The sequence below is a fragment of the Schistocerca piceifrons genome, chromosome 2 (genome assembly GCF_021461385.2).
Source record: "Schistocerca piceifrons isolate TAMUIC-IGC-003096 chromosome 2, iqSchPice1.1, whole genome shotgun sequence".
NCBI lineage: Eukaryota > Metazoa > Arthropoda > Insecta > Orthoptera > Acrididae > Schistocerca > Schistocerca piceifrons.
Genome location: NC_060139.1, coordinates 722,545,292 through 722,617,380, shown reverse-complemented (window position 1 = coordinate 722,617,380; position 72,089 = coordinate 722,545,292).

Sequence of the window (72,089 nt, the reverse complement as noted above, 5' to 3'; positions counted from 1 at the left end):
GGGCGCAGCTCATGCGCGATTCCGCGCCACTACGGTCTGAATTATTGGCTTTTTGTAGGCTCTCTCAAGGTCCTACGTAAATATAGCATTTTTACTTGGCTTCTTTAGATGTGTCTATTTTCCAGTGCTACTAGAGTAAGCAGTAAAATTGCAGTGACCGGTCTGTGCGAGCGCGGTCCGAGTGAGCCGTCGCAGAATTCCGTGTGGTTCCAGTCGGGGCTGGTGGGGTTCGCGGCGCGGCCCAGCGACCACAGCGGCCCCGCCACGCAGCAGCAGCTCCTCGCCTCCAGAATGCAACTCTACATCACCGCCCACGCCGCCTCCGTGCTGGGCGACGAGTACATGGACGCCGACTTCGGCTCGGCCGACCGCCTACGCACCTGCGTCAAAATAGTCGCCTGCATGGAGAGCGTCGCCAACCAAAACGCCGCCATCTTCGCCGCCATCACCGGGATCGCCTTCTACCTCAGCAACAACCCACTAGGCAGATCAAGGGCTTCCGATTTCCGCACTATCAAGTAAGTTCGCAACTGCATTTCGAGGAAGTATGTAGCTTGCTCCATAAACTCTCGAAAAATCGAAACAGTGTCTCAGGCAAGTAACTCTACAGAGAAGCTCCATTGGTAACACTATGCAAGAATATAGCGGATACAAAAGCAAGCAGAGCTCCGCGTTCTGGACCATTGGGGACCGACGACGCCGTGTCACATTATGCCAATGGCGTAACTGGAGCAGTATGGAGGGACGTGAGGTTAGTATACAGCTCTCCCGGCTATTGTCGACTTTTTTGACTTTGCGGCCGCTGCTTCTCATTGAAGTAGCTAATCAGTTGGACGTGGTGGATAAAAACCTGTTTTAATTAGTTTTTTCTTTCTGGAAATAAATAGAATTATCATCATTATTTCAGGTACTTCATTATTTATATCGTTTTGACTATATACTAAGGTGACGAAAGTCATGGACCAGCGATATGCATATGTACAGAGGGCGATAGTTTATAAGATGGCAATGTACTGGCGGAGCTGTCATTTGTACTCAGATGAGTCTTGTGAAAACGTTACCGACGTAATTACGAACGTACGACATGAATTAACAGACTCTGGATGCGGAATGGTAGTTGGAGCTAGACGAACATTCCATTTCGGAATCGTTATGAAATAAATAATCCGAGATCCACAATGTCAAGACTGTGCCTAGAAAATCAAGTTTCAGGCATTACCTCTCACCACGGAGAACCCACTGGCCGATGGCCTTCCCTTAATGATAGAGAGCAGCAGCATTTGCTTAGAGTTTTCAGTGCTAACAGACAAGCAATACTGCCTGATATAAACGTATAAATCCATTCAAATGGTTCAAATGGCTCTGAGCACTATGGGACTTAACATCTGAGGTCATCAGTCCCCTAGACTTAGAACTACTTAAACATAACTAACCTGAGGACATCACACTCATCCATGCCCGAGGCAGAATTCGAACCTGCGACTGTAGGAGCAGCGCGATTCCGGACTGAAGCGCCTAGAACCGCTCGTCCACAGCGGCTGGTTGAGAAATCCATGTGGGACATACGACAAACGTATCCGTTAGGACAGAAAGGCGAAATTTGGCGTCAGTGGTCTGTGGCAGAAGACGACGGTCGCGAGTGCCTTCGCTGGTAGCACGACGTCGCTTCCAGTGCCTTTACTGGGTTCGGGATCATATCGATTGGACCCTAGACAACTGGAAAACCGTGGACAGGTCAGATGTGCTCCGATATCAGTTAGTGAGAGCTAAACGTAGGGTTAAGAGTGTGTCGCAGACCCCACGAAACCATGGACCCCTCTTGTCAACAAGGCGTCATGCAAGCTGGTCGTGCCTACATAAAGGTGTGAACAGTGATTTCATCGAGTGGATTGGGTCCTCTTGTCCACCTGAACCGATCATTAACTTGAAATGATTGTCTTCGGCTACTCAGAGACCATTCATGGGCTTCATGTTATGGACGACTATGCGCCATCTCAAAGGACCATAATTGCTCGCGATTAGTTTGAAGAACATTCTGCGCAGCTGGAGTGGATGATATGGCCACCCAGATTACCCGACATGAATCCCATCGAACATTTATGATACATCATCGAAAGGTCAGTTCGTGCACAAAATGCTGGAGAGGCAACACTTAATCAATTATGGACGGCTGTAGAGGCAACATGGTTCAATATTTCTGCAGGGGAGTTCTAGTGACTTGTTAGTCGATGGCAGGTCGAGCTGCATCATCATGCTGCGCAAAGGAGCCCCGACACGATACTGGGAGGTATCCCTTGGCTTTTGTCACCTCAGTGTAGATCTTATTATACACGCTGCTGGCTACTATAACTGCAGTATTGTGAAAACGGAATGGAACAAACTTCAGATTGGCGTGAAGTGTACAACATGCTTGGGTATGCAAGTGATTAGTATTTCGGCACAAAACGAAAATTACGTAGAAGTAACGCCATCCACATTCTATACGGCCCAGTCTCAATAATATGACCGCTGACTATTTTCGACATCAACATTAAATAGCCACTCGAAAACAATAGGTGGCAGTGGAACATATACACTACTGGCCATTAAAATTGCTACACCAAGATGAAATGCAGATGATAAACAGGTATTCATTCGACAAATATATTATACTAGAGTTGACATGTGATTACATTTACACGCAATTTGGGTACGTAGATCCTGAGAAATCAGTACCTAGAACAACCACCTCTGGCCGTAATAACTGCCTTGATATGCTTGGGCATTGAATCAATGCTTGGATGGCATGTACAGGTACAGCTGCCCATGCACCTTCAACACGATACCATAATTCATCAAGAGGAGTGACTGGCGTATTGTGACGAGCCAGTTGCTCGGCCACCTTTGACCAGCCATTTTCAATTGATGAGAGATCTGGAGAATGTGCTGGCCAGGGCAGCAGTCGAACATTTTCTGTATCCAGAAAGGCCCATACAGGACCTGCAAGATGTGGTCGTGCATTATCCTGCTGAAATGTAGGGTTTCGCAGGGATCGAATGAAAGATACAGCCACGGGTCGTAACATGTCTGAAATGTAACGTCCACTATTCAAAGTGCCGTCAATGCGAACAAGAGGTGACCGAGACGTGTAACCAGTGGCACCCCATACCATCACGCCGGGTGATACGCCAGTATGGCGATGACGAATACACGCTTCCAATGTGAGTTCACCGCGATGTCGCCAAACAAGGATGCGACCATCATGATGCTGTAAACAGAACCTGGATTCATCCGAAAAAATGACGTTTTGCCATTCGTGCACCCTGGTTCGTCGTTGAGTACACCATCGCAGGCGCTCCTATATGTGATCCAGCGTCAAGGGTAGCCGCAGACATGGTCTCCGAGCTGATAATCCATGCTGCTGCAAACGTCGTCGAACTATTCGTACAGATGGTTGTTGTCTTGCAAACGTCCCCATCTATTGACTCAGGGATCGAGACTGCATGATCCGTTAGAGCCATGCGGATAAGATGCCTGTCATCTCGACTGCTAGTGATACGAGGCCTTTGGGATCCAGCACGGCGTTCCCTATTACCCTCCCGAACCCACCGATTCCATATTCTGCTAACAGTCATTGGATCTCGACCGACGCGAGCAGCAATGTCGCGATACGATAAACCGCAATCGCGATAGGCTACAATCCGACCTTTATCAAAGTCGGAAACGTGATGGTACGCATTTCTCCTCCTTACACGAGGCATCACAACAACGTTTCACCAGGGAACGCCGGTCAACTGCTGTTTGTGTATGAGAAATCGGTTGGAAACTTTTCTCATGTCAGCACGTTGTAGGTGTCGCCACCGGCGCCAACCTTGTGTGAATGCTCTGAAAAGCTAATCATTTGCATATCACAGCATCTTCTTCCTGTCGGTTAAATTTCACGTCTGTAGCACGTCATCTTCGTGGTGTAGCAATTTTAATGGCCAGTAGTGTGTAAAACATGTTGGGGTGGCACGGAAAACAGTGTAGTGTTGTTATGTGGAAAAGGAACGATTTATCTGATGTTCAAAAGGGCATGATCATTGGCTTTCGCACCAATGGTGGAAGCATTTCCGGAACGGATAAGTTTGTAAAATGTTCGCATAGTGCTGCGGTTATCTTATATAAAAAAATAACATTATCCAAAATCGGCGCCGAGGCAAGTGTGATGCAAGAGATGCCATAGATGACAGGTGTGAACGACGGCTGATGAGATGTGTGTGTGAGAGAACGGACGTACAATTGCTGAGCAACTGACCTTCCTGAAGAAACAAGGTGCTGCCGAGAGTGTCTCTTCAATGACCGTTCAGTGAACATTGCTGTCTATGGGCCTTCGCAGTAGGCAAGTTGTTCACACACCAATGCTGATTGATGCTCATCAGCGATAAATGCTGAAATTTGCATGCCAGGACCGCAAGTGGACTTACACTTCGTGAAAGGTGGCCTTTTGAGATGGCTTGTATTTATGTTCCGTCGGACAGATGGATGTTGACGTGTACATCGTGAAACGTGTGAAATCAAATACCCTGCAGCAATCACCGGGAGAGTGCAGGCCCGAAAAGGTAGCATTAAGGTCTGGCGTATGTTTTTGTGTCATTTCCATCATTAACTTGTCATTCTGGAAGGCACATTTTATCAACGCAAGTTCACACCTAACCTTGGGGACCATGTGAAACACCGCGGTGCATTCCGGTTAGGCTACTGCAGTGGTAATACCCGTCAGGCACTTCCCCTTTCAGTTTGTTTCGATGATTATATCATACAATTTCATTCGCCTTTAGTGTATCTAAATTTTCCCTCATTGATATTAATCTGATGGACTACTAGGATTAGGGTAAACCACTGATTGATCTCACAGTATTTGCATGACTTAAGTAGCAATAGTAGAATTAGATACGGCTGTAGAGACAGATTTTTGGACGCTGGAGGTGACCATTGCGTTAGGGGCAGTTTTAGTACTTTCCTCGAGCAGCAAGCGGGTTCGCCTACCTTTTTATTCACCGAAACTGGCTGTGGGCACTGCAGGGCAGTGGTTTATGGGCCACCATTCTGGCGGTCGGGCTTGTTCCGCTATCGGCCGAAGGGAGAGGGTGGGAGTGCCGTGGCTGAATGCGAAATGACACTTCTTTAGAAATTGGCTGCATCGGGCATCCTGCCGCCGGCCTAACCACTTTATTAGCAAGTGGATGTGTTGTGGGAGCCTGGTATCCTTATCCCGTGTGCAGGTCCAGGTAAAGCGGCGTCGGCCTAGCGCCAAGCTGATGTGTTTATTTCAAGAACCTTGTGAGATGGGACGACAAATTTCTCTGGATGTAACGTTTCTTAGATGCTGCCGGACATCGCCAATACGTCGCCCACTACATCATTTTGTGTCATTTTGTGGACGAGACGGAGCTTGTTTTCACTAGGAAGCTTCACTCATCTTATCAAATGCACTGGGAGTTTGGCTGCAGGACCTCCATGCATTGTTTTTTTTTTCACTCACTACTGTGATTGGTTGAGGAAGATCGGGTCTCCTTGCTAGAAAACATGATTGGCACGGACGCACGACAGGGACTTGCTTCTCGACTGACGCGGAGTACAGTCGCTAGAGCTCGTCCGCTTCTACAGACAAAGCAGTTAGTTGTAAACACGTACGGACGCCAAGGCGAAACTTCATATTTTCGCGGACATGAGACAGTCGCCAGCAGACGTGGGGTAATCTCCCACAGTTCGACGTCCAACTGAAACTACACTACTGGCCATTAAAATTGCTACACCAAGACGATTACGTGCTACAGACGCGAAATTTGACCGACAGGAAGAATGCTATGATATGCAAATGATTAGCTTTTCAGAGCATTTACACAAGGTTGGCGCCTGTGGCGACACCTACAACGTGCTGGCATGAGGAAAGTTTACAACTGATTTCTCATACACAAACAGCAGTTGACCGGCGTTGCCTGGTGGAACGTTGTTGTGATGCCTCGTGTAAGGAGGAGAAATGCGTACCATCACGTTTCCGACTTTGATAAAGGTCGGATTGTAGCCTATCGCGATTACGGTTTATCGTATCGCGACATTGCTGCTCACCTTGGTCGAGATCCAATGACTGTTAGCAGAATATGGAATCGGTGGGTTCAGGAGGGTAATACGGAACGCCGTGCTGGATCCCAAAGGCCTCGCATCACTAGCAGTCGAGATGACAGGCATCTATTCCGCATGGCTCTAACGGATCGTGCAGCTACGTCTCGATCCGTGAGTCAACACATGGGGGCGTTTGCAAGACAACAACCATCTGCACGAACAGTTTGACGACGTTTGCAGCAGCATGGACTATCAGGTCGAAGACCATGGCTGCGGTTACCCTTGACAATGCATCACAGACAGGAGCGCCTGCGATGGTGTACTCAACGACGAACCTGGGTGCACGAATGGCAAAACCTCATTTTTTCGGATGAATCCAGATTCTGTTTACAGCATCATGATGGTCGAATCCGTGTTTGGCGACATTGCGCTGAACGCACATTGGAAGCGTGTATTCGTCATCGCCATACTGGCGGATCACCCGGCGTGATGATATGGGTAGCCATTGATTACACGTGTCGGTCACCTCTTGTTCACATTGACGGCGCTTTGAACAGTGGACGTTACATTTCAGATGTGTTACGACCCGTGGCTCTACCCTTCATTCGATCCCTGCGAAACGTTACATTTCAGCAGGATAATGCACGACCGCATGTTGCAGGTCCTGTACGGGCCTTTCTGGATGCAGGAACTGTTCGACTGCTGCCCTGGCCAGCACATTCTCCAGATCTCTCACCAATTGAAAACGTCTGGTCAATGGTGGCTGAGCAACTGGCTCGTCACAATACGCCAGTCACTCCTCTTGATGAACTTTGGTATCGTGTTGAAGGTACATGGGCAGCTGTACCTGTACACACCATCCAAGCTCTGTTTGACTCAATGCCCAGGCGTATCAAGGCCGTTATTACCGCCAGAGGTGATTGTTCTGGGTACTGATTTCTCGGGATCTATGCACCCAAATTGCGTGTAAATGTAATCACATGTCAGTTCTAGTATAACATATTTGTCCAATGAATACCCGTTTATCATCTGCATTTCGTCTTGGTGTAGCTATTTTAATGGCCAGTAGTGTAGCAGCTTTGGCAGCGCATGCACCCAGATTACAGCATCTAGTCTTTACCAGCTACAGCATATCGGTAACGTTGTGCAGCTTCAGCAAATTCAGAAGCTTATCAATTTTTTTCACTGCCATCTTTTTTTATAGCAACTTTGTACGCACAGTAGTGACTCTCAGTGTCCATTGTGTGCTTGATTATATTACATCAGTGCTTTCCTAGACTGGCATTCCCCCACTCACAGTAGCTAGTTTCATCTACACGTAAATTCCAGTTAGGTTCCCTAAGTCTATTGCCAACGAACATGAGTTTGCGTTAATAAAATGTTATACTGTTGACGTTTCTGTTTATATGTTTGTTCTCTCTTGACCTCGATATTAGTTAATAAATCTCTTTGCGGTATCGTAGGTCCTTCTTATTAATTTTTCAATGCACCCTTCTCATTCCCTACAACGTCATTTCTTTTGTTGTGGGTCTGAAGACAACAAATTAATTTCATGTCAAGTTACTCAGCTCATTAGGTGATCCACACATGGACCACTATTTACGAACATCAGATTTCCTTGCACTATTCATAAACGTGGTACCTCTTGAGTGTGGTGGTTACGACTTTTTAGTAGTTTTGCAGAACTGCCGCTAGCACATGCCAGCCTGCACATGTCCACCCCTGCACGTAGTTTGTTTTTCCCTCTGTACATGGCACCATTAGCAGTATAATACAACTGTTACACAGTTCACAGCGTACGTGCATGGTACGAAGAGCTGAAGGATGAGTTTACAGTGCTCCTGTCCACTAAACTCCTCGGATTTAAACCCAATTTAAAATCTTTTGGACCATATGGATCGGACTGTTCACGCCATGGATCTTCAACCGAGAAACATCGTGCAACTAGCATAGCTCAACAGCCTGGCGGTACCTTCCAGAACCTCACTGACTCTCTTCCTGCTCATCTCGTAGCGCTGCAAATGGTTCAAATGGCTCTGAGCACTATGGGACTAAACATCTGAGGTCATCAGTCCCCTAGACGTAGAACTACTTAAACCTAACTAACCTAAGGACATCACACACATCCATGCCCGAAGCAGGATTCGAATCTGCGACCGTAGCAGCCGCGTGGTTCCGGACTGAAGCGCCTAGAACCGCTCGATCACCGCGGCCGGCTCGTAGCGCCCCATGGTACGAACTGTGGTCATTCACTCTTTTGACAAGTGGTATCATTAATATAACTGCACATTATATATGTAAACCTACGTTTCTAGCATTTGTAGACTTAGAGAAAGCTTCTGACAATGTTGACTGGAATACTCTCTTTCAAATTCTGAAGGTGGCAGGGGTAAAATACAGGAAGCGAAAGGCTATTTACAACTTGTGCAGAAACCAGATGGCAGTTATAAGAGTCGAAGGACATGAAAGGGAAGCAGTGGTTGAGAAGGGAGTGAGACAGGGTTGTAGACTCTCCCCTATGTTATTCAATCTGTATATTGAGCAAGCAGTGAAGGAAACAAAAGAAAAATTCGGAGTAGGTATTAAAATCCATGTAGAAGAAATAAAAACATAGAGGTTCGCCGATGACATTGTAATTCTGTCAGAGACAGCAAAGGACTTGGAAGAGAAGTTGAACGGAATTGACAGTGTCTTGAAAGGAGGATATAAGATGAATATCAGCAAAAGTAAAACGGGGATAGTGGAATGTAGTCGAATTAAGTCGGGTGATGCTGAGGGAATTAGATCAGGAAATGAGACACTTAAAGTAGTAAAGGAGAATGAGATTTTCACTCTGCAGCGGAGTGTACGCTGATATGAAACTTCCTGGCAGATTAAAACTGTGTGCCCGGCCGAGACTCGAACTCGGGATCTTTGCCTTTCGCGGGCAAGTGCTCTACCATCTGAGCTACCGAAGCACGACTCACGCCCGGTCTCACAGCTTTACTTCTGCCATTATCTCGTCTCCTACCTTCCAAACTTTACAGAAGCTCTCCTGCGAACCTTACAGAACTAGTACTCCTGAAAGAAAGGATATTGCGGAGACATGGCTTAGCCACAGCCTGGGGGATGTTTCCAGAATGAGATTTTCACTCTGCAGCGGGCACACAGTTTTAATCTGCCAGGAAGTTTCTATCAGCCCACATTCCGCTGCAGATCTCGCACCTTTCGACTTGCATCTGTTTGGCCCAGTGAGGGATGCACTCCGCGGGGAGAGGTACGTGGATGATAGGAAGGTTATTGATGCAGTTAGATGTTGGCCCCGACGTCGAGCAGTTGTGTGGTGCCATGCGGGCGTAAGCCCCTCCTACGAAGATGATGTAAGGCCGTCGCATTGAACTGAGGTTACATTGAAAAATAGGGATTTGTAGGCAAAAGAATGGGAAATAATACTGTGATTGGAATTCTGAAAGAAACCAACCTACTTTCCGGAAAAACTATTGTATTTCCTACTGAACGCCACTCGTAGTCAATCTGACGACCAGGGGCGACTGAATCACCTTGGATAGAGATTCCAGACATAAAAGTGGTAGATTACTTCACAGATACCAGGAATGCCAGGGCCAGTTTGACTACTTTGGCACAGGTGACCCGTAGTCTCCACAAGTGCCTTACATAGTAATAACGGCATTATGAATTACATTATTACCTCAATTAACAGTTAGTGCTCGTTCTTTGGATGATATGGGTGCAACTGACGTTTACATGAGATTCTTACAACAGTTCGTTGACTCGTGTTCAGAGCTCAATGCTCTGACTATTGGTGGCACGAGTGCCACAAATGGCGTATAACTCATTCTGTATCATAGCGTGTGTTTGGCCATACTTCCCAAGGGCTGTACATTCCATTAAAATACGGTAGGTTCCGATTCCCCGTAGGCGCCTATGAAGAGATGCAAAAATACTGAAGGCGCTTTGGGAGTAACATAGCATGGCGTAGTTGTGCCACTTTTCCGTTCCATTCAATGAACGCGTACTGGAAGTGTATACCAAGTAATTCTTCATCAGCAAACCTACCTAACCATACTGCAGTGAGCACCTATTTTTATTGCTCTCTTGGGTCAACCTCTTCAACTCAGAGTAGCACTTGCACTCAGTTATTTGCTGGATGTATTCCAATCTTTGTTTCCCTCTATAATTTTTTACCTTCTACAGCTCTACAGCTCCCTCTGACGTCTTAACAGATCTCCTATCATTCTGTCCCTTCTTCTTCAGTGTTTTCCATATATACCTTTCTTCGATGATTCCACAGAAAACCTCATACCTCATGTTATCACTGCACCTAATTTTCAGCATCTTACTATAGCATTAGGTTTTAAACGCTCCGATTTTTTTTTTCAATTACCAGACTGTCCATATTTCAATACCATACAACGCCGTGCTCCATACGTACATTTTCAGAAATTTCTACCTCAAATTAAGGCCTATGTTTGATAGTAGAAGACTACTCTTGGTCAAGAATGGCCTCTTTTATGTACTAGTCTATTTTTTACGTCGTCTTTGTTTATTCCGTCCAGTATTTTTTTGCTGTCAAGGTACCACAATTCGTTTATTTGGTCTATTTCGTGGTCCATAATTTGAATGCTAAGTTGATCGCTAATCCCATTTCTGGAACTTCTAGTTAATTTCATCTTCCTTCGGTTTACTCTCAGTTCATATTTCGTGCTCATCAGACTGTTAAAGTGCTTCAACAGATCCTGTAGTTCTTGAACACTTACACTAAGGATATCAGTGTCATCAGAAAATATTATCCCTGATATTCTTTCGCCCTGAATTTTAATCGCGCTCTTGGACCTTTCTTTTAATTTCCGTCATTGCTTCTTCGATGTACAGTTTGAACAGTAGGGAAGAAATGTTACAGTCCTGTCTTAGGCCCTTTGAAATCCGAGCATTTCGTTTTTGGACTTCCACTCTTATTTCTCCCTATTGGTTCTTGTACATATTGTAAGTAATAACTTGCCTTCCTCTATAGCTAACTCGTATTTTCTGAAAATGTTGAACATCTTACATAATTTTACATTCTATTTTTCCATAAATACTACACATGTTTTGATTTTTCTTAAGTCTTGCTTCCAGTATCGAGCGCAACGTTACAACTCCGGCTACAGTGCCGTTTGCTTTGTAAAAGTCAAAGTGATCGGCTTCTGAAAAACACGGCTTTTCCTTTACGGATACGAGAATTTGCATCGTCAGGATTGCCTCTTTGTTTCTTTTATTACAAAGACATTGCTACATCTACATCTGCATGTCTACCTTACAAATTAGAATTAAGTGCCTTGCAGAGTGTCAGAGTGTTCGTCGAACCACCTCCAAGCTGTTTATCTACCGTTACAGTCTCGAACAGCGCGTGAGATCTCTGATTTGTCTTATTTTATTACAGTGACTATTCTTCATACATAAGTGGGCGCCAACAAAATATTCTTTATTTTAATTATAGTTTTGCTGATTTAACGACTTGTAGCCTATTTTTTATACTTTATATATAACTGAATGAAATAATATTGTAATAAATGTCAAATTTTGAGGTTTTCAAAAGTGAATATTGTGTTACAGATGACGTGTGAATATAGTGCAAATAGTAAGGAAACTACGGTACGCTTTGCTGTACTTATATCAGTGGTATTCAACCTGTCCGCCACACAGTGGCGTAGCTAGATAGTTAGGCTCCCGGTGCGGACGTTTAACTTGTCACCACCACCCCTCAACCCCACACCAATCAGCTCTACAAAAACATAAAATAATTTTTTGGGGGGGCATCAATTTTCGATTCAAGTTGGTAAGTGAGCAGAGTATCATAACTATTTTGTAAGTAGTGTTTACTATTGGAAACCGAGAAGCAAAACACATCTTTATAAATAACACAATGTAATTGATTATTTATGAAGCAGCACAAATAACCACAGATCTTAGTGATGAGTGACTTTAACACGTATCTTAGAATCTCTTCCTTCTAACTTTTCCTGCTGCACCTTTTTAAACTGCGCCATCAAAATCCACGCCTTTAGCCACTCTATTTTCGATCGGCAAAATTCTCAAACTAAAGATTCGTGCTTGACTCATACTGGATCCAAGGTAACTTTTTATTGGTTTGTGCTCTGAAAATCTCCTTCCACATGATGCTACCGAAACAGACACTGTCTAGAAAAACCTTAACGCCAAAATGCGGTAAGGAACGTATTTGAAAAATTCATATTCATCCATGAACTGTAAGAACCTTTAATCTATAACCAAGAGACTCTTCTGTTGGATCTTTGGCGCCGATACCACTTTGTAGGATTCCATCTTCAGAAATCTCATCGGAACTTCTTAGATTTGTGCGACATTCCTCTTCTCATATTTTAATTAGAATGCTGTCATCTAAAACAGCGAAGTGATCTGATGGTGTTCCATGGTTTTGCAGCATGTACCGTTTTCTTGTAGAATCCTCTCGATGCACTCTAACACTGACGTCGATACGTTCTGAGGCCAAGTCAGCGTCTCTGGAGACATGATTTTCTTCTTCCTCATAGTTCTGCTTTTCCCACGGGAATACTCAATCCATCGCACGTGTCCTTCGCAAATCGAAGTGCTTGGTGAACAAGGTAATTTATTCTGTTTTTCAAAAAGAGAATTAGATTGAGTTTTGAGGAGAGGGCATTGGAGACAGCCACATTTAAACCCACATGCTTCTTTAGGTATGTGGATGACACCTTCGTGATCTGGCCACATGGGATGGACAAGCTCAATGAGTTTCTTGAACATCTTAACTCATGCCACCCTAAGATCAAGTTCACCATGGAACTGGAGAAGAATGGCCAGCTGTCATTTCTGGATGTACTAGTCCAGAGGAAAGCAGATGGATCAATTGGCCACAGTGTGTACCGAAAACCAACACACACTGATTTATATCTGCAGGCCAGCAGTTGTCACCACCCTGCACAGAAGAATGGGGTTCTGAAGACTTTGGTCCACAGAGCACATGCCCTATCAGACCAAGAGAATCTACCCATAGAGATAGAACGTCTCAAAACAGTTTTCTCCAAGAATGGATACACGGACAGACAAATTTGAGAGGGCACTCCGACCAGCCACTATACCACAGGTTCCTGAAGAAGACCAAGATGAAGCAAAGAAGGTGGCATATCTGCCCTATGCTGGCTCTATTTCTGCCAGAATCAGTAGGATCCTGCGTAAACACAATATCAAGTGTGTTTTCTGTCCCTCCAACAAGATCGGGGGACTGCTGAGGAGTGTCAAAGACGACCTGGGGTTACGAAAACCAGGGATTTACTATATACCTTGTCAATGTGGCATTTCCTACATTGGCCAGACGACAAGAACTGTGGAGATCAGGTGCAAAGAACATCAGAGGCACACTAGATTAAGACAGGTGACTAAGTCAGCCATTGCTGAACACTGTCTAGAACTAGATCATGCCATGAAGTATGAGGATACCAAGATTCTAGCACAAACACCCAGATTTTGGGACAGTGTTATAAGAGAATCGGTTGAGATTAAAATGGCTGACGATCTTATGAACCGTGACACAGGGTACCAGCTAAGCAGAGCCTGGGATCCGGCTCTGGAATTGTTAAAGGAGCAACGGGGCCAGCTGCAACACTACACAAACAGAAGAACCAGAGACATGGAGATGGTAAACGAGCCCCTGACGGACTGCCAGGAGCACCAGACCGAAGATGGAACACCAAAAAGTGGGACTGGTGGGCGCGGACCGCAGAGGGAACATCCAGAGCCGCAGCAGACGAAAAACGGAGCGGCAACGCTCCAACAGGTCGTGGTGAGCGGGCGCGGACCGCAGGGGGAACGCCTGGTACCCCATACCGTAGATGAAACCCCCAGGAACGGGTTTGGTGGGCGCGGACCGCAGAGGGAACACCTAGAACCGCAGCGGACGGAAAACGGAGCAGCAACGCTCCAGCAGGTCACAGGGAATGGGCGCGGACCACAGAGGAAGCGCCTGCAGCCGTTGGTGGAGGGGGAAGGCCATAGGCATAAATACTGGACCAGGTCCACTCGAGGAGCAGTCTCAGGTCGCACCTGATGAAGGTCTCGAGCTACGTGACCGAAATATCGTGCACGTACGACGTTGATATCCGGCAGAACACCCGACAACCCAAGATGTCATTAGATCGCCGGGAAAGCCTGAAGAGTTATATCAGAACGGTTTTCATTTATAACTTCCGACTCGTTCGTTTCCCCGGCGGGGTCAGGGATTTTCTCTGCCTCGTGATGACTGGGTGTTGTGTGATGTCCTTAGGTTAGTTAGGTTTAAGTAGTTCTAAGTTCTAGGGGACTGATGACCATAGCTGTTAAGTCCCATAGTGCTCAAAGCATTTGATTTTTCGTTCGTTTCCGGCACAGGGACCCTTACCTCAAATCGATAAGTTTTTCCTTCTCCATCATCTTTGAAAGCTTGTAACATCATCACGGAATCACCCGGTATATACATACTGTATATACATTTACAGAGGCCGGGGCCTATACGTTTGACACTCTGTACCATCATTGGATGATGTTTCTAGACATGGGTCCCTATGTCAGGCTTGATTTACTGTGTCCTCTCTACAAATTCTAGAATTGTGTAACATGAATTGTGAATCACCGTGTAGATCCAGAGTAAATGAAGCAGGAGTGGGAAGACGGCGTCACAAATTTTAAAAAAGCGATTGAACTGAGTTAATAGTTACTTAGGAATGACGAATACATTTGTACTTACTCCGGTTCTCCAGTGTTGCCTAGGCACATTACAGCAGGATCCATTCGCCTGGAAGTAAGACAATAGGTACCCAACCCATACAATTATATGCTTCTTGGACACTACCAAACTTCGTAACTTAATTTACTTCAGTGGATAAAACCTTGTAAAAAACGATTATTCAAAACGATATTATCAGCTGAAGCTGGCACGAACACCTGTTCACCTACGTGCATCTGCAATATTGTTAGTCCACCGCGAAATCAACTATTTCCGCCGTTTAAAAAACGAAACTTTCAAACATACACCCCCCCCCCCCCCCCGGGCACAAAGCCAGCAAGCGTCTAGATCAAACATCAGTAGTTGATGGAAGCTGGGACAATACGGACACCGAATCTGCTGAGAGAACTAGCGATATTGGTGTGCTACTCTGCGTCCGACATTCTACCCTTTTTGTAACAGGAGTGGTATTCTCTTTTCCACTCACGTTAAGTACTGTTAATTGTTTTTCAGTATTGTGGATATTGACAGCGACACCTCGCATTTGCGCGGCGTCCAAACGTGTCTGGCGCTTATAGAGTGAAATCTTCAGGAGTCATTAATAGATCTACGAGGCATTGTCGGAAAGTAAGTGTATCAGATTTTTATATTTGTAAGAAAAATTGTATTTGAAAAAGAACACTACAGGTTATTGTTGATACTTTTGTTGGCTATTTTTCCACAAAATCTCCATCACGTTCAAAGCATATGATAAGCCATGACACAAGCGTCTTCATGCCCTTCTCAAAGAAATCTTCTGCCAACTCCTTCCCCCACTTCAGAACCAATTTCTGCACCTGGTCGTCGATTGAAAGTGTAATTCCACTTATGTGTGTCCTCAGGAAGGTGAAAAGATGATAACCTGAAGGCACAAGTTAGGGGAATATGGAGAGTTTGTAACGGAACTGAAATGATGGTGGGCTGACAGTAATTTGGAGCCCGCACGTCGGAAACGGGCGCGCTGGTGTGAGACTGCCAGGGAGTGCACCCTGATGCCATCTATTGGCGAAACTGAGAATTAGTGCTACCTGTCAGACAATGCACTAAGCTCTCGGAGTCAAATGTATTCTTTTCCTTGGTAATTATAAGTTATTACTGTATAATTTAATGTTATAAAGCGCTAGTAGTAAATTATTATGACTGGTATAAACTCCAGGGTAATAAATATAAATATTCTTAAATACTAAATGATTTCGGTGAAAAGGTGGTAGGGGAACGCCCCCACTCTTGGTGATATGAGCGTAGCTAGAGGTAGCTGAAGACACAGGGACTGAACAATGGAATGGCCTGGGGAGTGTTGACGTGACCGGACGTGCGTAACCGTGCTCACACAAAAGTGATTGTGCAACAGCGAAGAGGCGAATATCGTCGCCGTTTGTGGAGTAGAACGCGACGAATGGTTGTCGAAGCCGTCTCTATGCCACTGGGGCTGATTGTAAGAGTTTCTGCGCCCAGATTTTATGGCGGACGTGCAGTAGCTTATACGAGTGCTACAGCTCGTAGTTCCAGCCGCCATTTAGGGCATGAGGCGTGAAGAGCTGCGTTAGCCACATGCATCTCACCACCAGCACCGACACGTCTACCCAAGGCAAGACTGCTTGCAATTGTTAAGTTGAACTTTGTATACATGTAAAAGGAGAATACCAGTTCTTTTATGCAAGTGCAGAGGACAGAATATAGTAATGAGTAAAATTACGATGCATGTTGTTCATTGTAAAGTGTAGTAACCTCAAACATAGTACAGTGAAATCAGACTGAGGCCACCATCGCCTCTTTCATTTACAATTCTTTTCGTTGTAGAATACTTTAGCGTATAAGAATGTTGAAAAGAGCAATGGTCACACCAGAATGAGTCGCCTATTTATAGTTACTTAAATTTTTCTGAGTAACTTTTCAAGTAAAGTCACTTAACTAATTCTATATCAATTGTCCAAAGAGTAATATCCAAAATCATTAAATAAGTTGAAGGATAGGATTTTGTTAACCTAAGTTGCATAAATTGTCTTGGTAGTAATTAGCTAGCCAACTCACAGAAATTGAGAGAGTATTTGCTTTGTAGAATCACCTAGAATGATCAGAAATAGTAATATTCAGAATTAAGTTTAAATTCAACTCAAGCCGTTTCACTTTGAAACGAGCCAAAAAATTGATTTATTCTTTTGCTCCTTCAGAGCTGGCGACTGTAGTTATAAGTATTTTCAGGACGATTCGACGGTAAGTCTGCTGCTCTCGTCGTGCTGATAGGATTATCCACTGCTGCTAGCAGTGGTGATTGGATACATAAGCTCACTACCAAGTTAAGTGGGTCAGGTAGGCAGTGTTACTGTGTGAACTGTAGGGCACTGTAGGCCATGGATCGAACCCGTTCAATCATCACAGCTCTTTCGGAAATAGTCCGGTTAGGAGTGTACTAATCATTAGGTAAATACTGACGAGTAACGGTCAAAAATGTATACGCAAGTGAATTTAGCAAGGTCCATGTAGCACCTAAGTAATGTGGTGCAATGGCGAGGGTAGGAGTGGAGTAAAAGTGAGCTGAGCTTGTGGCAGCTGTGCTGTATTCAAAGATTAACAACGTGAATTCACTACTACCTCTTACCATTAGGACTGAGCTATTTACGGTTAAAATACGTAGCAGTAAGCGCAAAGGCGTGACAGCTACAAGTCTGTATTGGCTTTATACATACAGAATTAGGAAGCGGGTCATTCCGTCAGTGGAGGGGGATAAAACAACCGAGTCAGTTGAGAACATACCCCATTTACTGATGGAAAGATTCGGCGGTTCGCTCGCATGTGGCGACCGTGACAGGACTTACCAAGTTTGTAGAGTAATGGCTGCAATAAAAGTGTTTTATATAAACTTGTAGTTTCCAGAAAATTTAAAATTTAAAATTCTGTTGTTGACAAATATACCACAATTGGTAAGTTCAAGACGACAACCTGCAAAGCAGCAAAAGAAAGTCCAATAGTAGGAGTTAAACAAGTAATACTTTGTTTAATAATCATTTCTATTAGGCACGAAATACAGCGGCATAAGATGGAGTCGAATAGTAACAAGCAAGACGAAAACATTACAAGGTCAGACCCAGAATTAGGGACCATAGATACTGTTGTAGGGTTGGAAAATCTTATAGATGAATCCACACCCACAAGACAGGAGGAACGGGAAGTGAAACCAAAGGTAGTGAAAAGTGAACCCAATGTATCTGTGGATGCAAGTCATAAGGGAGAGGATATGGAATTAACAAGTTTGTTAAATAGGATGATGGCGCAAATTCGAGAAGGGAATGCTAGTTTGAAAGCAGAAATGGCTAGTCATATATCCCAATTGGATGAAAACTTATCTGGTAAAATAAAAGCCAATTTAGATATTTTGAATACGCAAAGCCAGCGTATCACAAAGGTAAACAAATCAGTAAATAGCATTAGGGTTGAAATAACAAATGTTCAGAGAAAAGTCACAGAAATAGAGAAAAGATTTGATACCGAAATTCAGAGAATAGAGAAATCAGTGGAACCTTTGGTTAGTGAAAAATTAGAACCGATAATTGAAAGTAAATTACAGGTGATAGTACCAGTTGTAAAGAAAGAGATTGTTAAAGAAACGGCAGCTGATATTGAAACACTGCGCAATACCATGTTGAGTTTTGATGCATGTGTGCAGGAGCAGGAAAATACACTGCATAATGAGATAAAATTGTTAAGTCAGCAAGTTCAGAATCAGACGTTCCTTAACTGTAGTGGTATCCCATTGGTAATGCAAAAATCGGAAATACTGAGTAGGGAGGAAAAATACGATCCTCAAAAGAAACAAGGTGGATGGCATCCAATGGATTTTATAAAAAATTGTGAACATGTCTTACCAACAGACATGTCGGATAAAGAAAAAATTAATTTAGTAATAGACGCTTTAGCAGGTCATGCTAAACGTTGGGGATTGAATTTGGATATCGACAATTTGAAGTTTACAGACTTCAAAGAAAAGTTCCTTGAGGAATTCTGGAGCACACAACAGAGAGATAGGTTGTGGAGAGAATTCGTTGTCGCCAGAATGCCAGAACATGGGTGTGGGCTCATGAAAGAATACTGTGAAGGATAGTTCAAGCGTTTGGAGTATCTTAAAGATCGTAGATCAGAATCGGAGATAGTGTGGGAGTTGTGGAAAAAGCTACCTGACGATTCAAAGCGTTATGTAGGAGGCACTCATCGAACATTCGATGAATTTTTAGAAAAAATCGAGAATGAAGATAGGTGGTGTGAAACTAGAGAGTTTCGAGGTTTCAGAAATCAGAATGGAGTAGTAAAAGGTGGTAGGAATGAACCGCAAATTAACATGATGAGAGGAAGAGGTCGAGGAGGTAACTCTCAGCGAGGGAGAGGACACTATCAGGGAAACGGGATGCATTATCTAAATCAGGAAAACTAAATACCGCGCAGGTCAAGGGCCTAACGCGCGCGGAAAGAAAGAAATGGCCCAAAAATAGGGAAGATCGGAGTAGTCAGTACTATAGTAGGATAGTGCGTCGTTCGCCTGAAGAGCAGTTACATAAACGAAACTTTGCGAAGTATAATGCAGGGATACAAACAGAGGAGAGAGAGCAGGGAGGAATTATTAAGGGAAATGAAGTAGGAAAAGAATATCGGTCGGATGTGAAGGCTCACGTGAATGAAATAAGTACAATTCGAGGTCAGAGTGACGAATTGATGATGGAAGAGTCAGAGAAGGCGTTGTTTGTCGGTAGGGATGGCAACTGTGCAGAGAGGCAGGGGCAAAGTAGGAGTGATGTGACTTATGGTAAAAGGTTCGTACGAATAGTCGACGAATCGCATCGAGAAGTAATTAAAGAGGGAAGGGTGGATAAGAAAAAGGGGCATAGTGCAGAGACACATGCCGATTCAGAAATTACCTCGTATGCAGAATATGTACATCAGCTCAAAAGCCAGCCAGCACAATTAGAAAGATCTTCCACTCAAGTGATTAATTTGGACCCGAATATGACAGTGTTAGAGAGCCATACCGATTATGATGTGTACCTAGTGACAGCAAGAGTACATGACTGTGATGAAGATTCTTTTAAAGAAATTAGAGAAAGTGTATCTAACCAAGAGAAAGAGTGTTGTGATCCCTGTAGTACTGAAGCAAATGAGTTGAGTGAGACTGGAATTCCATTAGTAGGGGAAAATAATGAAAGTAAGAGTGGCGAATGCACTATCCAACAAAGGGAAAGTAGAGAAATGGATTATAATTTGCGAGAATTATTTGAATCCGAAGAAGGTCATATTTCTAAGGAGGAGGAATTATCGTCAGAATCATCAGAAAGCATCCAGGGAGAAAAAGAAGTAGAGGAAGTTTCCGATTCCGCAACCGAGAGTTCAGGCATGTCAGATTCGAATGAGAACGAGACGGCATTAAGGAGCGTAGACGAAGGACTATTGGAAAAAGTGGTGAAAGAATTTAGGATGAAAAGGAGAAAGAAACCTCCAGATGGAATGGTCAGTATAAAAACCGGAAAAATAATATGGCAAGACTTGGCGGTGGAAAAGGATTTATTACGGGAAGATAAAGAAAGTATGAAAGAGGACAATAGGATGCAAACAATCCTGCCCATTAATGTATGTGGGTACGATTTATATGTATTGTTGGATACGGGTGTTCAAATAAGTGCTATTTCGCACGCATTTTTTGAGATGATCAAAGAGCTACGAGGAGTAGTAATGATGCCAGTAACAGGTGTTAAAGTGATAGGGGCGACAGCGAAATGTAGTAAACCTGTTAAACATCAAGTGATGATGGAATTTAAGATAAAAAACAAGCAATTTTCGAATTCCTTTTTAGTAGTTCCAGAGCTCAGTGCCGAGATCATTTTAGGCATTGACTGGTTAATAAAACAGAAAGTAATTATAGATTGTGACAAAGGGATAATAGTTTGTAAAGTTGATAGTGCGGTATTAGAAATACCATTTGAATCATCTAGAGTAATGGAAGAGAACTAGCTGAGATGGGTAGAATTTAGAGATGATCATGATTCAGGAATAGGTCAAAAATTCGATTGGTTTCTGGTGAGGCAGATAGTTGAAGATGGAAATAAGGAGACACTCCTTCGAAATGTAGTGGATAAAACGGAAGGACTATCTGATGCCCAAAGGGAGGATCTATGGCAAATTCTGAAAGAAAATCAGGAGGTATTTTCGGACAAACCGGGACGAGTGATAAATTATGAGTACTGCATGGAGGTAGAGGAGCATGAACCTTTCTTTAAACTACCATATAATGTACCCTTGTCTAAGAAAGAAGCAGTTCAAAAAGAAATAGATAAAATGGTTTCATGTGGGGTCATTGAACGGAGTTCTAGCCCATATAATAACCCACTGGTGATAGTAGGTAAGAAGGATGGAAGTGTACGAATAGTGATAGATGCTCGTACTCTGAATAAAGTAGTGAAGAGGGAGTTGGATCGTCCAGAGAACATAGATAATTTATTGCAGAAGTTTAATGGTGTAAAGTACATGACTAGTTTAGACCTAACTGCAGGATACTGGCAAATCCCATTAAGTGAGGAGTCTAAGAAGTACACGGCATTTTTATTCAATGGCAAATGCTACCATTTCACAGTGGTACCATTTGGCCGAAATACTTCCGTTTCAGTGTTCATTCGGGCTTTAGACAAAATTTTAGGGAGTGAACTTAGTTCGCTAATCACGGTTTATGTAGATGATTTGTTAATTGCTACAAGGACATGGGAAGAGCACATGGAGATATGCGACAGGGTGTTCAAAGCTTTAATTAAAGGAGGAATGACCCTGAAGCTGAAAAAATGCGAGTTTGTGAAGAAAGAAATAAAGTTTTTAGGTCACATAGTAACACCAGAGGGCATTGAAAAGGATCCCGATAAAGTCAAAGCAATAAGAAATTGTCCGGCTCCCAAGGATAAAAAACAACTAAAGTCGTTTATAGGACTTTGTTCCTTTTATTGTAAGTATGTGGATGATCAGGTGTTCAATAGCCAACATCTGAACAACCTACTTTAGAAGAACAGTGTGTATATATATGGACTGAGGAATGTGAAACAGCATTCAACCGGCTAAAAGACAATTTGGCTAAAAACATAAAGTTACGGCACCCTGACCCGTGTGAACCATTCCACATGGCAACAGATAGTTCAGATTATGGATTGGGAGTATCCATATTTCAGGAGGTAATGATAGATGGGGAAAAAACTCATAGACAAATAGCATTTGCGAGTAGAACCATGTCTAAGTACGAAAGAAACTATACGGTTTCAGAGAAGGAGGCTTTAGCTATAGTATGGGGTTTTAGGAAATTTCAACTTTTCTTATGGGGACATAAGACTGTGGTCCATACAGACCTCAAAGCTTTAATATTTTTGAAGGACTGCAGATTGTTACATAACAGGTTGACCAGATGGGCGCTGTTTTTACAACAATTTGATATAGAGATCAAGTATGTTAAAGGGAAAGAACATGCAGTACCGGATGCTTTGTCGAGATTACCGGAAGGATGTGAGACACTAGAAAGTGTAAAGAATAGGGAAGATGTTTTTGAAGTGAATTACTTCAAAAAAAGCGGAAGGAAGAGAAAAAATTTGGGAAATATGTCGGAATATGCGAAGATATCAAAGTGATGATGATGCACTCAAGTCAGTAAAGGTCAAGTTTGACAATCCGGACGCAACTAACATAAGGGCTTCATATAAAATACATAAAGGTGTACTGTATCTTCAAAGATTAAATAATCCAGGGAAGTGGAGAGTATGTTGGCCGGAACAACACACTGAAGTGCTGATAGATTATGTTCACTTGGCATATGGCCATTGTGGTGCACGGAAGTGTACCGATAAGTTAGATGGATGCATTACCTTTAACAACATGGCACGAAGGGTAGCGCAGAGGATAAGATCTTGTGATCTATGCCAAAAGGCGAAAGTAACAAATGCAACTAATCAAGGGCCCATGCAATCAATAAAACCTGATGAAGTTTAGAAATAGTAGCAGTAGATATCTTTGGACCATTACCGAAAACCATGGGGGGTTTTGTGTACATATTTGTAGCAGTTGAACTTTTCTCAAAGTATATAAAGCTGTATCCCTTGAGAAAAGCTACTGCCAGAGCTATGTATGATAAAATGGTGTGTGATTATTTTGTGAAAGTAGGGAAGCCAAAGAGAATACTATCAGATAATGGTGTTCAGTTTTGCTCAAAAATGTGGAAGGATGGGATAACTGAGAAACAGGTAGAAGTGGTACATATCTCAGCTTATTACCCATCAAGCAATCCGGCAGAAAGATATATGCGTGAGATAGGTCGGTTATTTAGGACGTACTGCCATAGTAACCACAAGAAGTGGGGCATGTATGTGAGTGAATTCGAAGAAATCATGAATTCATTAACAAACGAGAGCACTGGATTTACTCCAGAAGAAATCCTGAAAAAGACGAGAAGTAAAAGTCTAGTAGAAGACCTACTAGAATTTCCAGATAGAGTTGAATTAGATTATGATAGTAAAAAGAACTTAGTAAAAGACAAGATGAGAAAACAAGCAGATGCGAGAATTCGTCGTCACGACGAAAAAGTAAGGAATCCTAAATTCAAAATAGGTGATCTCGTTCTTGTAAAAACACATGAAACGTCAAGAGAAATTAATAACGAGATCAGCAAATTTAAATATATATATAATGGACCATTTAAAATAGTGTCCATACCCAATGTGAATGCTTATTATTTAGCGTACCCATTAACAGGCAAACGCCTGGGAGTAAGAAACATAGTGGATCTCAAAAGGTATGAACCACGAATTCTACCAGATTGAAAATAAATATATAAATAAATATTAAAGTAAACCAATATATAAATAGTTTTGTTTCTTTTGTTCTAAGTGAAAGGTAAATGTTCACTAAAATATGTTGCAGTATTCTAATGAAACTTCTAGTTTAAGTAGAGACTAAACAGACTGGGAAAGACTGAGCTTCTAAGAAAGCCTTAATAGATGTGTAAATAAGTGTTGTGGAAGAGGTAGAAAAGTGAGGAGGTAAAGTGAAAAGGACGGGCAATAAAGTAATAGGCGCATAACGTGTGTTTTACTTGCCTGAGATAAAAGAAGTGTATTTAAAATTTATGTAAAAAAAAAAAAAAAAAAAAAAAAAAAAAAGATGTTTAAATTGTACTGTGTTAGAAGTAAGAAAATTGGAAAGAATATATGTAAATCATTTATGTAATGTTTAGCAGGAAAGATAGAAAGAATTGGTGTTTAATTTTAAATAAGTAATATAAGTATCGAGGTGTATCAGTAAGAAAGGGAAAACCCTTGGTAAAAAGCTTAACGAAAATTTCAGATTCATTATAGGAGAGACTTCTTATTGAATTATAACTGTTAGATACTTCAATAAGAAGTGGGGCATGTGTAACGGAACTGAAATGATGGTGGGCTGACAGTAATTTGGAGCCCGCACGTCGGAAACGGGCGCGCTGGTGTGAGACTGCCAGGGAGTGCACCCTGATGCCATCTATTGGCGAAACTGGGAATTAGCGCTACCTGTCAGACAATGCACTAAGCTCTTGGAGTCAAATGTATTCTTTTTCTTGGTAATTATAAGTTATTACTGTATGATTTAATGTTATAAAGCGCTAGTAGTAAATTATTATGACTGGTATAAACTCCAGGGTAATAAATATAAATAGTCTTAAATACTAAATGATTTCGGTGAAAAGGTGGTAGGGGAACGCCCCCACTCTTGGTGATATGAGCGTAGCTAGAGGTAGCTGGAGACACAGGGACTGAACAATGGAATGGCCTGGGGAGTGTTGACGTGACCGGACGTGCGTAACTGTGCTCACGCAAAAGTGATTGTGCAACAGCGAAGAGGCGAATATCGTCGCCGTTTGTGGAGTAGAACGCGACGAATGGTTGTCGAAGCCGTCTCTATGCCACTGGGGCTGATTGTAAGAGTTCCTGCGCCCAGATTTTATGGCAGACGTGCAGTAGCTTATACGAGTGCTACAGCTCGTAGTTCCAGCCGCCATTGAGGGCATGAGGTGTGAAGAGCTGCGTTAGCCACATGCATCTCACCACCAGCACCGACACATCTACCCAAGGCAAGACTGCTTGCAATTGTTAAGTTGAACTTTGTATACATGTAAAAGGAGAATACCAGTTCTTTTATGCAAGTGCAGAGGACAGAATATAGTAATGAGTAAAATTACGACGCATGTTGTTCATTGTAAAGTGTAGTAACCTCAAACATAGTATAGTGAAATCAGACTGAGGCCACCATCGCCTCTTTCATTTACAATTCTTTTCGTTGTAGAATACTTTAGCGTATAAGAATGTTGAAAAGAGCAATGGTCACACCAGAATGAGTCGCCTATTTATAGTTACTTAAATTTTTCTGAGTAACTTTTCAAGTAAAGTCACTTAACTAATTCTATATCAATTGTCCAAAGAGTAATATCCAAAATCATTAAATAAGTTGAAGGATAGGATTTTGTTAACCTAAGTTGCATAAATTGTCTTGGTAGTAATTAGCTAGCCAACTCACAGAAATTGAGAGAGTATTTGCTTTGTAGAATCACCTAGAATGATCAGAAATAGTAATATTCAGAATTAAGTTTAAATTCAACTCAAGCCGTTTCACTTTGAAACGAGCCAAAAAATTGATTTATTCTTTTGCTCCTTCAGAGCTGGCGACTGTAGTTATAAGTATTTTCAGGACGATTCGACGGTAAGTCTGCTGCTCTCGTCGTGCTGATAGGATTATCCACTGCTGCTAGCAGTGGTGATTGGATACATAAGCTCACTACCAAGTTAAGTGGGTCAGGTAGGCAGTGTTACTGTGTGAACTGTAGGGCACTGTAGGCCGTGGATCGAACCCGTTCAATCATCACAGCTCTTTCGGAAATAGTCCGGTTAGGAGTGTACTAATCATTAGGTAAATACTGGCGAGTAACGGTCAAAAATGTATACGCAAGTGAATTTAGCAAGGTCCATGTAGCACCTAAGTAATGTGGTGCAATGGCGAGGGTAGGAGTGGAGTAAAAGTGAGCTGAGCTTGTGGCAGCTGTGCTGTATTCAAAGATTAACAACGTGAATTCACTACTGCCTCTTACCATTAGGACTGAGCTATTTACGTTTAAAATACGTAGCAGTAAGCGCAAAGGCGTGACAGCTACAAGTCCGTATTGGCTTTATACATACGGAATTAGGAAGCGGGTCATTCCGTCAGTGGAGGGGGTTAAAACAACCGAGTCAGTTGAGAACATACCCCATTTACTGATGGAAAGATTCGGCGGTTCGGTCACAAGTTGTTCAAAACATCCCTACAAAATGATTCCAAGAGCGCCTCGATGAGTAAGGTAATGTCACTACGGACATTGCCGCGCAAGAAGCACACTCCATTATCAGCATTCCCCTCCTTTGGTTTTGAATGCTCCTTTTGGGTTTGCCGGCCGCGGTGGCCGTGCGGTTCTGGCGCTGCAGTCGGGAACCGCGGGACTGCTACGGTCGCAGGTTCGAATCCTGCCTCGGGCATGGGTGTGTGTGATGTCCTTAGGTTAGTTGGGTTTAAGTAGTTCTAAGTTCTAGGGGACTGATGACCACAGCTGTTAAGTCCCATAGTGCTCAGAGCCATTTGAACCATTTTTTTGAGTTTACATACTTCGTACATACTTGATGCTCGCTTGGCCAGGGGATCGCCCTCTACCACTCAGTGTTGCCAACCTCAAAAAACAGAAAACGACAGCCTGTCATGGTTGCAGTACATTTCCTTTCTGAACATGCCTCGTACACAATACGCCATGACGCCCACACTGTTTGCCTGTGCCAACAGGTCGGATCAGCTGACGTACAGCATGGTGATGTACCTGCAGAAGGGACACCCGCTGCGGCGCAACATCGGCAGGCTGGCCTTGTCTTCGCAAGAGTCGGGCTTGATGGAGTACTGGTGGTCGGCACTGTACCGCGCAGACCTGCAGAGAAGCGCCTCCCGCCAGCAGCAGCAGGGCCTCGTCTTCCAGCTGGCCCCACACCACCTGCTCCCCGCCGTGCTGATCCTCGCCGTAGGACTGGCCGTCGCAACCGCCGCCTTCTTTGTCGAGCTGTTTGTGGGCCGTCTCCGGGGTCCGCAGGCAGAGCGCAGGCTGTGGCGCTGGCGGACGCAGCCAACAGTCGCGCGCTCGTTTCTCTGACGCATCAGCACCTGCTGATATCGTAGATGGAGACAGCCAACCCTCGTCCAACAATGCAAAAGCACTCTACCCGAGCAGGGTGCAAAGCGGTAACTATTACGAGGAACATCCAATAAATAAAGAGACAAACTGATGTAGAAATGAAATACTTTGTAGGAGGAGTTCTGTACTTCCATTACCTTAGGTTGGCATCACTGGGATGAGCTCAGAACAGTTGGTGGATAAAAATTGTTTTGTTTATAACCTCAGTATTACTTTTAACGGTTGTGTATCTCTTTTATGTTTCCACATTAACTGAAAAATGTACAATTATTCGCTCTTTTCTGTCTGAAGGTGAAAAACCGGCTAAACTTTTTCTTCATTGATTTTACAGTTGTTGAAAGTAGTATAACCTTGGGAATTTTTAGAAGGGGATAGCACAGTTCAAAAACGGTCGAATCTCAGTGACTGACGTCTTTTGAAATGTCCAGTGTCGTCGTTTGCGGTTATTTGGAAGATCAGTGTGCAGTGAACAGTACCTGCTGCTGAGATATGCTGATGAAAAAAGTAAATTCTGCAATCAGAGAAAATCTTCGAGGATCTTAAAGAAAAGGTTTAATATTGCTAAGCGACAAACTTACCCAAGAAACCATTGAAAACAGTGGTTTGGGAGATACTACCTCATTCTCCCTACAGTCCAGATTTGGCTCCCTCGGATTTTCACTTGCTTGGTCCACTCAAGAGGGAATTACGTGGGAAAAAGTCCAGCAGCAACAAGAAAGTCAAAGAATTCGTGCTTAACAATAAGACAGAGACTTCAATGCAACATATATCGAAAAAACTAGTTCATCGCTGGTACAAGTGTATTAATATTGGTGGGGATTATTGTGAGGAGTAGTAAATGCCTCAGTTTATCACAAAGAGGGGCATTTAGAAAGTTCTGCACACTGTAAGGCGGACTGTCGACCGTTTCTCTCACTGGTAGGACACTGTGCCGTTTTGTATTATTGTGGAAAATGAGAACACCACCTTCAAGCAAGTCAGGCTTTCTTTGACGAATTTTCTGGTGCAAAAGATTTCGCAGAAACAACATGTTAGAATGTCCAGTGGGGCACTCTAATTGTAGCTGTGTCCACCCCCGGTAGCTGAGTGGTCGATTTCAGCCCCATCGACGCGCAAGTCTCCGAAGTGGCGTCAAATTGAAAGACTTGCACCTGGCGAATGGTCTACACGACTGCAGACCCTAGTCACACGACATTTATTTATCGTAGCTATGACTCTATTCAAGTCATACGCAAAGATCACCATCAGTTCAAATGTTGACGATGAAATTTTTTCGGGTATGAAGTATCACAACTTTACGATTGCGACGACTGAGACTTCAATTGCCGGCCGGAGTGCCCCTGCGGTTCTAGGCGCTACAGTCTGGAGCCGAGCGACCGCTAAGGTCACAGGTTCCAATCCTGCCTCGGGCATGGATGTGTGTGATGTCCTTAGGTTACTTAGGTTTAATTAGTTCTAAGTTCTAGGCGACTGATGACCTCAGAAGTTAAGTCGCATAGTGCTCAGAGCCATTTTGAGGCTTCAATTCTCGTTCAAAATCTCGCACGCAAGTTTTATTAAGAGCAACAATCCTTTTCAGGAACTGTTCTCCTTCTGTTTGGTAACGGTAAAGAAATTCTTCTGCGATTCTTTTATGAGCTGCTTTCTCCTCTTCACTCAAATCGTATGTAACTCATTTGGCACAACTGTTCTCATCATTAACTTTTCAGTTATGATTCTGCAAACAGTACAAACATTCTGGCCTTATGTGTCATTACCAATAACTTGAGATGTGTAGTCTATTGCAGTTCTCGGCTTTCCACATTTCGAGTTGGCCTCAGTGCTTACTCCACCTACAGGGAAACGAGCAGACAACCGCAATGCTTTGCCACGATCCACTACGTTACTCCCATACACCTCTGTCAAACCGTTGTAAATTGGGTTCTTTCCACGAAGGGATTTGATTTTGATCTAGGAATGTTGGTCATTACGTCATTACGTTTAAACCGATCTGATACGGTTTGAGCTTCCATTTTAAAACTGAATTACTCACGACACAGCCACGCGAGCCAGTAAGCATACATGCAACAGTCACGGTAAATTCTCGCTCACAGCTGGCATGAATTTCAACTTGCGTAAACGTCGCGTGTGAGCAGTTTGCAGTACTTTAGAAATGACCCTCGTATATCAATTTGTCTCTACAGTTATTGAATGACTCAGGTAATTTCGCCGAAGAAATGAAATGCCAGCATCTTAAGCCACACAACACGGCAATACAGACGCAATCTAACAGCCATTCCGTTTAACGCCATAAGACAATTAATATACCACCAGTCATTAAAATCCACACGTGTTCCAGGGGAGCGGTTAATGACTGGAACACGTGAGGCAATACTGACCTTACGACTTATCTTAGAAGATAGATTAAGAAAAGGCAAACCTACGTTTCTAGCACTTGTAGACTTAGAGAAAGCTTTTTACAATATTGACTGGAATACTCTCTTTCAAATTCTAAAGGTGGCAGGGGTAAAATATAGGGAGCGAAAGGCTATTTACAATTTGTACAGAAACCAGATGGCAGTTATAAGAGTCGAGGGACATGAAAGGGAAGCAGTGGTTGGGAAGGGAGTGAGACAGTGTTGTTGCCTCTCCCCGATGTTATTCAATCTGTATATTGAGCAAGCAGTAAAGGAAACAAAAGAAAAATTCGGAGTAGGTATTAAAATCCATGGAGAAGAAATAAAAACTTTGAGGTTCGCCGATGACATTGTAATTCTGTCAGAGACAGCAAAGGACTTGGAAGAGCAGTTGAATGGAATGGACAGTGTTTTGAAAGGTGGGTATAAGATGAACGTCAACAAAAGGAAAACGAGGTTAATGGAATGTAGTCGAATTAAGTCGGGTGGTGCTGAGGTAATTAGATTAGGAAATGGGACACTTAAAGTAGTAAAGGAGTTTTGCTATTTGGGGATCAAAATAACTGATGATGGTCGAAGTAGAGAGGATATGAAATGTAGTCTGGTAATGGCAAGGAAAGCGTTTCTGAAGAAGAGAAATTTGTTAACATCGAGTATAGATTTAAGTGTAAAGAAGTCGTTTCTGAAAGTATTTGTATGGAGTGTAGCCATGTATGGAAGTGAAACATGGACGATAAATAGTTCAGACAAAAAGAGAATACTAGCTATCGAAATGTGGTGCTACAGAAAAATGCTGAAGATTAGATGAGTAGATCACATAACTAATGAGGAGCTACTGAACAAAGTTGGGGAGAAGAGAAGTTTGTGGCACAACTTGACTAGAAGAAGGGATCGGTTGGTAGGACAGGTTCTGAGGCATCAAGGGATCACAAATTTAGCATTGCAGGGCAGCTTGGAGGGTAAAAATCGTAGAGGGAGACACTAATCAGTTTCAGAAGGATGTAGGTTGCAGTAAGTACTGGGAGATGAAGAGGCTTGCACAGGATAGGGTATCATTGAGAGCTGCATCAAACCCGTCTCAGGACTGATGACCACAACAACAAAAACAACAACAACATTAAAATCCTAACACCGGGAAGAATGGAAAATAATGAAAGTGCATTTACTGTACCTATACCGTATAGTAGCAAGAATACGTGATTAAATTTGTAGGTAATATAGGGGTGTATAGGGAATGAAATTTAGTACATTGGTTCTAACACTTTTGTCAAAATCGAACAGAGCTTGGATGACAAATACGGTTATGTTATTTTACTAAGCTTCAAATCCGTAACAGAGCCGAATGCCTTCACTTAACGACCCAGAGCAGTGGCGTTTCTATAGAGTTGTCAGTTCTAACAGACAAGCAATACTGCGCGAAATCAACGAAGAAATGAATGTGAGCCGTACGACGAACGTATCTGTTTAATATGGCGTTAACGAGCTATGGCAGAAGACGACCGACGCGAATGACTTTACTAAAGGCACGACATCGCTTACAGTGCTCTCCTGGGCTCGTGACCATATCAGTTGGAACCTAGACGAATGTAACGCCGTGGCGTGGTCAGATGAATCCCGATTTCAGTTGGTAAGAACTGATGGTAGGGCTACGGTATGGCGCAGACCCCATCAAGCCTTACAGTGAAGTTGTCAACAAGGCACTGTGCAAGCTGGTGGTAGGGCTCCATACTGGTGGGGGATGTGTTTACATGGAATGGACTGGCTCCGCTGGTCCAAGTGAATCGATAATTGACTGGAAATGATAATGTTCAACGACGACAGAAGTCTTTGGATGACAATGCGCCATGTCACCAAGACACAGCTGTTCGCGATAGGTTTAAAGAACATTCTGGCCGATTAGAGCAACTGATTTGGCCACTTAGATAGTCCGACATGAATCCCATCGAAAATTTATGGAACACAATCAAGATATCAGTTTGTACACATAATCTTGCACGCACAACACTTTCACAATGGACGGCTATAGAGGCGGCATCGGTCAATATTCCTGCATGGGACTTCCAGTGACTGGTTGAGTCAATCCCAAGTCGAGTTGCTGCACTACACCAAGCAAAAGAAGGTCTGACAAGACTTCAGGAGGTATCCCATGATTTCTGTTACCTCATTGCCTAGCGGAACGATAAATCATTCCCGATAGCTCACTATCCTTCTGCTCTCGAAATTAAACACATGTTGGTAGACATTACCCTAGACGTATCACGATCTTATCCCAAACAGACAGCATACCAATACATTAGTGCAGTATATATATTTGACGCGTCCGTAAAATTCGATGCAATGTTCCTGCGAACTTGAATGAATGTCGAAAGGAATATTGCATCGAACTTTCGCAAACAATGTCAAGCATATAAATTGCACAAACGTATTTCATGGCAAAGTCAAGGCAAACTGACAATAAAAATAAATAACTCCTTCCCTGTGCGGGAATCACATAACAGTCCGAGCACTATGGGAAACATACACTGGGAGATATAAAGGTTTTGCACTGTCTGTGAAGTGTGCTCTGACAGACGAAGATGTTAAGGCGACGCCTCGCGTAAAGCAGGATATCCGTGTTTGAGTCACTGTCCTACACAAGTTTTCATTTGTTTGCTGTAAATTATATTTCTGCGGTGGTACTGTATTCGCAGTTTTCCATTACATTTAATAATAGACAAATGGTTTTTTGATCAGTAAACCCCCTACGTATGCTTTCATTCCACTGTGTACAAACTCTAGGATTGATCAATGAAAATATACGGGAACAAAAAAGACCTAAGGAACTTATGTCCGGAAGTACATGGTTTCCATGCTAGAGACCATTTATTCAACCATACATTGGTACAGAGACTCGGGTCTAGTACGCGCTGTACCATGCAGCCACAGTTACAGTATGTGCTGAAACTTTTTCCTTGTGTGTCAACGAATGGGTGTACGCGCCGTAGCATCGACGCTCACACGTTCACATCGACCACCCTGCATCCGAACAGAGTCAAAGCAGCATTAATACGATGCTCCAGTGTCTCTGCATCTGGAATGGGCTCTGCATATACGATTCTTTTGAAATGGCCTATAACCAGAAAGCGCACGGGTTGAGATCCGCTTAACTGCAACTGGACCCCCTCGTCCGCGGTCCATCGACCAGGGAAGACTCGATAGAAATGCGTCCGGACCTTAACGGCGAAGTGGGTTGGAACACCATCATCTAGCAGCCACACAACCCTTCGAATCATCAGGGGCACTTCTTCCAGCAGTGAAGGCAAAGTCATCTACAACAAACGCCGATAGTTCCGGTCTGTCAGGCGACGTGGAAGGAATGCTGGTCCCAAAATACGGTCGCCAATTATCCCGGCCCATACATTCCGGCTTCAGCGATACTGATGATTCACTGCCACCATACCATGGGGTCTATACATAATATCCCACAGATGCCTGTTATGAAAGTTGAAGATACTACTCAGCGTAAAGATAGCCTCATCTGCGAATCGGATGGATGACACAAATCCTGATGAAGAAACCAGTAACAAAACTGCTCTCGATGTGAAAAGTCTGTCGGTAGCAAGCTTTCACACTCTGTAAGTGTTAAGATTAGTAACAATTGTCACCGAGAATGCTCCACACTGTCGTCTGGCTTACCTTGTGCAGGTGTACCAACTGCCTGGTACTGACATGGCAGTCGCCTAGCCGGCCGCTGTGGCCGAGCGGTTCTAGGGGCTTCTGTCCGGGACCGCGCTGCAGCTACAATCGCAGGTTCGAATCCTGCCTCGGACATGGATGTGTGTGATGTCCTTAGGTTAGTTAGGTTTAAGTAGTTCTAAGTCTAGGGAACTGATGACATCAGATGTTAAATCCCATTGTGCTTAGAGCCATTTGAAACAGCAGTCGCCTTCCACAGTGTTAATCACTTTTTCCTTCAAGTCTGGTGTCAGAAAGTTTCTGGTACGTTCTTCATGATTTCCTGCTTCCTGAAACGACCCGTCTGACACAAACGTCGAAACAGTGTTCCAAACATTGAGTGCTTTGTTTGTTGTTGGCGGGGTAGGTCTCCTGATGCAAGCTTGTTACCCGCCGCCTTTCCGTAAGTAAACTCCATCTCGGCAAGCTCTCGACTCGAATACAAAACCATTGTATACAAAGCTGTGTCACGTCCCTGTAGTAGCGACCCATACATACTGTAATTGTGATTGCATGCTACAGCACGTATCAGACCGCTGTTTCTGTAACAAAGTACGACTGAATAAGTGATCACTAGCATGGAAACCATACGTTTTCGGATATAAGTTCATTAGGTCTTGTTTGTTCCATAACCTCTCACCGATCAATCCCTAGAGTTTGTACACGGTCGAAAAAATTGCCCTGTATACAGGATGTAGATGGCTTTACCCCTAGCTACTTTGTGCATTTCCGCTGTAACGCTAATTATTTACATGTCCAAGTATGTTTTACACTTCATGTCAGTTTTACGTACGTTGTAACAGCTTTCATGGTATTGAAGTTTTACGGCCGGCAGTGTATTAGCTGTAAAGTCTGTTTTGTCATGTTAACAGAATCTTCCGTCGGTTCTTGGTAGAACAACATTATAATAAATGAAAAGCACCAGTTTGCTTTTGTTCTACAATATTAATTTTATTGTTAACCGGTTTTCGGCTTACAAGGCCATCTTCAGACATTTACTGAGTATTATCACTAAAGAAGTTACAATATTTGCAAACAACATTGGAAGAGAAGTAACACGTCTAGACCGAAGTAGAAACATACAGTAAGTAACATCTTTGTCAGTGTGGTAGTAATGCAATAAAAAACTAAAAATTGAACAGTATATAGATAACAACGGAGTAGACGGGAAAACCTTTAACACAAAATAGGAATAGCATGCCTACATAACAGTTTCTATTAATAAACAAAACTAATAAAATAAAATAAAATTAGTACTAGACAAAGCTACATCAGGAGGTACGAAACATGGAGAGTGATAACCAAACCAATTAAAATAAAAGACAATTATAAATTTAACTACACAACACATAAGGAACTTAAGCAATAAGATAAACAGAAATAAATAAATGCAGGAAAATGGAGGCGTTTGAGGGAACCTACAGTAAATGCACTCTTTGAAAGTGTGGTGGTACTGCATTTTGACATTAACATTATAATCAAAACAGTGGCTGTGTAACAGTTTGTATTAAATAAATGAAGAAAGTAAGATATGAACAATATTTTGTCACAATGTTTTGTCACTTGAAATTACTAAGACTTCTAATCGGCCACACCTATTACGTCGACGATTGCGCCGTGTTCATTTGTTGCGTAGAAATCCATGGCTGCAAGATCGAAAAAAAAAAGCGGACGATTCATTTGAAACAGTTATTGGACAGAATGAGTACACTTGATGTACCACATGAATACAGCTCTAATGTTGCAACAGTTGATCGAAGTATGCACCATCAGACGCCACGCATGCGTGACACCGATGGAGCATTGGAGCATTGACTGTCTGACACGATCGAATACACGAGGAGTTTCTTTGATTGTAGCAGCTGCGCAGACGACTCTTGTGATGAGATCCATTTCAGACTCCATAGCATCGCGATACGTGAGAGGTTTCATGGCCCCACACAGAAAGAACTCGTGACGGGGAGAGGGAGGGGGCAAGGGAAGTGGTCAACACGCCAAATCCATCAATGCGGTGACGACTGTACGCAAGGCCACTCCAAAATGAGCAGACGCCCCTTCATAACAGAACATCATGTTGCACCTCATATTTGCTGGAACATCTTCAAGCAAGCCGGGAAGAAACCGTTCGAAAAAGATATGATATATCACAGCGGTCAAACGGAATGGTAAAAGGTACGACAACACAGTCGCCGACCAAACCCGTCCACACGTTAACTCTGAAGCTATGAGTTGCCGAGTGGTGCTGCCCATCGTGGGGGTTTTATGGTGCCCACAAACGCTCACTACAATGTCCGAATACGCCATCGCTAGTGAATGTGGCACCATCAGTGAACAACACATAAACGGGAAAATGCTCATCTGGGCCACTTTGTTGCAGAAACCGCTCTGAAAAACGCACATGTGCAGGATGGTCGTCGGGGTGCAATACCCGCACCCTTTGGAGAGGAAAGGCATGTACGGATTCAGCGATCAAAGCACGCTGGACACTGTTACGAGATATTATTTAGTCCGAGCAACGGCACGTATGCTGCTGCATGGATTAGTCTCCACATCAACCAGCACACTTTTATCCATAACTACCGAACGCTTCAACTGTGGCTTGCCCTCACTATCCCTGCCATTTCCTAATGACCCGTCCTCGCTCATATTTCCATGCAGGAGTGCAAACAAACTGTGCTACCGTTAATGTATGTCCCGGAAGTGTTCTCGATAAATGCATCCAGCAGCTCGTCCATTGCACACATCTGTTCCATACATTAAGTGCATGTCTGCAAGTTCGCCGTTGGTAAACTGTCCCATGCTTCTCGTATGCTGGCTAGTGCTCGAACGAGAAAATCCGCACCACTCCCCTCCAGTGCTCCAGTGCACAGCACCACCTATGGGCGTTCCCCTCCAGCACTCTCGTGCACAGCGGCGTACAACGACTTTTGCGGGCATGGGTTGCTATGCAGTCCTCAACCCTCATGACGTGACCCACCTCCCGCAGGAGTTTGTCACAACATTTCTTCGACATCTTGCACAACGTTTGCTTATAGGTCGCAATTATTACAATTAGAGTTTAAAATCACAGAGGCATGGAATCACGAACCGCTTGAGGAAACTCCCTCCATCCGGCTTTTATTCCAGTTCTCAAACCATCAACGGTAGTTACTGGAAAATCGTGAAGAACAAGCGTCGATCAACAGTATCCCACACACGATCCACAGGCTACCCTGGAAATCAGTGAGCGATACCAGACATTCTTCAAAGAAGACTTGCACATTCCTCACCGCATGAAGCAGTGCGCCGTTCTGCTGAAATATGGGATACGAATATACCGGAAGGAATAGAGGCTCTTCGAACTCTGCAATTCCCTTACGTCGCGGATACTGTCCGGATTGTCCTCATTACACTGAAGACAATATCGCTTGTTGTAACCGGTAACGCCACAAAATGTTACACTTAGCCTTTTTCCACTATAACAATGAACATCAAATGATGTCAGATCACCGACATTACGCTAACGTCTAACTCATAGTGGCCATCAGTAAACGACGGACTGCACTCGTAGAGGAAATCATCCGAAAACAATGAATTTGTCCCATAGCGCATAACGTACTGCATTTACGTGCCCTTTAAAATATGAAATGTTTGTGGTTTTTGCAAAGTCGAATCACTGTAAACAGGTCAACAGACATTGCATTGTTTCAGCGTCGACCCAACACTGTGGATGAATCTGTACGCTACGTTAAGAGCGTGCTGTGGTCACACTGTGTGGAACACTACCCGACTGCCCCAGCATACAGTAGCTCCCTCTTCTATCCTTGGATTCCAGATCCGCAACACTGTTTTTTGAATATGTCATGCCACTAAAATTGCGCAGCGTTGAGCTGTCTAATCCTACAGTTATCTTACTTAGTTTCTACGTGTAATATGTTCTTCGTATCCTCCCAGTTGAGAATCATTCTGTCAATTACTTCAGGATATCGCAAGGTTCACAGACGTTGATATCTCTAGTTGAAGCACAGAAATTCAGCTAGGTCACAGCCGTGTGTGTGTGTGTGTGTGTGTGTGTGTGTGTGTGTGTGTGTGTGTGTACAATTCTACAGATGACTTACTGTGTCCAACAAGTCGATTATATGCCAGTCAGATCCTCTTCGTTCTACTGTCGGTAATATGCTCGCATTTGTAGTGGCTTCTGCTCTCTACAAATTTTTATTTTCCTGCTCAGGGGACAGCACCTTTAAATTATAGAGCGTATCGATCATTCAGAACATGATTTTTGAGGGAACAGATGCTTTGTAAAGCATTAAGCACAACGTTCATAGCACGACTTTTAGAACATAAGGACAAACAACTACAAGGTTGATATTATTCAAAATGGTTCTAATGGCTCTGAGCACTATGAGACTTAACTTCTGAGGTCATCAGTCCCCTAGAACTTAGAACTACTTAAACCTAACTAACCTAAGGATATCACACACATCCATGCCCAAGGCAGGATTTGAACCTGCGACCGTAGCAACCGCGTGGTTCCGGACTGAAGCGCCTAGAACCGATCGGACACCGCGGCCGGCTTCACATTATTTTTCCAGTAAGTTCTTCCGTAATCCTCTCCAATAGTCATCATGAAAATTACGCGATCAAAAGGGAAGAAATATCTAGCTAAAACTTGCTGTTTCATCGTTGCGTAATTTTAGGAAAGTATAAATTATGTGTTTTCTTTGAAAGCCAGATCTGGAACTGGAAAGATCTGGAGAGTTTGAATAAGAGTTCCTAACCGTTCTTTCCATCAATCTGTCGTCTTCTAAAGTTGTGTCCCCAGGACAGCACACAGCTCGTCGGTCGGGCGATCTTCTTTGGCGGAGGCGGCTATGCGGTCAACTTCGACCTGTGATTGTGCTTTTTATGGGATGCCATATGCCCAAGTTAGTCTCCGTATCTACAGAGGGCAAGATCTGTAATACTGACAGTGATGGTAGGCGACACTTCTCATTACTGTATTCTGGTTTGTTATATTTTAAATAATCACACCTTTTATACTGTCTTTTACAACACTCGACATAGCTTTCTTAATTGTACGGTAACTTTTCTGACAACTTCCGATATAGAGAACGACATGTCCGTTCGAAACAGAGAACACGTCCGGCCCTCCGGAACACCCGGAACAGAGTGACTAGCGCAGCCGATGGACTTCGTCTCCCAGGCACGGCAAAGAGACTCGAAGGTGTCCGAAGTACTTCGGTTGTAATATCGTTATTCTTATGTTTCTCATAACTAGTGACATTTAATAAACAAATACGATAAACTCGCAGGATAACCGTGAGCGATTGTAAAACTGAAAACTGGGTTAAATACAATGAAAAGTATATAAATAATTAATAAGTTAAGTTAGGCGTCTTGGCCCCCAACACCCGAATGTGCCGACCAATCAGAAGCAAGCTCAGTACAAGCTCTTCCATGGCAATGGTACATACTGTACCATCTGTCTTTTGTACCTCACCCCACTTTTGTACCATATGCTACTTCGCGTGTATCAAGCTGCAACAAGGCGAGCTTCTAGCAAAATAAAATACTGGGGGCCACAGCCAGGAATATGGCATGAGACAACAGCAATACCCGTGACACGGGCTGAAAAATATTTTAAAATATTCATTATGGAATACTATAATCCTTTCTACACTATAAAAAGGTTTTTAGTTCTCTAAGTTATAATTAGTTTCTGGTACTACAACAATGGAAAGATTTTAATGCCGAGGATATACAACCATTAATGTAAATTCTTGCAAGAAACCGTAGTATAGATCGTTCTCATATTTATGGTGATTCTTTGGTATAATGAATACAAGTATACAATTTGATATTGCACGGTTTCATCATGAGTTTTAGCCAAGCACAAAGGTTACAATCAATTGATTAAAAATTAGAAAGAGAAAATACTGCTGTCTCACAGTTTTATGTAATACAAAAATGCTTATAAAACTATGTTTATTACAGTAAGTACAGAGTTTAGATCAACCTGCTCGAAATATATCTTTTTACATACATTTTATTTTCAATTCTTTTTGAAATTTTTACGTCATAAGGCACTGAACTAAATGCGTTTTAATGATAATAGGACTGAGATTATTTGATGTTAACCAGTCTCTTGTATCCCTCATTGGCCTTAACAGTATTCTGTAAACTGTTATCACAGAATTTGCTAATCGTAATAGCAGTATCATTAGGGAATGTTGTGATCTTGTACTCACTGGCAGTTCGTACTCATCACAAGAGTCATATCACATATACAAGACGTTAAACTTTTTCTTGCGTAGTGGCCTTTCTCTGGACCGTATGTACAGTAACAAGGGCGGGGTAGCTATCATACTGGAGCTAGAGTGCTCTGCTTGTGAAGCAGCTGCATTCACTGATTAAACATGCACCTGGAACCTGAACTACAGTTCTACTTTAGAACTACAGTGATTACTTTTATCAAATTCCTGTAAACAATTACATTTAGGTTATGGAACTAGTCACCGTCAGAAACTGAACATGTCAACTTTTTGTTAACAACCACTGAAGACGACGTCGCAGCTACGTACTAGTTTGATTCTGAGAAATAAGTTCAGTTAAGCAGAACCATTTGATGTTTACCCATCACAGTGACACTTTCATAGGATTTCCCGACCTAGTAACAGCGTTCGATAACGTAAAATATGGCAAGACGTTTGAAATTTTCAGAAAATCGCGTAGAGATACTCAGTTTGAAAAGTGCTCAAGGCAGGAATGTAGCTTTCCTCAGGTATTGTTCATCTTGAACTTTGAAGAAGCAATGCAGGATATAAAAGAAAGGTTCAGTTCTGGAATTAAGATTCTATATTTAAGGATATCACTGTTAAGACTCTATGACGAAATTCGCAATTCTTAGCGAAAGTGAGGGGAAATTACAGGAGCTGCAGAGTAAAATACTGTAATGAGGGCGTAATACGGATTGAGTGTAAACTAAACGAATACGAAAGTAATGAGGAGTAGCAGAAATAACATTAGCAGTAAACTTATCATCAAAATTGTGAACCAAGTGGAGGAAGAAATGAAGTAATACCGACACCCTGGAAGTCCAATGACACATGAAGAATGGAGCAACTAGCATATTAGAAACAGATCAGCAAGGGCATAGAGGACATTCGTTACTGACAGAAGTCTACACTTATCTAACGTAAGCCTTAATTTCATAAGTGCTCTTCCAGATGTATGATGAAAATTTTGTGGATCGGTTAGATAAGAAATTAGTAGTTTCTCCACAGAAACGGCGAGGAAAGGAATATGTACAGCAAAACTGACTAGAAGAAGGACAGGATTGCACTATAACACTATTTGTTTATGGCTTATCTGAATTCTTTTATAATTCTTTGCTTTAAAATTTTTGCATTGGTACCATATTTTCCGCATATGTAAAGTGTGCTATACTGGAGGCTGAAGTTCTTTGTATTTAATGTGAGTAATGTATGTAAAATACTATATAAATTGCTTAATACTTTAAATAAATTACTGATGACATTTTGTATTTAAAAATATTTTTGTGTATAAACTGTTCATGTTAATGTAAATTTGACAATTGTAAGAAAATGCCACGCTTAGAAACCATGTAAGAAATAGGTGTTATGTAAAAGCTGGTTTGCTTTTGTTTGAAACGAAAGTGGCTCTGGGGAGTGGAAAAGGTGGGAAGTGCTAACTGTCGTGCTACCTAGAGCAATCGCGGTAAATATGTTATACATCTGTAGGCAGCAGTGACTGAGTCATCACCCTTGTGGAGCAGGAGAAGCTTTGCCAGCAAATTTGCAGAAAAATGTCTCGGACAAGGACTGCAAACGGCTTACGGCATAGCTGCGAGTAGTTGGGCTACTGTATGTAAAACTGAAGAACGCCAAGAAGAGAAATTGAGCCCATACAGCAAGATACTTGCAGGCCGTACTGTGGGTGGTGAGCCGTCGTAATGGTTCGCCACACTCAAGCCTACAGCCACTAGATAAGATCTTTTTGGTATTCTACTTTCATACAGCGTGAACCATTAATTTAAACTGTTTTATTATTGAATAAGCATTCTGGAACTTTAAAGGAACTGGTTCACCCTGTTATTTCATCCTAAGCATACACCTATAAAGGATTCCTTCCTCATGTTTGATTAATCTATGTATCCTGTTTTACAGACTTATGAAGTGCCAACTTAATTTAAAGAGGCACAATTTAAATTGTTTTTGTGTGAATGATGAGATTAATAGCTTCTGAAAGTAAATTCCAGTAAGAAAGAGCTTTCGTGAAGTGAAATGTTCAGTATGGGAAGTGTGTGCTTTTCTAAAGGTCCCTCCTGGCCAAACGTTTTTAGCTTCCTTGAAGTTATCTTCTGGTCTTTTTCTCTTTTAAAAACGTAGTGTATAAGGGTGTACTAGTCAAAAAGAAATACCAGTGTCTGCACCAACATCGTTTACGTGTGATAATGTTTATTTGAAGAAGCAACTTAAACAGTAGCAAGAAAGTAGGCAAAATTCACACTTCTGCTTCTCCAATTCTTCACTGTTTCATTGCGTGGATAGGCTGACGACCGTTAGAACATATTTTAAACCACTAAATAAACTTGGACCAGAGTTGTCCTAGCTCCAATATAATACTATTCATACTGCGTTTCTTTCTCACCACTGGATCAGATCTTAGGAAAAGAATTGAGTAGTCTAATTTACTTATCCATAAGGCACAACACATGGTCAAATACTGTAAAAAGGGTAATTCTATTCATTAGCTTTTCCTATTAACAGGACTATCCTCCCGTAGTGTACTTTATTTGGAAACTAAACTAAATTTAGTAAGAGGGTTATACGTGGCAACATATAAACAGAGTTTTCTGTTATTTAGGTAAAACATAATAAATTACGATAGTAGTGGTAAGGTTGCAGTAGGACTTGCGTTCACCCAACAGCGAATAGCTTCCATGGTACTACAAGGAATCGTGCAAGGCAGAGATTGGAGTAGAACCGAGAAATAACTAAGAACAGTCGGTTAAGTGCCACGCTGAGATGGCGAAAGTGGCACAGGAGAGAAAGTCGTGTCGGGTAGCATCAAACCAGTCTGAAGGCATGTGAACCACCCCCTTCTCCTCCACAATACCAAAAAAATACAATATCCGTATTGCAGAACAATGTTTAAAGAATTAGATTATCACTCAACTGCATTTACTAACAGTGCATTACACAACTGTTTCTCTGTACATTTTCTCGACAGGGATTTCTGTTTATATAGCAGCAAAGACTGCTTTGAACAGTATTTTTAATGCCGTTTTTGTCAGTTTTGTTACCGTCATTGAACGCGACCATAGAGAAACACCGTATTTTTATGGAAATCAAGGAAAGAGAGCTGCAGTGCGGTGACTGTGAATCGTAATTTTAACGTTACATAGAGCAGGGGGAAAAATTAACATTTTAAAAACACTAACGAAGAATCGACTTTTGTCAAACTGTGATTGATAACAGACATAGAAACTAATGAACTTGCGTAAATCTTACTATATCAATGAAATCTTCATTAAAAGTATTAGTGGCATTGTGTCTGATGATGCAGCGTGATTGTTCCTTACAGAAGAGCGATTTGCAGCACCACCTCGCCCTTCTCCCAGCAACTTGGGCGAATGTTCGAATAAACATACTTGAATGTCTGGATAATTTGATGGAAGAGATGAAATGTTGTCATTGCTAAGAGAATTACAGAACATTGTAGTCTTTCATCTCTATTAATAAAAATAATAATTTATAGAATTATATTATTTAGCAACAATCTTGTAATGAGGGTAGGAATTAAGTTGCGTCAGTTATAAGGTCATTTCCTGAGATTTATATGTCGCCTACCACGTTACGAAGCAGCAGTGGTGGAAGACTCAGATAGCTTCAACTCTATGTCAGACACAGGCCCACAAAATGTAAATTACGCAATTTCAGCCTCAATGTGACCAGTAGGCCGTAATAATCAGCATAATCAAGGGGGGTGGGGGGGTGGGGGGGGAAGCAGTGAGTGTGTTGACACAGGCTGCTCATTCGACAGTCCACTGTCCATTAAATTATCTGCATGTCATCATTAGAGAAATAACCCACGAAAGCGATTAGCTTAGTTTGAGGACGTACGGGATTTCGTAGATTGCTCACAACGTCACATGAATGAATCCTTTCGTCGTTGTTTATTAACGTAATTCAGTTACTGTTCCGTTCGGCGACCACAGCCTGTGTCAGAGTTTAAAACAAAACGCAATTTGTAACGAAACATCAACACCCCTTATATTACTTCTTACACAAATGACACTGTTCATGTAAATATGTAATAACATATTTATTTTTAAAATTAAGGCGAATCTGCTAAAAATGTGAAATGGGAAAGAAAATCTGACGCATTACTACTGAAATGATCGTAAGATCTTTTGTACGTAAGTTTGGAATAAATAAGAGTGTAAAACATAACGGTTACCAGAAATCGCAGAATTTTACACCCACTTGGTCGGATAATTTGTGATATTTTCCAAGAAAGTAAGCAAGTTCTGGCATTACATATGGAATACTGTAGCATGACGTGTTCTGAGGAGTAAACAAACTCTACTTAGCACGTATCTGTGACAGTTACAGTTCTTTCGTGATAAAAACACTTCCACACTTAAAATCCACCTACCATTTCCTGACTGGTCGAAGGCAACTGGATTAATAGCGGATCCTATACGAAGCAAGTATTTTAGCAACACGTCGAACAAACTATCAACTGGCCGTGGAATTGGCATACACACTCAAGTAAAGGAGTAACACATGAATGGCAATTACACATAAATGTGTGTAACGCGAAAAAAGCTGAGATGGTAAAAAAACTACATCGCTGCAGAAGAATTTATAACACGTGCAAGTGCCAAAACAATGGAAACATTGTCAAAAAAGATAGCGTTCATATATGCACATATAGATTTAATATCTCAATCAAAAGTATTTAATGAGAAATCAAGCTTCAGTTTAACCTTTTGAAATTACTGAAAGGGGGTCAAAAATACTAAGATAAAAGCTACATTACGCAGGTAACAACAATGATATGTCGTGTATGTAAAACAAACAGTTGCATTTTGCAGTTGTTATTCAAGAACTACTTCAAACATATTTCCGAGAAAAGAACATTCTAACAGTCAGAATATCTGTTATTCTTGCACGAGCAGCGATATATTTATAGTCGCTTCCCATCCAGGAGCTTAGAAAAAATGGAGTTTGCGTTATTTGTGCTGAGAATAGTTTTCGGCTGAAGTGAGAGGATGTGACAGTCCAGTCTCTTGGTGAGACCAGTGTGACTCTTTATCCAATAAGATCCTGTTTGAAACTTACCCTCTCTACTTAAAATGTTTGAATTTATGGTCACTTCTGAGTATTTATTTAGATGCAACGTACTTCTTGGAGGAATATTCATCATCAGACAGCTGACAACATAATTTGTTTATGGAAAACTGCGTAGACTACACAGTGCCAAGCAGTCGATCATCGTATTTCTGTCTTTATTTAAATTGAATTGTTAGAAATAATACAAGCGACACGAGATACTTTCGATCATTTTACTACTGGAAACCTACAATTTTCAGGGCGTCGGTACCGAAGTGACGGTTGTTGGGCAGCGAAACACGACGTTACAGGAAATTATTGGTTAAGTTATCCTACACTTAAGCATTAAAAATGGAAAACATACATCCCATGTCAGGTAGCGTCTTTCTTTGTCTCATCTACACATTTCCCTTCTTCGAAGGAATGTTTATTTCGGTTATGATTGAGTAAAACCAATGCATCATATGTGTTTGGTGAACCTTATATTAAATTATTATTCATTTAAAGTATTTAAAGACTGTGGGTGTAGAGAAGTAAACCAGTGAAGTGAATTCAAAAGCTGAAGAGTGGACAAGAAGCATTTACTGGTTAAAATCCACGAGCAAGAAGATAGGAGTCGAAGGTATGTTTCAAATGTTTAATGGCCGTTTTTGACTGCGACAAGTATGAGAATTTTAGTGGCCAACGGACACTTAATTAAGAGGTACACGTAAAAGGCATATAAAGAAACAATTACTGTCTTGTTAGAGAGAGCGAAAACGTGTGCCAGGACTGTGAAATGTGCGTGAGCTGTGTCGTTGGAAAGGCTACATTTTGAAGTTAAGAAGAAAATTATAAGTATTATTAACTACAAGGGAATATTAAGAATTTAGTCGAAGCGAAATTCTAAATAAATGCTCATATCTTTGAACAAATATAGAGGGTTATTTTTCCCACCGTGTACAAACTCTAGGGACTGAACGATGAAAGGGTACGAAACAAAAAATGTCTAACGAACTTACATCCGGAAATGCATGGATTCCACGATAGAGACCATTTATTCAACCACACATTGTTACAGAGACTGCGGTCTAATACGCGCTGTACCATGCAGCCACAGTTACAGTATGTGCTGAAAACTGTTTCCACGTGCCTATACGTATGCGTGTACGGGCCGCAGCATGTTCTGTCTCACACGTTCACGTCGGCCGGCCTGCATCAGAAGTGTCAAAGGCAGCATGAATTCGCTGCTCCAGTGTCTCCGCATCTGGTATGGGCTCTGCATACACGATACTTATGAGATGGCCCAAAATCAGAAATCGCACGGGTTGAGATCCAGTGAACGAGCAGGCCATGCATCTGGAGCCCCTCGTACGATCCATCGACCAGGGAAGACACGATTGAGATGCGTCCGGAAGTTAACAGCGGACTGGGCTGAAACATCATCATGCAGCAGCAATATAAACCTTCGAATCACCAATGGCACTTCTCCCAGCACAGGAGTCAAAGTCACCCGCAAGGACCCCCAATAGCTCTGGCCTATTAGGCGACGTAGAACGGGGACTCGTCCCAAAATACGCTCGCAAATTATTCCGGCCACACATTCCGGCTGCACCGGTGTTAATGATTCGCTGTCACCATACCATGTGGGTTCTGTATACTTTCCCACAGACGATTGTTATGGAAGTTGAAGATACCACTCCGCATGAAGGTGGCTTCGTCTGTGAATAGGATGAGTGACACAGATCCCGGTATCGTTGTTGACTGGTGAAGAAACCAGTGACAAAACTGCTCCCGATGTGGAAAGTTTTCCGGTAGTAAACCTTGCACACGCTGTAAGTGATAAGCGTTGTAACAACTGTCATGGAGAATGTTCCAAACGGTCGTCTGGCTTACCCTGTACTGGGGGGCCAGGCTGCCTTCTATTGAAACAGCAGTCGCCTTCCATTGTGTTAATCACATTTTCCTTCAGGTCTGGTGTCCGAATATTTCGGATACGTCCTTCATGATTTCCTTCTTCCTGAAACGACCCTGTCTCACACAAACGGCGAAACACTGCTCCAAACATTGAATTCTGTCGTTGTTGTCGGCGAGGATAGTCTCCTGATACAACCTTGCTGCCCACCGCCCGTTGTCATTTTCCTTTCCGGAAGTAAGCACCATGTCGGCAAGCTCTCGATTCGAATACGGAGCCATTGTGTAAAACGCTGGTCACATCCGCTACAAGGTGGGTCAGCAAGAGGAAATGGTCGGACACAACATTCCCAGTTACTATGGCGGGAGAGGGCGCTAGGACATGATGGATGAGGAACAGTACCACCCTCTAGGAGGAAACTTGCATAGTGTAACTGTGGTAGCATGGTACAACATGTATGATTGAATAAATGGTCTCTAGCATGGAAACCATGCATTCTCGGACATAATTTCATTATACCTTTTTTTTCCATATCCTCTCATCGATCATTCCCTAGAGTTTGTACACAGTCTAAAAAGTCACCCTTTATACAATCGGCAATGTGCTCTACTACTACCGTATTGTGTTCATGCTGTAATACCATGTCAAACCCTACGCAGAATGTTTCCCAAGGGCTGTTCAGATCTTTGATCGACATCGAGTTCGTGAATGAACTACTTCCGGACCAAGAATTTGGTTGCGCAAAGTTTCAACTAATTCTGTTTGTATTGGATTCCTACGACAGTCATTTGTAGCACACAGCTCCAACTCCATTTTATCCTATATAGTCACAGCACTTCTTTTAAGGCTATTCGCCGCATGTCACCACCAAAATTCCACTCCATAACATTTCCTCGTTACAAAATTTCATTAAAAGACACGCTATCGTACTTCAATTCCAACTTCAAGGGTCACCTGTCATCGTCTTCTTCTCGCTAAAAAAACACACATCAAACATACTCCTAAGAGGGCCTAGTACGTGATCCAGATTACAGTATACTTTTACATCCCAGAATTTTACATAAGGGAAAATATATTTACAAAAAATTCATTCTTGTGTGAAAAGAAAATATACTAACAAATATGAAAATAATTTACATTAAAGCAAAATCACTTAGAGAACGGAAAACAGCATCTAACCAGAACAGATAAGTACCCAAAAAGGTCCATTATATCGTCTTTTGCGAAATATGCGTCTTTGCAGTTCAGTGTTCAAGCATACATAGCACGCTAAAATTAGTATCTGGTGTCCCACCCTGTCATTTCATTAGCAATCCCTATAAATTACCCTACAGTACTAGACATTTCCAGCCGGTAATGAATGCGAGTTTCTAAAATCTGATGCTCTCTCGTTCATGACTCAACAACGACTCACATTTCTCTTAATTGCAACGACTGGTAAACCTCTGTATCTGGCCCTATAGGATAAACAATATGTAAATTTTCGTTACTTCCTGCACACAGATTAGGATTTATTCTAGTGTCATCCACGTAGGCAGATCAAGGAGTGTGATTGCTTAAATGCCTCTGTACCCGCTGTAAATAGTCTAATCTCGATTTGAGGTCCCTACGACGCCGACACATAGGAGACCATAGTCTACTCCCAGATTACTCTTTTAATACTGATTCTTGACACTTTGTGAGTAGGCTTTCGCAGGATAGGTGGCGTCTGTTTCAAGTGTCTGTCAGTTCTGTTTTTTATGTGTTTACATGGCACTCTCGGTGGGTCAGACAAACCTATGACCACTCGCGCAAAACTTATTGTTTGTATATGTTCAATATTCCCTATTAGTCCTGTTGAGTGTGTGCCCACACATCTGAACAATAATGTAGAACGGTTTGCAAAAGTACTTTCCAACGAGTCTCTCTTGTAGAGTGATTGCATTTTCTCAATATCCTATCAATGAATCGAAGTCTATAGCCTACTTCACCTGCATTGAACTTATATGATCATTCTATTTCATACGCTCAACAACTGCTACACCCATGTATTTTTATGAATTGACTGTTTCCAGTTGCGCTTCACTTACAGTGTTTTGTAAAGTACACAATTTTACGCTCCTGAACAATTAAAGCAAGTTGTCAATATTTTGCTCCACTTAGAAATCTTATCAAGATCTGACTTGATTATTGTACAGATTTCTTCAAACAGTACTTCATTTTAGGTAACTGTATCATCTGCAAATAGGCTGATGTTAATGTTAATACTTTTTACCAGATCGTTAGCATATAACGTGAACAACAGGAATTTCAACGTACTTCCTTGGGACATGCCTGAATTTACATCTGCATGCTTCAGCATCTGTTGATGACTCTCCAACGAAGATAACATGGTACACCATGCCTACCAAGAAATCCTCAGTTTGGTCACAAACTTAATTTCATACCCCATGCCATCATACTTTCATTAATAAGCGTTGATTGGTGCTAAGCACGTAAGTGGATTTTGCCACAATGAGCCCAGGCTACATTGTTACCAGATCTCACCATTAAGGTCACTTCCCTTCTTCACCCCATGCCCCATCCACCATCCTCTCTGCCAATCTCGGTCATCGATCCCACTTATCTTAGGCATAAAATGGCAGCAAATCCAAAATCCTAGGTGGGTATTTGTCCTCTTGATTGGTAATACGAGCACAGATAGTATGGCTGCCAGATTTCAGGACAGTCGAAGATGGTGGCTCCAAGATGGCGGAACTAGCTCATCTTCCCATAGTTGGCAATCCAAGATGGTGGCCCCTTTGATGTCACAATCCAAGATGGCGGGCCTGTGTGGTTACCAGATTTCACCCACAAATTCAAGATCATATTAGTGGCTAAGAGCGGAATTAATGGTAACCCAGAGGAGTTCTGGCATACAAACAGCTATGACTGCAGTCGTAGGGAACATTATTACAGCATTTTTATACAGTCACACTGCACTGCTGAGGTTACCGAGGGTGTAGTAGAACAGAAGGGTGTTAGAAGTGTTATCAGTAAATACTTGCAAGCGTGCCACTTCACTGCATTCTGCTAGCTGCTAGCAATCATGTCGTATGTGGATGAGAGCCACCTGCTGTCTGGCACATGTGCACTCATGCAACCCTCACTTTCTAAAGCAGTTTGCCAGTGCCACAGCGTGACATTTTCCATGTCAGTCTCCTGTATCATTATCCTGGTGACTTTCGGTATGTCTGAGCAGATATATCTACTCTTGTAAGTTGACTGTACCGGAAATTTTTAGGCTGATAGCGGAATAAACTGCACCACCTAAAGACACATCAGAATTAATTTATGACCAACACAATTTGAGTACCTTAGGTAGCCATTCACAGCAGGGAGTGGCGACATTTGTCACATACCTTAACACATCTGTCAAGTTAAATCTGTGAGACTACTTACCCAAGGTGCCTGCATCTGAGAATTTTAGGCAGACACTAGTAACAGCGGGTGGTGGCATTCCTTACATCTCCCAAAATCCATGACAAATTAAGTCTGTGAAACACGAGCTACTTATGCAACATACAAACCTGTTTGATTTAACTGATGACCAATATCCTGTCAGGACCACTGCTGAAATTGCATGCAGTTGTGCATCTACACTCATCTCTGTAAATGGCCACTATATAAGAGGGGTGTTCTCAAGGTGGAGCTTCATCAGTGTTCACGAGACTTGAAACGTTCTTGTTACAGCAGCAGGCCTGCGCAGGATGATAAAGGTTACAGCAGTCTGACTTTGGCACAGAAAGGGGTAAATTATGCTGCCACAAAAGTCTTTGGTCACCTACCAAACAGCATCAAAGGCCTGACAGATAGCCAACTAACATTTAAAAATAAATTAAACGAATTTCTAGATGACAACTCCTTCTACTCATTGGCTGAATTCTTAGACATAAATTAAGGGAGGGGGGGGGGGGGGGGGGGGAAGAAGATGATTCCGCTCATAAGTATCAGGAAAGCCACACACACACACACACACACATATATATATATATATGGTCATAGCTGTTTGTATGCCAGAACTCCTCTGGGTTACCATATATATATATATATATAAAAGGTGTAACAAAACTGTACAGCACAAATTACAGGACACATACCTCACACATAGACGAAGAAATTATGTTATTTGAACACGGCTCTCGAAACGCTTTTTTACTTGTTACAACTCATTTTCTCCAACTCATTAATCCTGGGTAACACACATAAGCAGAATGCACCAGTGTACCACATGCAACTCTTTCTCACAGGAGATGTTCAACATGCCTTCTGTGGGCAGTGATAGAGGCATCAACCCACTGTCATAGTGAAATTCGGATGTGCTGATATATCCCTGGAGTATTGCATGTAGTTTTGCAGCCTTCCATAATACGGGCACATCTTGTACTGGGGTTCGGTACACAAGAGCTTTCAAAATACGCGCACAAATTGAAGCCCAGAAGGTTTAGGTCTACATGTCTATCACCGAATCTCTTATTTAGAAGCCGATGGACATTAACATTAAAATGAGGAGGTGCTCCACTTTGCGTAAAGTACATGTTTTGCTACACAGCTAAAATCACATCTGCTAACAAATTAGGTAGCACATTCTCTACAAAATTATGATAACATCGTCCGTTCAGCCTGTGCGGAAGAAAGTCAGGCCCTACCAAACAGTCACCAACAGTGCCGGTTCAAACATTAACAGAATATCTTTTTTGATGACTTCCTTCAGTAATTACATGAGGATTGACATCTGCCCATATGTGCCGATTGCGAAAATTTACAATCTGATCTCGTTGAAACTTGTTGAAGAAAATGAGTTGCAACATGGAAACAAAGCGTTTCCAGACCCATGTTCATTTAACATAATTTCTTCATCTACATTTGAGAAATGTGTCCTGCAATTTTTGCCAAACGTGTTAGTTACAATCTGTATTATGGTGCGGAGAAAGAATTCGACCAAAAGTTTAGGGTAAAACGATGGCCAGTTTGAACATTTTCTTCGACATATTTGTGTTAAGTAAGTGGTGGAAATTCTGTGTGCAAGAGCATACTCATTTTATAGAATATATTGGATGATGAAACTAGGACATATAATTGTTTTCATTTCTAAGGACGTGCTGCATGTTGCATCAGGTAAGCATGATATATGTGTGCTTTAAGTTTTTCTTGTCCTCATGGTGATGATTGCTTAGTTCAAACGTTCTGTTTATGTATTTATTTTATAAGAATTACATTTCGTTTTGAGTAAAGACATCCATATGTCAGACTTCAACTACGTTGCTGTAGCGACGAAAATATGCAACTATGCCCCTAGTTCTTATACTCTACTTGGGAAACGTACACTGAGGTGACCAAAATTATTGGAGAGCGATATGCACACGTATAGGTGGCGGTAGTATTGCGTACACAAAGCATAAAAGGGCAGTGCAGTGCAGTGTCATTTGACTCAGGTTATTCATATGAAGAGATTTCCAACATGATTTTGGCTACATGACAGTAATTAACAGACTTTGAACATGGAATGGTAGTTAGAACTAGACGCACGGGACATTCCATTTCAGAAATCGTTAGGGAATTCGATATTCTATGATCCACAGTAGCCGGCCGGAGTGGCCGTGCGGTTCTAGGCGCTACAGTCTGGAGCCGAGCGACGGCTACGGTCGCAGGTTCGAATCCTGCTTCGGGCATGGATGTGTGTGATGTCCTTAGGTTAGTTCGGTTTAAGTAGTTCTAAGTTCTAGGCGACTGATGACCTCAGAAGTTAAGTCCCATAGTGCTCAGAGCCATTTGAACCATTTTGATTTGATCCACAGTATCAAGAGTATGCCGAGAATACCAAATTTCAGACATCATCTCTCACAACGGATAACACAGCGACAGACGGCCTTCACTTAACAACCGAGCGCAGCGGTATTTGTGTGCAGTTGTCAGTGCTAACAGACATGCAACACTACGTGAAACAAACACAGAAAACAATGTGAAACGTACGACGTAAGTACCCGTTACTACAGTGTGGCGATATTATGAGTTATTTGACTATGGTAGCACACGACCAAAGCGAGAGCCTTTGTTAACAGCACATTGCCTGCCGCGCCTCTTCTGCTCTAATTGACCGTAGACGACTGACAAACCATGACCTGCTCAGATGAGTCCCAATTTCAGTTGGTAACAGCTGATGGTAGAATTCGAGTGTGGCGTGGACCCCACGAAGCCATGGACCCAAAGTGGAAACAAGGCACCAAAATGGTGTGGGTTGTGTTTACATGGAAGGAACTGGATCCTGTTATTCAGCTGAACCGATCATTGACTGGAAATGGTTATGCTCGGCTACTCGGAGACTATTTGCAGCCATTTATTGACTTTATGTTCCCAAACAACTATGTCATGGCATCAGGGCACAGATATTCACAACTGATTTGAAGAACATTCTGGGCAATTCGAGCGAATAATTTGGCCTTGCATATCGCCCGACACGAATCCCATCGAACATTAATGAGACATAATAAAGAAATCAGTTCGTGCACAAAATCTCCCACCAGCAACACTATCGCAATTATGGCCTGCTGTAGAGGCAGCATAGATCATTAATTCTGCAGGGGACTTCCAACAACTTGTTGAGACCATGCCACATCGAGTTTCTACACTACACCCGCCAGAAGGATTTCCGACACGATATTAGGAGGTACTCAAATGACATTTATCACCTCATTGTGTTGTATTCATACTGTGAATAAACAAAATTACTTGTTACTGTACAGCCTTGTTCTTATTTGCTAGAAACTAAGGAGGGGAAGAAATCCAGTGTGCACTCCTTGTGCATTCCGGGTAGACTCATTGCTGATGTGGAAAGGGTCCTTCCGGATGCCATGAAGAGCACAGGGTGCAGCCAGCTGCAGGTGGTGGCACATGTCGGCACTAATTATTTGTGTCGCTTTGGATCTAAGGAAATTCTCTCTGGATTCCAGCGGCTATCTTATTTGGTGAAGGCTGCCGGTCTTGCTTACGAGATGAAGGCAGAGCTCACCATCTGCAGCATCGTTGACAGAACCGACTGCGGACCTTTGTTGCAGAGCCGGGTGGAGGGTCTGAATCAGAGGCTCAGACGGTTTTGCGACCGTGTTGGCTGCAGATTCCTTGACTTGCACCATAGGGTGGTGGGGTTTCGGGTTCCGCTGAATAGACCAGGAGTTCACTACACTCAGCTGGCGGCTACACGGGTAGCGGAGGCTGTGTGGCATGGACTGGGTGGTTTTTTAGGTTAGAAGGCCTTGGGAAAGTACGGGGTGGGCTGCAATCTCAAAGGATGCATGGCAAATACAGGACGTGCTTGGATCAAGGAACAGTAGGAATTGTAGTTGTAAATTGTTGTAGTTGTGCTGGGAAAGTCCCTGAGCTTCTAGCGCTAATAGAAAGCACAGAAGCTTAAATCGTTATAGGTACAGAAACCTGGCTAAAGCCTGAAATAAGTTCTGCAGAAATTTTTACGAAGTCTCAGACAGTGTTCAGGAAAGATAGATTAGGCATAATTGGTGGTAAAGTGTTTGTGTCTGTCAGTAGTGGTCTATCTTGTAGTGAAGTCGAAGTAGATACTCCGTGCGAATTGGTATGGGTGGAGGTTATACTTGACAGCCGAACTAAGTTAATAATTGGCTCCATCTACCGACCCCCAGACTCCGATGATATAGTTGCTGAACAGTTCAGAGAAAATTTGAGTCTCGTAACAAATAAATACCCCACTCATACGGTTATAGTTGGTGGGGACTTCAACCTTTCCTCGATATGTTGGCAAAAATACTTATTCAAAACCGGTGGTAGGCAGAAACCATCTTCCGAGATTGTCCTAAATGCTTTCAGCGAAAATTATTTCGAGTAGTTAGTCCACGAACCCACGCGAATTGTAAATGGTAGCGAAAACACACTTGATCTCTTAGCCACAAACAATCCAGAGCTAATAGAGAGCATCATGACTGATACGGGGATTAGTGATCACAAGGTCGTTGTAGCTAGGCTCAATACCGTTTCTTCCAAATCCACCAGAAACAAACGCAAAATAATTTTATTTAAAAAAACGGATAAAGTGTCACTAGAAGCCTTCCTAAAAGACAATCTCCATTCCTTCCGAACTGACTATGCAAATGTAGAAATGGCTCAAATTCAAAGATATAGTAGCAACAGCAGTTGAGAGATTCATACCTCATAAATTGGTAAGAGATGGAACTGATCCCCATGGTACACAAAACAGGTCCGAACGCTGTGGCAGAGGCAACAGAAAAAGCATGCGAAGTTCAGAAGAACGCGATATCCCGAAGATTGGCTACAATTTACAGACCCGCGAAATTTATCACGGACTTCAATGCGAGTTGCCTTTAATGGGTTCCACAACAAAACACTGTCTCAAAATTTGGTAGAAAATCCGAAGAAATTCTGGTCGTATGTAAAGTACACAAGCGGCAAGACGCAGTCAATACCTTCGCTGCGCAGTGCCGATGGTACTGTTACCGACGACTGTGCCGCTAAAGTGCAGTTATTGAACGCAGTTTACCGAAATTCCTTCACCAGGGAAGATGAATGGAATATTCCAGAATTTGAAACACGAACAGCTGCTAGCATGAGTTTCTTAGAAGTAGATACCTTAGGGGTTGCGAAGCAACTCAAATCGCTTGATACGGGAAAGTCTTCAGGTCCAGATTCTATAGCGATTAGGTTCCTTTCAGATTACGCTGATACAATAGCTCCCTACTTAGCAATCATATACAACCGCTCGCTCACCGATAGATCTGTACCTACAGATTGGAAAATTGCGCAGGTCGCACCAGTGTTTAAGAAGAGTAGTAGGAGTAATCCATCGAACTACAGACCTATATCATTGACGTCGGTTTGCAATAGGGTTTTGGAGCATATACTGTATTCAAACATTACGAATCACCTCGAAGGGAACGATCTATTGATACGTAAGCAGCATGGTGTCAGAAAACATCGCTCTTGTGCAACGCAGCTATCTCTTTATCCGCACGAAGTAATGGCCGCTATCGACAGGGGATCTCAAGTTGATTCCGTATTTCTAGATTTCCGGAAAGCTTTTGACACCGTTCCTCACAAGCGACTTCTAATCAAGCTGCGGGCCTATGGGGTATCGTCTCAGTTGTGCGACTGGATTCGTGATTTCCTGTCAGGAAGATCGCAGTTCGTAGTAATAGACGGCAAATCATCGAGTAAAACTGAAGTGATATCAGGTGTTCCCCAGGGAAGCGTCCTGGGACCCCTGCTGTTCCTGATCTATATAAATGACCTGGGTGACAATCTGAGCAGTTCTCTTAGGTTGTTCGCAGATGATGCTGTAATTTACCGTCTAGTAAGGTCATCCGAAGACCAGTATCAGTTGCAAAGCGATTTAGAAAAGATTGCTGTATGGTGTGGCAGGTGGCAGTTGACGCTAAATAACGAAAAGTGTGAGGTGATCCACATGAGTTCCAAAAGAAATCCGTTGGAATTCGATTACTCGATAAATAGTACAATTCTCAAGGCTGTCGATTCAACTAAGTACCTGGGTGTTAAAATTACGAACAACTTCAGTTGGAAAAACCACATAGATAATATTGTGGGGAAGGCGAGCCAAAGGTTGCGTTTCATTGGCAGGACACTTAGAAGATGCAACAAGTCCACTAAAGAGACAACTTACACTACACTCGTTCGTCCTCTGTTAGAATATTGCTGCGCGGTATGGGATCCTTACCAGGTGGGATTGACGGAGGACATCGAAAGGGTGCAAAAAAGGGCAGCTCGTTTTGTTTTATCACGTAATAGGGGAGAGAGTGTGGCAGATATGATACGCGAGTTGGGATGGAAGTCATTAAAGCAAAGACGTTTTTCGTCGCGGCGTGATCTATTTACGAAATTTCAGTCACCAACTTTCTCTTCCGAATGCGAAAATATTTTGTTGAGCCCAACCTACATAGGTAGGAATGATCATCAAAATAAAATAATAGAAATCAGAGCTCGAACAGAATGGTTTAGGTGTTCGTTTTTCCCGCGCGCTGTTCGGGAGTGGAATGGTAGAGAGATAGTATGATTGTGGTTCGATGAACCCTATGCCAAGCACTTAAATGTGAATTGCAGAGTAATCATGTAGATGTAGATGTAGATGTAGAAACTGTACCTGACTTTTCCATTGCACATATAGTGGAGTTTCTTAAAACTGACCTGTTGAGGGCTTGGGTGGGATCAGGTAGACAAGTCTGAGCTTGCACATGCTCGACGGTAGAAGAGGTTGGGTGAGCAAGCTGAAATATGTTCAAACTGGTCGGTTGAGGATGAGGAGTGGTGGAAATGGTAGACAGGTTGATGTACATACAACACACGTAAATACATGATTAACAGGGAAAGTGGCAATGATAACGGACTGTTAAAAAAAATCATTTACTTATCATCCAACTTAACAGTAGTTTTACATTATCTGTAGCATACATGAAAAATATCTGAGTGATTGTTTTCTTTTTCATACTTCTGTTTAAGCTACTAGAGAGATGGGCACTAGTACAATTCTAGGTTCCAAACTGCAGCGTGTTTGTAAATATTATGTAATCAAAAAAATGGTTCAAATGGCTCTGAGCACTATGGGACTTAACTTCTGAGGTCATCAGTGCCCTAGAACTTAGAACTACTTAAACCTAACTAACCTAAGGACATTACACACATCCATGCCCGAGGCAGGACTCGAACCTGCGACCGTAGCGCTCGTACGGTTCCAGACTGTAGCTCCTAGAACCGCTCGTCCACTCCGGCCGGCCCACATTATGTATTCATTAAGCGTTCTTCCTGCCTTATATATATATGCACAATTGTGTCTGTTTGATCATATGTTTAAAACGATATCATCTTCATAAACTACCCTGGGATTGTTCTAGTGAATGTCACAGTAATTACATGCTAACTAAAGTGTAGTTTTTCAAGATTTGGCACATTTCTTGTCTTTAAAAGGGTTTGCTGATGTAATGTTTGTGACGAATGTAGTGATAATAGTCTGTTGTATGCAAATGCAATATCCTTAGATACAAATTGCCAGCAACCATCGTTGAAGCTATGAGTGTCTATAATGAAGAGTCATCATGAAATGTTTTAGAGCTGATACAGAATCTGTTAATTTGTTCAAAATTGTTCAAATGGCTCTGAGCACTATGGGACTCAACTTCTAAGGTCATCAGTCCCCTAGAACTTAGAACTACTTAAACCGAACTAACCTAAGGACATCACACACATCCATGCCCGAGGCAGGATTCGAACCTGCGACCGTAGCGGTCGCGCCGTTCCAGACTGTAGCGCCTTTAACCGCTTGGCCACCCCGGCCGGCTGTTAATTTGTATAACGTTCTGTACTGTTCTTGTGAACAAACACTGAATAACCAATGCCGCCGACCGAAGAGTGGGGCTGGTGTAATTGGTTATTACGAACCACTGAAAAATGCACAGAAGTATGATTTTCAACACATACTTATTTGTTTAAAATGGAAGCCTGTTATTATTTATAGCACAACCGAAAATAGAAACAAATACTTAATCAATGCTGTTTCTTAGATTGTAAAATGTTAATTACATCCAGAGTAACTTGTAACGTGAAGTTGACGCTTGAGTAACTCCTCAGCAGTTCAGTCGTGTGTATCGGAGAGACAAGAATTAATTAGGGATACAAAAAGAACAGTGATGTAACGTAGGTACAGAAGAGACATGGACAGCACGTTTAGTCCACATGCTAACATTTTTATTAGTCCTTTTCTCTGAAGAATACTGTACGGCACTGATTTGTTAGAAGAAAATGTACATTAACGTGAGAATGTAGTTAAACTTACAAAATTGGTTTTTGTTTCAATTACAGAATGTAAAAGAGTGTGTCCTGATATTTCGGGCCAATTAATGTTCAAAGTGGTGCCCATCATTTTCTGCACACATTTGCAATCTACCGCGTACTCAATGTCTTACAGCCGGTCGCGGTGGTCGAGCGGTTCTAGGCGCTTCAGTCCCGAACCGCGCTACTGCTACGGTCGCAGGTTCGAATCCTGCCTCGGGCATGGATGTGTGTGATGTCCTTAGGTTAGTTAGGTTTAAGTAGTTCTACGTTCTAGGGCCCCATAGTGCTCAGAGCCATTTGAACCATTTGAACCAATGTCTTACAGGACGCATTACATCTGGTATAACATTGCCACAGGCAGCCTCAGTACGATGTTTCATATGCTCTGGCGTTGTAGGCACATCACGGTACACGTTCTCCTTTAACATACCCCACAGAAAAAAGTCTAAAGGTGTAAGATCATGAGAACGGGCTGGCCAATTTATGCGTCCGCCACGTCCTATGAAACGTCGTACATTCAGTCAAGGGTCAGCCTTAATGTTCATTACAGAATGTGCAGGAGCACCATTATGTTGATACCACATTCGTATACGCGTTTCAAATGGCTCAAATGGCTCTGAGCACTATGGGACTTAACATCTGAGGTCATCAGTCCCCTAGAACTTAGAACTACTTAAATCCAACTAACCTAAGGACATCACACAGATCCATGCCCGAGGGAGGATTCGAACCTGCGACCGTAGCAGCAGCGCGGTTCCAGACTGAAGCGCCTAGAACCGCTCGGCCACCCCGACCGGTTCTACGCGTTTCCAGCGGGACATTTTCGAGCAATGTTGGCAGATCATTTTGTAGAAACTCGATGTGTTTTGCAGCTGTTTGGATGCCTTGAATGAAGTGAGGACCAATGAAGTAGTTGCCAGTTAATCCGCACCATAAATTTACATTCCACGGTCGCTGTCGCTCTACCTGTCGAAGCCAGCAAGGACTGTCCACGGACCAGTAACGCATGTTTCGTAAATTTACTGTACCGTGGTTTGTGAAACCTGCTTCATCGGTAAACAGGTAGAACTGCAACAAATTCTCTGTTAATGCCCACTGACAGGAATTCACTCAATTATTAAAGTAATCTCCATGTAATTGCAGCGTCACATGATACGGGTGAAATTTCTGACGATGAAGTAAGCGCATTACACTACTTTGACTCATTGCACTGCATCTAGCGATGTCACGTAAACTCATGTGTGGGTTCGCAGCAACAGCAGCTAACACACCAATTGCACCTGGTTCTCCTGTGACGGGTTTCTTACGGACCCGTTTGCGTGTTACGACCATACCTGTTGCGCACAATTGTTTTTTCACATGCGCGGCGCGTTGGATGATCTCTGTCTGGTTATCTTTCTGCATACAACCTGCAGGCTGCAGCTGCATTTTGTCTACACTCGCCATAGATGAGTATCATCTCTGCCTTTTCAGAGTTAGAATAAACCATTTTCACAGTTCTTACAACACTGGAACACTGTTGTACTTGCGACCTTCTCACGTAGCCGCTGTGCGTACTTCTGTCCTTACTTATGCACAGTACATTATCACAGACGTCGAATAACACAGTCTACTATAGTTGTTCTAAGTACAAGGACTAATTCAGAAAGCGCTACAAATAGACAATGAGACAGCCAAACTTGTAAACACTGTAGTCTTCGTAAACATACCTCTAGAGCTCTAGTTTGTTACAACACGAGACTGAACGTCTGAGGTTTCAAGCGCCAACTTTACGTTACAAATTACTCCGGATGTTCTTAACATTTTACAATGTAACAAACGGCGTTGATTAAGTATTTGTTTCTATTTTCAGTTGTGCTAAAAATAATAACAGGTTTTCAATTAAAAAGAGCTTAAGTATGTGTTGAAAACCATATTTCCGTACATTTCTCAATGGTTCGTGTTGACCAATATCACCAGCCCCTCTCCTCACTTTCGGTCTGTGGAATTGGTTATTCAGTGTTTGTTGTGGTTTGGGAGGTGTTTCCAGTAGTAATGTTACGTGACTCACCCTGTATGCTGCACCATTGACATACATCCAACTATTGTGCGGCGAAGGAAACCAAGCCATTGAACCAATAACTTCTTCCGTCGATGATTTATGATATTCTCTATGAGAAACACAACTGATTCAGAGGGTCATTGTAATTCTTCTGTGTAAAAACTTCCAGCTGTTTCATCGCCTTTCCTATCCTTTACAGCGTATATCCTCAGAGTTGTCTTCTACACCTTGAAGACTTTAAGATGATGTAAATATCGTTGTGAACCAGTTTGTTACGTATCATTTCTCTAATCCATGCTCAAAATTTGAAACATGTAGTAAATCACTTACATTACGTTTTTAATTGTGCAGACACACCATTTTAATACGATTGTGTACAGTAATTAAAAGCTCATTGACACAAACGTAAATTGGTTTCATTTTTGTTTTATGTAAACTTCCGTTACACTATTCTACTATTTTAGGGAGATTATCAGTCTATGTGTATGATCCACAAAGATTCAATCCATCCATATATTATGCTTTTTTAACTTTGTTTTCAAAATTTCGACAATAATTACTTTTATGTGGGTGAATGTCGATTCATAACGTTTTCGTACCAATCAAGTATTTTTTTTTTTTTTTTGTCATCAGTCTACTGACTGGTTTGATGCGGCCCGCCACAAATTCCTTTCCTGTGCTAAACTCTTCATCTCAGAGTAGCACTTGCAACCTACGTCCTCAATTCTTTGCTTGACGTATTCCAATCTCTGTCTTCCTCTACAGTTTTTGCCCTCTACAGCACCCTCTAGTACCATGGAAGTCATTCCCTCATGTCTTAGCAGATGTCCTATCATCCTGTCCCTTCTCCTGATCAGTGTTTTCCACATATTTCTTTCCTTTCCTCTCCGATTCTGCGTAGAACCTCCTCATTCCTTACCTTATCAGTCCACCTGATTTTCAACATTCGTCTATAGCACCACATCTCAAATGCTTCGATTCTCTTCCGTTCCGGTTTCCCCACAGCCCATGTTTCACTACCATGCAATGCTGTACTCCAGACGTACATCCTCAGAAATTTCTTCCTCAAATTAAGGCCGGTATTTGATATTAGTAGACTTGTCTTGGCCAGAAATGCCTTTTTTGCCATAGCTAGTCTGCTTTTGATGTCCTCCTTGCTCCGTCCGTCATTGGTTATTTTACTGCCTAGGTAGCAGAATTCCTTAACTTCATTGACTTCGTGAAAATCAATCCTGATGTTAAGTTTCTCGCTGTTCTCATTTCTACTACTTCTCATTACCTTCGTCTTTCTCCGATTTACCCTCAAACCATACTGTGTACTCATTAGACTGTTCATTCCGTTCAGCAGATCATTTAACTCTTCTTCACTTTCACTCAGGATAGCAATGTCATCAGCGAATCGTATCACTGATATCCTTTCACCTTGTATTTTAATTCCACTCCTGAACGTTTCTTTTATTTCCATCATTGCTTCCTCGATGTACAGATTGAAGAGTAGGGGCGAAACGCTACAGCCTTGCCTTACACCCTTCTTAATACGAGCACTTCGTTCTTGATCGTCCACTCTTATTATTCCCTCTTGGCTGTTTTACATATTGTATATAACCCGTTTCTCCCTATGGCTTACCCCTAATTTTTTCAGAATCTCGAACAGCTTGCACCATTTTATATTGTCTAACACTTTTTCCAGGTCGACAAATCCTATGAAAGTGTCTTGATTTTTCTTTAACCTTGCTTCATTATTAGCCGTAACGTTAGAATTGCCTCTCTCATCCCTTTACTTTTCCTAAAGCCAAACTGATCGTCACCTAGCGTATTCTCAATTTTCTTTTCCATTCTTCTGTATATTATTCTTGTAAGCAGCTTCGATGCATGAGCTGTTAAGCTGATTGTGCGATAATTCTCGCACTTGTCAGCTCTTGCCGTCTTCGGAATTGTGTGGATGATGCTTTTCCGAAAGTCAGATGGTATATCGCCAGACTCATATATTCTACACACCAACGTGAATAGTCGTTTTGTTGCCACTTCCCCCAATGTTTTTAGAAATTCTGATGGAATGTTATATATCCCTTCTGCCTTATTTGACCGTAAGTCCTCCAAAGCTCTTTTAAATTCCGATTCTAATACTGGATCCCCTATCTCTTTTAAATCGACTCCTGTTTCTTCTTCTATTACATCAGACAAATCCTCACCCTCATAGAGGCTTTCAATGTATTCTTTCCACCTATCTGCTCTCTCCTCTGCATTTAACAGTGGAATTCCCGTTGCACTCTTAATGTTACCACTGTTGCTTTTAATGTCACCAAAGGTTGTTTTGACTTTCCTGTATGCTGAGTCTGTCCTTCCGACAATCTTTTTCTATGTCTTCACATTTTTCCCGCCCCCATTTCGTCTTAGCTTCCCTGCACTTCCAATTTATTTCATTCCACAGCGACTTGTATTTCTGTATTCCTGATTTTCCCAGAACATGTTTGTACTTCCTCCTTTCATCAATCAACTGAAGTATTTCTTCTGTTACCCATGGTTTCTTCGCAGCTACCTTCTTTGTACCTATGTTTTCCTTCCCAACTTCTGTGATGGCCCTTTTTAGAGATGTCCCTTCCTCTTCAACTGTACTGCCTACTGCGCTATTCCCTATTGCTGTATCTATAGCGTTAGAGAACTTCAAACGTATCTCGTCATTCCTTAGTACTTCTTTGCGTATTGATTCTTCATGACTAATGTCTTGAACTTCAGCCTACTCTTCATCACTACAATATTGTGATCTGAGTCTATATCTGCTCCTGGGTACTCCTTACAATCCAGTATCTGATTTCGGAATCTCTGTCTGACCATGATGTAATCTAATTGAAATCTTCCCGTATCTCCCGGCCTTTTCCAATTATACCTCCTCCCCTTGTGATTCTTGAACAGGGTATTCGCTATTACTAGCTGAAACTTGTTACAGAACTTAATTAGTCTTTCTCCTCTTTCATTCCTAGTCCCAAGCCCATATTCTCCTGTAACCTTTTCTTCTACTCCTTCCCCTACAACTGCATTCCAGTCGCCCATGACTATTAGATTTTCGTCCCCCTTTACATACTGCATTACCCTTTCAATATCCTCATACACTTTCTCTATCTGTTCATCTTCAGCTTGCGACGTCGGCATGTATACCTGAACTATCGTTGTCGGTGTTGGTCTGCTGTCGATTCTGTTTAGAACAACCCGGTCACTGAACTGTTCACAGTAACACACCCTCTGCCCTACCTATTCATAACGAATCCTACACCTGTTATATCATTTTCTGCTGCTGTTGATATTACCCGATACTCATCTGACCAGAAATCCTTGTCTTCCTTCCACTTCACTTCACTGACCCCTACTATATCTGGATTGAGCCTTTGCATTTCCCTTATCAGATTTTCTAGTTTCCCTACCACGTTCAAGCTTCTGACATTCCACGCCCCGACTCGTAGAACGTTATCCTTTCGTTGATTATTCAATCTTTTTCTCATGGTAACCTCCCCCTTGGCAGTCCCCTCCCGGAGATCCGAATGGAGGACTATTCCGGAATCTTTTGCCAATGGAGAGATCATCATGACACTTCTTCAATTACAGGCCACATGTCCTGTGGATACACGTTACGTATAGCCTTGAAATATCTACTATATTATGAAAGCCCACAATATGATCGGTTTGAACGTTGTCTGGACATCAACTCGTTCCTGTCTGCAGTAACTGATATAACTGAAATCTTTATTTTCCAATGAAAATTACTGCCAAATATGTACAAGGTCCACTTGCCATAAGTCCTCCAGACCTTGTATTATAAAACATGTACATCGAAGTGTTTTGTTTGCTCGTTTGTGGAGGTCTGGAAATATGGTCTCCGTTATTATTTGATGATGCACCTTTCTCTAGGCTCTGAAATGACGAAATGATTTCATTTGTATGAGCTGCATTTCTCACAGTGCCCGATGTGGGGAGCTGTCTTAATCGTTCAGCTAATTTACTGGTATCGTCATAATATACATATGTATATTTCAGAGATGGTCTGTTCATTTATTTACGCTGAATGTCAGTACCTGTGCCGGTATATTACCCTCTGACACCTGTTACACTATTTTCTTATATATCATATTGTTTGGGCTTTTTGTTCTTCTATTCACTTTCTTATGTTCCAGCATATCAGTAGTGTGTATCATTCTGCATACATTTCTAAATCTTTTAGTGAGTAACTGACGAGTTTTGAGATTTTCATGGATATTAAATCGAGTGACCTAGATGTTCTTTCAAATTCTCTATTCCCAGCCTGTATGCACGTTCAGCTAAACTTACTCACCATTTCCCCTGTTGACTCCTTATGTGTTCTCTATCTTATTCACTGTGACATCTAATAAAATCACAAATAACATCTTCTTTTTCTTTTGCCTTTAAGATTCGTTCAATAATCTCAGAAGTTTAAATGTTTCTCTGGAAGACTGATCTTTTCCCAAACACCCCAACCTTAACAACTGTTGTTTCCGCCAAATGACTTTACATACCTCAATGAGTTTCCATTTTGGCAACATGCTGTTGCATACTAAACTGACTAAGAGATAGTGTGAAAATTACGTACTCTTATACTAGGAGTGGTGGTGAGCTATTTTTTAACTACTCTAAGACAGCATCACATCGATGCTGCATGCTGCATCGATGCTTACATGCAGACAGTCGTTGTCCTGCATGATATTTCAAGCGATTGGGATATTAAACAAAGTGTGAATTGAAAGACAAATAATATAATAATTTCATAGTTCTTTATTTTGAAATAACATCAATCTTTCTAAAAACAATTCTTTATAATCAATAATGTTTGTTTAGTTTTATCTTAACGCGATTTGATGAACAATATTTTTAGTCAATTTCTGAGGAGTATAAATGAATAAACTTGACGGTTTTCCATCGCGAGAACACGCCACATATAATTGGCCACGTAAAAAGACCGGATTTTCTAGATCCAGCCCACGAATCGACATTGTTTGACCTTGTGACTTATTAATAGTCATGGCAAATGCCAAGTGAATTGGAAAATGCAGACGTCTGAATGGAATGGGTGTGTGTGATTGGACCATTGGGATTCGTGACAGGAGAACAACTTCACCTTCAAATCTGCCGTTCAAAATTGTAGCTTCAAGAACATTGCCCATAATTTTTTATGACTAATCTTGTACCGTTGCATAGCTAGGTGCATTTAAATTTCGAAGCAAATGACAGGTGAGCCAATTTTTAATCGCAAGTTATGTGGTGGCATTCCTGGTAAATCCAGTGAATTCAAAAATTCAACAGGATAGTTGACTGATTCGTCAGGATCGGTAACAGTGTCGATCGATTTGAACAGTATCTCATTGCCCGGCAATTACTGTTATATTTTGAAGTTAATAGCGTCAGCATCGATATTTTTTGCGACTAAAATAGCTCATTCACGAAGCCACTCATGATTAATATAATTAGGTTGTAAATCTGGAAATTTGCTTTTAATCAAAGTATCTTTCGTATTTACCATGTTGCAGAAATGTTATGGCAATTTGATGCATTGTGTTCTCCATGCAATGATATTGTTCCATTTCCAATGTTGAGCAATTGCTCGGAGAATGATAGTGCCGATGGATCGTTTTGCAGTTGAACACGCATATTTGTGTTAAGACGTAATGTATTGACATTTCGCCATAGATAAGATTGTTTCATACATGCGTTAATTTCATTCGCATCGTAGCGCGTGGAATGACCGGCAATGTTTGTCTAAAGTCACCGTACAGGAGAAGTAAGGCACCGCCGAAAAACCTGGTTTTATTTAGATCTTTCATCTTTCTATCGAGAGCTTCAAGTGAATGCTTGTGGGCCATAGCGCATTCATCCCAGATAATAATTTTGCATTTTTGCAAAACTTTAGCCATACCGGAATGCTTTTTTATGTTGCACACTGCATATGGATTTGTGTGAATGTTCAACGGCAACTTGAGTGCTGAATGTGCAGTCCGTCCGCCATCAAGTAAAGTGGCTGCAATACTTGATGAAGCAATTGCTAACGCAGTATGATTTTGTGATCGAATGCGCGCAAGTATTAGTGAGATGAGAAACGTTTTTCCAGTGCCACCTGGTGTGTCCAAAAAAAAGAATTCACCTTGTTCTGATGCAATTGACAAATTAATTCGATCGTATACATTCTTTTGTTCATCAGTTAGTAGTCGCTCACTATTTTCAACGAAAGTAATTAAAGAGACCGTACTGAACTGTTGTTCGCTCTGAATCTCGCTGTTAATGATGTCTGTTGCTGGGCGGTTAGGTGATGGCATACCAAAATGAATGAGTGGCATATTCGAAATCAAAATGCAAATATCTCCAATCTTCATTAGCGCCTCGTTGAATATTTCCGGCGAAAAATCGATATTGGGATGTTGATCAGCGATCCGAATGCGATGCAGAATGTCGTCGCTCATGGAATCTTTATTTTTGTCCCAGAGGACAGAAGCTTGAGATGGAAAACATGTCGTCAATAATATGGCAAATAATTGGCGAATTTGATGAGTAGAGGAACTCAGTGCTGCATCTCCAAGTGTTATATCCCAATGGTTGTCATCTTCCAGCAAATGTAATTCGCGAGACGCATCATGATATGTGTCGTACAAAATGCCATTGACTGTTCGCAAGTATTGGAAGGACGTCGGCCCAGGAACATTAACCAACAATAAACGCAAGAAGAAACATTCGCTTTGCTTTGGATGGACTGTGAATAATCGGCCGTATGTATTTCCCATAAATATGCCGTTGTATCCTTCAACCGGAACACCTCGCTTTCGTAGTTCCCACTTTTTTGACTGTTTGTTCCATGTGAAATATCGTGGCACATCAGTATACATTAATGTCTTTGCGAATTGACAACCTGATCGGTTGCATGGTTCTAAAAACTCAGTTAATGTGGTTTTTGGGGCAATTGATGCACGTTGTAGAGCAGTCTCTTCTGTGAAATAAACACGCTGTCCATTTTCAATGTGCACGGCCAAATGTATGACAGTAGGGTCTCTTTCGTGTATCGGAAAACCCAAAATACGCCAAACTTCTTCATTGCCGCTGATGCATCGGCCCATTTGATACCGTGTTATTTCATCGTTTTCGTTAACATTGTGAACAGAAAATACACCCATATCACTGCTTTGATGGACATATCTGCATATATATTTTATGTACTTCACCGAACTGAAGAGCTCAATGTTTATGTGTGCTTTGTAGATTTTACACAGCAGTGGTAAATACGGAACCACCCAGTTATTGTCAGTGTCAACTGTTGTACCGTTTGACATGCGTAATTGATGTGTTGACCACCATGGTCAGTGTCTCTACGACGATACAATGGATAACCATCGATATTAGTGATTGTATCATTTATACAATTTTTTGGAAAAGTTTCGTACATTTTCCATTGTCCATTCACAGCGCCGTCATGTTTATAGCACCGCATGGACCATGGATCATGTTAGCGGTAACAATCTCATACAATTCTTGATCGATATTCCGATCCGAAATTTCTGCTGAGATAATTTTAGCCGGCCGGAGTGGCAGTGCGGTTCTGGGCGCTACAGTCTGGAGCCGAGCGACCGCTACGGTCACAGGTTCGAATCCTGCTTCGGGCATGGATGTGTGTGATGTCCTTAGGTTAGTTAGGTTTAAGTAGTTCTAAGTTCTGGGCGACTGATGACCTTAGAAGTTAAGTCGCATAGTGCTCAGAGCCATTTTTGAGATAATTTTATCAATTTCTTCAGATTGTATTTTGTCGACCAACCAAATCAAAATATGCGCGTGTGGCAAACTTCATTTTTGCCATTCAACAGAATACAGCCAGCAATGTGTTTTATCAAATACAGAGGAATGTATAATCAAGTTCATCGTCGATTTTAACTTTTGTCTGAAGTCACGTGCAGTGATATCGTGCCGATTATTGCAGTTTGACCTGGCAATAACGCAATTTTAATTTCATCCCGTTTTGGATTACACGTAAATGTAATGAACAAATCTGGTCGTCCGTACGCGCGCACCAAAGTCATGGCGTCTTGATTATATTCTTGCATATGACGTGGGCTACCAATAAATAATGATGGAAGAATATAAGAAGTACCGACGTCGTTGATATTAGTTATTCCATCTACGTTACCAACAATAGCATCACGCAAATGAAAGTATTCCTAAGCTCAAAGTTTCGCTTGATTATACCTGATATATCGTAATCGCTCGCTTTCAATTTATGCATGCATACCAACGAGATATTGATGAAACAGCTGGCGGCATCGGAGAATATTATTGTCTTCATTGGAACTAATCATCAACCGATATGCGTAGAAGTTCATCGTGCTCACTTTCTTGCTGGTTTCTGCACCTGCAAAATAAAGATATAATTAGGACAAAAATAAATTAATCGTGCATAAAAATAAAATATTAGGTAATGACATGTGTAGATTGTACCTGTTGCTGGATTTCTTTGTTTGATATTTAAATGATATCCATCTTCTCCTTCTCAAAATATCAAAGCGTCGTAAGAGTGATGATTGCCTCAATCGTATGCACTGTGTTATCTCTGCGTTGGATTCGTATATCTCGACGTTCAAATGCGTCGCCAACCATAACAACTTTAACTACATTAATGGTCGGTGCATTATGTCGGCTCGCGTGCTGCCCACTTGGTACTTTGTCTGCTTTGATGACGATCGTATAATTGTCGTTTTGCAGTCTGTTTGAAACGGTATTGAACAACTGGACCAACTGGTTGTGCTTCTGTAAAAACAGTTCTAAAATACCCACAATTTCTCGCTCATCCATCTGCTCGATATGGTTGTACTGGGAGCGTGCGTTTATTTGCTGCTCCGCATCACCCATTAAGTAGATTTGCACAAATTTTGAATCGGTATCAGGCATCGGCATTAAAGAACCAATTTGATGATACACTTGGCCCTGAATCTTAAGCGTTGATTGAAAATTGCGACCATCCTCATTCTGAACGATTTTTGTTGCTCCAAATGATGTCATTTGAAAGCACGAATTGAATTTGCGAATTTTACGCAAAAACAATTTAGATTGAGATGTAACTCCAGCCAATAGTGCTTTCAATGGTTCCGGCGGCGAATTCAATGGTGGCAATACAACTTTTCGAGACGCGCAGCGGAAACCGGCCGATTCACCTTTGTATTTGAGTGCATGACAATGTTGGCACTGTTTGTTCATAGCAGCGATTACAATTTGTGAATATGACGAACAGTCGATGTCCGACTCGTATTCAAACGCAAGGCGAAGAAGTGATGCACGTGTCAATGCGCGATACACTTGGAAACGCTGTTTTTCACGTGTTCTGGATGTGTCGGTGGCTCGTTGACGGGCCAGTCTTTGTCTCAATGCATTAGCTCGAAGGCGTTCGTTGCGTTGCTCTTGACTTTCATTAGCAAGTCTGACTGCAGCCTGGTTTCTTAAATATTCATTGTCCGTCAACTGATTTTCTGCCGATCTATTTAACCGATGGTTCTGGACTAATTGTGAATTCCGAGTCTGTCGACCAATATTTCCTCCTCGTCCACGAAGACGTGTCGTTGTTCTATGTACATGACTTATATGTGAATATAATACACTTAATACTCACTGAAATGCGAGACCTGAAATATCAAAAGACACCGTACAAAAAAATCAAAATGTCAAAATAACGAAACACACATAATATAATACACTCAAATTAAAATGTCGAAAAATAAACGAAATCCTATGCACGTAACTTATATCTGAATATAATACGCTCAATATTGCACACAAAAATGCAACGCCACCTACCATTGCTGATGCAATTTTTCCAGGCCCCCACTTGAATGTATACACAAAAATTCATTCAAGTCGATCCAGCCGCTTAGTTGCAGTATAGATAGATAACATAGATACCGACTGCAGCGCCATCTGCCGGGGCGATTTGTGAATCTAAACGATCCAGGGCGCCACCCAAACGCATACAAAAAAATTCTTTCAAATCGGTCCAGCCGTTTAGGAGAAGTTCAGCCAATTCAATCATTAAATGATGTGGCCTCTTCGAGTCGTAGGCTTTCAGCAGTCTTCTCCAAGTGGGACGGTCTTGGGCAGTTCTCTGGCAGGTGTTACCAGCGATCTTCTTGATGTCTTTGTCCCATCTGTCTGGTGGTCTTCCTCTAGGCCTCCGGTGCTCTCTCGGACTCCACTCCAGTACTAGCATCGTACATCTGTTGTCTTTTCTTCTTGCGACGTGGCCAGCCCACTACCATTTCAAGGAACCTACTGTTGCTAAGATGTCGTTAACCTTCGTCACAGACCGGATGTCATCTGCCCTTTTCCTATCCTTTCTTATATAGCCCAGCGTTGATCTCTCTATGGCTCTCTGTGCTGTCCTAAGTTTCCCTTTTGTAAATGAGTTCAGTGTACATCTCTCGCAGCCATACGTCATCACAGGAAGAATGCATTGATCAAATACTGCTTTATTCAGATTTACTGGCATTTTTGATCTGAATACTGTTGAATTATTCCCAAATGCTTGCCAGCCAAGCTTGATGCGTCGATAGATTTGTGGCCTTATGTCTCCCTTCATACTTATAATCCTGCCAAGGTAGACATAATCATTGACCTCTTCTAATAGCCTGTCCTTGACTTTCGCATCTCCAGCTGGGACCCATTTGCTGAACATTATTTTTGTTTTGGAAAGGTTCATGTTCAAGCCAACCAGCTGACATTCCGATGCAAGATCTGTAACTAAGTTTTGGAGCTTTGCGAAGTCTTTGGCCAGTAAGGCAATATCATCAGCAAATCTCAAGTTAGTAATCCTTCTTCCATTAACTCTAATTCCCTTTAAAAAGGCTGTTTGCACATTTTTCTTCTTGAGTGTTTATATCCCTAATATTTTTTCATAACTTCTTCAGTTGTGACAGTCCTTACAGTTAACATATAGATTGTCTGGCGCTCGCTCGTGAATATTATGTTTAACAGCTGATCAATCTTCTCATAATGCATGTCAATCTGCTGATTAGTCCTTTCAAAATTTGTGTTAAGCATTCTAGTCAGGTTTTTGCTGATATTTGAGTTTTCGTAATACAGTTTTAAGATCTTTACTCATTTTTTTCAATATTCTTACTGTTGTGCATTGCAATCCCCTCCTCTCAGACTGAATGACTGACGCGTGTGAATTTATCAATAATGTAATGTATACTGATGTACTTATATCTTTAGTTATTACATATTTTAAATTGAAAGAAACTCCTGAAAGTTTCGTCTACATTCCTATCATTCGATTTTTTTTTCTTTCATCGATGACCAAAAATCCATACTGCATGTGATTCCAGCAATCTCCGTATTAGTTATTAATTCATCGAAAACATGTCAGTTCCTACATGTGCTCGATAAATACAGAGGGGTCCAAAAAAATTCATCCACTGGTTAAAAGTCCATAACTGGCCAACTAATTGACGGAGTTGTCTCATCTTTGGTAGTGCAATAGTTTGTGGTTCCGGCAATTGCCACACAAGCGTTGTATTGCATTGTTTTGTTTTGTCAGATGACAGTCGCCAGATAGTCAGTGTTTTGTTCTTAGTTGCACCTAGCTACTCTAGTAAACATGGCTGGCTCAAGGCTTACATTCGATGAAAGGAAGTCAGTTTTGAAGTTGTATTTTAAGTACGAAAACATTAATGAGGTTCAACGGCAATGGCGAAATGAGTGTCAGACAGAGCCACCGACACGTTTAACGAT